The 63,457-nt window shown below is 46.2% G+C and overlaps 1 protein-coding gene across 1 annotated transcript; it reads right to left on the bottom strand.

Annotated features, from left to right (window-relative positions):
- Nucleotides 1-4,502: 4,502 nt before the first annotated feature.
- On the bottom strand, nt 4,503-28,336 carry LOC310844517 (tumor protein 63-like; the record flags this gene model as incomplete). Its single annotated transcript, XM_083738617.1, has 4 exons — nt 27,967-28,336; nt 5,566-5,697; nt 5,013-5,145; nt 4,503-4,508 (listed from the first exon to the last, which is right to left on the bottom strand). Exons 1-4 carry the CDS (start codon nt 28,026-28,028, stop codon nt 4,503-4,505), a joined length of 333 nt encoding a protein of 110 aa, XP_083594743.1. The 5' UTR covers nt 28,029-28,336.
- Between the last annotated feature and the right edge of the window lie 35,121 nt (nt 28,337-63,457).

The raw sequence follows: 63,457 nt of genomic DNA, 5'->3' as shown, positions 1-63,457 counted from the left end.
GACCAGGATTAAAAAAAAACAACAACAACATATAAATAAAATAGCAGTTAGGATTTTTTTTAACTGATAAATGTTGGTGCAAATAAGGACAAAGAAACAAGCATAGGATGAAACATCTGAATAAAATACAAGGTTAAACACGGATAATGGATGGCTAAAAACTGATAATTAAAACAGATAAGAACTAAAAACAAATAAAAACATGCAGTTAAAACAACTGTAAGAGCATAAGAACTAAAAGACTCGCAGTTAAAACAACTATAAGAGGCTGCAGAATAGAAGCCTCTGAAATAGACGACACTCACAGCATTAGAAACTGATGTGCAAATATGGTTAAAACAGACAATTAAAACAATGTACAACAATAAATTTAGAAACAGTGGAAGAAGACTGGAAGAAGTTTAAGGAATATCTGAAAAAATATGTTAATATTTAAATCTTAGAATAAGCTTTGGAAGTGGGTATAGGCTGTAGGGTTAGAAGTAGAAGATAGGGGATTTTTAAAAAGTATTATTTGTAAGTGATAAAATGTGAAGTTATTTTAAGTGTGATTTTTTTAAAAAAAATATGGTTAGAAATTATGATATATGAAATCTGCCAAAGAGGAAGTAAAATGAAAATCAGATAGGTGGGACTTGGGGAAGTCAACTTAACAATGTTTAGAAAATTAAGGATATGACAAGAATTTGTTCGTATCTTTTGTCTTTTCTGTTTGTGTTTTTTATTTGTGTTATAAAATGAATATTTTTTTTGGGGGGGGGATGACAACAACATGGTGGGCTGCCTGGGACATCCAAGAACATCAGGAGAGCCTACTGGATCTGGCCAACGTCCAAGTTGCTCAACCAGATGCCCCAGTTGGAAGCCTGCAAGCAACAGCCAATCAAAAGTATTGCTGCCTAGATGCCTTTCAAAGAGGATTGGACAAATTCCTGGAGGAGGCAAGGGCTATTAGTGGCTGTCTCCTGGCCAGGATGGCATAGCTGTCAACTTACAGATTTGAAAATAAGGGATCAGCAGCCAAAATAAGGGATTTTCCAAGCACAGGTATGTTCAACTTCTGAGCCCCTCCAAGCCAAAGGCAGAAAGCCCAGCCAGCAGCCAAGCAAAGCCTCAAGCGGTGGTTCCCACAGCGCAGCAACCCGGCAAAGGGGATGCAGCAAGGAAAACCACCGTCACCTCTCAGCTGGGAAGCGCTGAGCAAAGGCGAGTCCCCAGGCAAAGCACACAAGGCATGCAAGCTCCACCTCCCAGTCGTTCTTAGACTCCTTATTGGGTGAACAACGCAGCCAAGCAACACGGTTGGAGCCTCCCTCCTCCCTGGCCGGCAGGGAGGGAGGGAGAGGAGCTGCTTCCTTTGAAACCTGGGAAATTTAAGGGACATCATCAATAAGGGACAGCAGAGGGACACAGCGCTGGGATAAGGGACTTTCGCACCAAATAAGGGACGGTTGACAGCTATGCAGGATGGTCCTGCTCCATGGTTGGAGGCAGCGATGCTTCTGAATGTCAGCTGCTGGAAAACCCAGGAGGGGAGAGTTGCTCTTGTGTTCGAATCCTGCTTGCAGGTTTCCCACTGGCAACTGTTTGGCCATTGGCTGGACTAGATGGATCATTGGCCTAAGCCAGCAGTTTCTTCTTATGTTGTCCAGCATGGGAGCAAAGCCATCGTGGCAGGTTGCCTTCGATAGCATAGTATACCTGAAAGAGCGTCTCCACCCGCATTGTTCAGCCCGGACACTGAGGAGCAGCGCCGAGGGCCTTCTGGCAGTTCCCTCCTTGTGAGAAGTGAGGTTACAGGGAACCAGGCAGAGGGCCTTCTCGGTGGTGGCGTCCACCCGGTGGAACGCCCTCCCATCAGATGTCAAGGAGATAAAGAACTACAGTGGTACCTCGGGTTAAGTACTTAATTTGTTCTGGAGGTCCGTTCTTAACCTGAAACTGTTCTGAACCTGAAGCACCACTTTAGCTAATGGGGCCTCCTGCTGCCGCCGCGCCGCCGGAGCACGATTTCTGTTCTCATCCTGAAGCAAAGTTCTTAACCTGAAGCACTATGAGTTAGCGGAGTCTGTAACCTGAAGGGTATGTAACCTGAAGCATATGTAACCTGAGGTACCACTGTATCTGACTTTTAGAAGACATTTGAAGGCAGACCTGTTTAGGGAAGTTTATAATGTCTGATGTTTTATTGTTTTGTCATCATCATTATCATCAATTCTGTTGGGAACCACCCAGAGTGGCTGTGGAAACCTGGCCAGATGGGCACGGTTTAAACAATAAATCATCATCATCATCATCATCATCATCATCATCATCATAGAAATGGAGTTGGAAGGGACCCCAAGGGTCATCTAGGCCAACCCCCTGCAATGCAGGAATATTTTTGCCCAATGTGGGGCTTGAACTCTTGACGCCATGATTAAGAGTCTGGATCTCCTACCGACTGAGCTATCCCATTGCTTTCTTACCGCCAGCTCTGTCCCTGAAGGTTTTGCACCTCCACATTCCTTTATATATTTACCTGCCCCCATTTCCCAACCCTCCCTTGCCCTGGCAGAGAGTTTTAGGCAGAGAGAGAGAGGGAGAGGGAGAGAGAGGCCGCTGCCTCTTCTGAAGTGGCACGGCAGGGTGAGACCGGTGGCAGGTGCTGGGCGTCCGCTTAGCCTGGGGCGACGCATAAGGAAAGCAGGAGGGGGAGAAAGGGCCGAGGCGAGGGCTGCATTTCTGATTAAACGCAGCAAAACACCTCGCCTGGGGCGACAGGTTCCTCTCGCTGCCTTCCTGGGGAATTGCAAAGCAAACAGCCGACTCCTCCGCCAGGCTGGGCTGCCACCTGTCAAGCGATGTTTGACAATTTATTAAATAAATAAAAAAGAGGGGAGTGGGAGCGGGGGCAGAGAGACAAACTTTCCCCTGTTTCCAGAACAAACTGTTTGCACAGAGTCCCGGGAGGAGGAACGAGACCGTGGTGGCCGCCAAAAGCCTTTTGTGAATGAATGAGCGACTGAATGAATTGGATGGATGGGTGCAGGGGGCGTGAGCCAGAGGGCCGGGAGAGCAGCATATTTCTGCAGGGAAGACGGGGGGGGGGGGCAGAGAGCACTTAGCGGCGGGCCTTGAGTCAACAGCAGATTAGAGCCACACGCCAGAGTTGCTCTGAATCGCAAGAGCGGCATGCCTCGGAGGCAGCGGCCTGGAAGGAGCAGGCCCCACGCTCCCAGGAGGACGGCGGCAGCAGCAGGCAGCCGCCCGGGGCACAGAGCTCGGGAAGAGCACGTCTCCCAGCAGCTGAGCAAATGCTCACGAATAATAATAATAATAATAATAATAATAATATATTTATATCCCGCCCTCCCCAGCTGAAGCCGGGCTCAGAGCAGCTAACAACACTAAAATAAATCAGTTCATTATAAAATCAGTTCAAATCAAATTAATGGCAACCATTGGGCTAGAGTTCTATGAGGATCACCGAAGGAGGGGGTCAGACTGTACCTTGGCCAAAAGCCTGGTGGAACAGCTCTGTCTTGCAAGCCCTGAGGAAAGATCTCAAGTCCCGCAGGGCCCTAGGCTCTTTTGACAGAGCTTTCCACCAGATTGGGGCCATGACCGAAAAAGCCCTGGCTCTGGTTGAGGCCAGCGTAACCTCCCTGTGGCCTGGGACCTCCAAGATGTTTTTGTTTGAAGACCGTAAGGTCCTCCGTGGGACATACCAGGAGAGGTGGTCCCGTAGGTAGGAAGGTCCTAGGCCATATAGGGCTTTAAAGGTTAAAACCAGCACCTTGAACCTAATCCTGTACTCTGGTATAGCAGTGGGTGAATGTGATCCCGCAGCGAGGAGTCTCGCCACGGCATTCTGCACCCGCTGGAGTTTCTGGGTCAGTCTCAAGGGCAGCCCCACGTAGAGCGAGTTACAAAAATCCAGTCTGGAGGTGACCGTCGCGTGGATCACAGTGGCTAGGTCAGGGCGAGAGAGATAAGGGGCCAACTGCTTAGCTTGGCGGAGATGAAAAAATGCCGCCTTTGTTATAGCTGCAATCTGCGCCTCCATGGAGAGGGAGGTATCGAAGATTACACCCAAACTCTTAACGGACGGTGCTGGCACTAATTGCACCCCCGCAAGAGATGGGAGTTGCCCCCCCATCCCATATTGTCCTGACCCAGCCAAAGGACCTCTGTCTTCAAAGGATTTAACTTCAACCAAAAAGGAGAGGAAAGGAGTCGGAAGGGACCCGAGGGTCATCTAGTCCAACCCACGGCAATGCGGGGGAGGGGGAGGGGAAAGGTCTTCTCTCCTGCAAGCCTGAGCAGGACTTTGGGTTTGGGGCAACAAGACAGCTGTCCTGAGGTTGGGATAAAAAAAAAAGTGGTGGGGTCCTCCTGATTAGAACCCAAGTTCGAAAGGACGCGTGCAAGCTTCTGCAATGCACAGAACTCCCCCACAGGGTTGTTCTCGCTTTATTAAGTTTAAGAATCACTTTTTCAGCAAGGGAACTCGTTGTGACTTACAACTAAGAAACATACATGTTAAAACCAGCATGAAAGAAAACGAAGGAAGATCTAAAGAGCGATCCTATTTTTGAGAAGCACAATAAGAACATTCCTCCCATTCAAAGAGGCCGCAGATAATTAAAAGCCAAAAAATAATGCATGATCAAGTACAGCTTGCCAAAACCTTTGGCAGTGAGCAAGCATTGCACATCCACACATACGATATTTTTCATGCAGCCACCACTTTGAACCTGGTTTACCTTCTATGATAAACTGGTACTTTAAAAAAACCCAACCTTTCTTTCCACATATGCCCTGGACTACAGTTTATTTATATCCCACCTTTCATCCCAGGAGTTCAAGGCAGAGTGTGTGGTTCTCCCCCCACCCTCAATACACGGACACTCATCTTATTTTCACAACATCCCTGCGAGGCGGGTTAAGATAAGTATCCATGATTGGCCCAAGCGTCCCGGGTCGTAGCCCAACATCCTAACCGCAGCATCCTGACATTGGCTACTCACCCACATTGGGTCTCTGATCTCTGAATCCTGCATCCGAATGCAATCCATGCTGATCTCAATTTTGTTCGCGGGGCCATTTTCCGTTTCCTCCTCCAGGAAATTCAAGTCAATGGGCTGGACTGAGCAGATGGGCCTGCGGAATATGAGAGGGGTCTGAAAAGTGTTTCACTCGACATCAAAGATGGAAGCCCACACAAGGAGAGTCTGGTTGCTGGCTCAGGCCAAAGGCCCGTCTCACCCAGCGTCCTCAAACCAGAAACCGAGATGGCATCAGTAAATCCAGGACTGTCCCTGGAAAACATGGACACGTGGAAGGTCTGCTACTTGGAGATGCAAAGCAGATGTGCTCCACAACTGAGTTACGATCTGAGCAGCTTCCAGTCAGAGTAGACACTATTAGGCTAGATGGAGAAATCGACTGGCTGCCTCTGACATTTGGCATATTGAGCAACTGTTGGGTGGGACTCCAAGGCCCTTCCAATTTGACAAGTAGAACATAACACACCCCCACACCAGACAATCCCCCGTCTGATTCATCCATCTTGCTACTCACTGATGATCGAGGATATCCCAGATTTGCTGGAAAACTTCCGGACGGCCATATTCTCTCGCCTGCGAGCCTTGAGGCATGGTAGAGCGGTAATAACTCTCCGTCCAGGAGAAATGGCCTGGGGTGTCCACAAACCTACACAAAAGGTCCAAATCGTATTTGTAAACATATATATAAATATATATATAACCACCTTTTCCGCAAAGTGGATGGCGAAAGAAAAGGCAATCAGTAAAGTATTTTAAACAAAAATGATTGAATTGTCATTTAAAAGTTTTAAAATCTAAGACACAGTGGTAGGATTAAACACATGCAGGCACAAATCTAGCAGTGCAATCTTAAACATATTTGCTCAGAAGTAAGTCCATGACAAACCTAGACAGCATCTTAAAAAGCAGAGACATCACCTTGCCAACAAAGGTCCGTATAGTTAAAGCTATGGTTTTCCCAGTAGTGATGTATGGAAGTGAGAGCTGGACCATCAAGAAGGCTGATCGCCGAAGAATGGATGCTTTTGAATTCTGGTGCTGGAGGAGACTCTTGAGAGTCTCATGGACTGCAAGAAGATCAAACCTCTCCATTCTGAAGGAAATCAGCCCTGAGTGCTCACTGGAAGGACAGATCCTGAAGCTGAGGCTCCAAGACTTTGGCCACCTCGTGAGAAGAGAAGACTCCCTGGAAAAGACCCTGATGTTGGGAAAGATGGAGGGCACAAGGAGAAGGGGACAACAGAGGACGAGATGGTGGGACAGTGTTCTCGAAGCTACCAGAATGAGTTTGACCAAACTGCGGGAGGCAGTGGAAGACAGGAGTGCCTGGCGTGCTCTGGTCCAGGGGGTCACGAAGAGGCGGACACAACTAAACAACTAAACAACAACAACAACAATAAAGCTACAATCACACCATGCACTTAAAGCGCTATCATACCACTTTAAGCATCACTGCCTTCTTCCTTTTCACTTTTTGGGGGTATAATTCTTTATTAAACTTTTCTGTTTTACATTTTAGAATATTCATTTAAACAACCTTAAAATATCAATGACTTCTCTTATTCTTCTCTTTCCATCTTGCATAACATAAATCCCTGCATATTTTACATAAACTAAACAATTCAGTATTCCGTCATTGCATCCATCAAAACTCATTTACAATGTTGAATTGATCTTAATGCTGCCAATGTTTTCAAGTGTACACAATTGCCGCCCCCCATATATTCAATAAACATTTTCCCAATCCTCTTTCTGTTCTCTTAGTCTATGAGTTTGTTCTGCAATCTGCTCTTATTCCATCATTTTTACTTGCCATTGTTCTTTGGTTGGGACCTCGCTTGTTTTCCATTTGGGGGCAAACAAAACATGGGCCGTGGTAGTAGCATAGATAAATAACCTTTTTTGACACCTGGGAATTTCAAACTGAATTATCCCCAAGGAAAAGGACTCTGGTTTTTTGGGGGGTAAAAGAACTTTTAAACATTTTGTTCAATTTATTATAAATTATTTCCCAATACTCTTTTACCCTTTTACAAGTCCACCACATATCAAATATGGAGCAATGCCTTCTTACAGATTATCCTGGGAACTGTAGTTTGCTAAGGGTGCTGAGAGTTGTGAAGAACACCCCCTGTTCTTCTCTGAGGGTTGCAGTTTCCACAGTTGTTTAAAAACCAGTCCCTCTTTGCAGAGAATGAGAGGAGCTATGGTACTACCAACCTTACTTTATGCTTGTGAAACATGGACCACTTATAAACACCATCTCCAACTCCTCAAAAGATTCCATCAACGGGGTCTCTGAAAATTTCCACACATGACTTGGGAAGACAGGCGAACTAATGCCAGTGTACTGGAAGAAGCAAAGATCACCATTGTTGAAGCAAAGATTCTTCAACATCAACTTTGTTGCACTGGTCTTATTGTGCTGATGCCTGATTATCATCTTCCAAAGCAACTACTCTATTTCCAACATAAAAATGGAAAGCGTAATGCTGGTGGGTCAACAAAAACAGTTTAAAGACTGAAGGCAAATATTTAAAAATGTAGTCTAAACATCAATAATTGGGAAACACTGGCCTGCGAGTGTTCCAGCTGGAGAACAGCCTTTACAAAGGTGTCCTGGGCTTTGAAAACAAAAAAATTCCTTCCAGTAGCACCTTAAAGACCAACTAAGTTAGTTCTTGGTATGAGCTTTTGTGTGCATGCACACTTCTTCAGATGCCTCTGAAGAAGCCTCTGAAGAAGTGTGCATGCACACGAAAGCTCATACGAAGAACTAACTTAGTTGGTCTTTAAGGTGCTACTGGAAGGAATTTTTTTGTTTTGACTATGGCAGACCAACACGGCTACCTATCTGTAACTGGGCTTTGAAGACATTCGAACTCAGGACACAAGGGAGAAATGTGCTGAGAGGAAGGCATGCTTGGCAAACCCTCACTGGGATCAACTCCCACCCAGTAACCTCTGTCCCCACTGTGGAAAGATCCAGAACTGGCCTCCACAGTCACTTACGGACTCACTTTTAAAACCGTGTTCATGGAAGACAATATTACTCAGCTACGAGGGATCACCAAAGAAGATAAATGAAATCAATCCATCAATTTCATTCTCCCCCTGGCCGCTGACTAGCACTGAAGCCCACACAACTTAAGCAAGCAAGCAAATGTCATTCTGGGAATTGCATTGAGATCCAATGACCTCTAGCAGGATTGGGGTGCTGGAGCCTGCAGGGAGGCCCTGACCTGTTGATGAACCGAAGAGAGGTTGCAAAGGGGGTGGCTTAAATCGCATAGGGCCCTCCTTATTTCTGCACGGTGCCGGGAATTGCATGCCCTCCCCTTACTCTGGGCCCGTTAGCCTATTTGCGAAATTTGAGAGGCTCCTGCAAAACAGGATGCAGCTAAAGGCTGTCGGGGAACTGAGAGAAAAGAGACGCACTTCGTTGTTGGGGTGGGAAGTGGTGATTAAACAGGTTTATTAGTAGGAGAGAGAAGCCTGTTGCCCGTGCAGAATGAGCATTGTTTTAACTATGGAAAGGCGGCATACAGATTACCAGATTGCTCTATAAGACTCACTTTTTCCCTCCTAAAAAGCAAGGGGAAATGTGTGTGCGTCTTATGGAGCGAATGCAGGCTGCGCAGCTATCCCAGAAACCAGAACAGCAAGAGGGATTGCTGCTTTCACTGCACAGTGATCCCTCTTGCTGTTCTGGCTTCTGAAATTCAGATTTTTCTTGTTTTCCTCCTCCAAAAACTAGGTGCGTCTTGTGGTCTGGTGCGTCTTATAGAGCGAAAACTATGGTAAATGATGATGATGGTGATGCTCATTTATCAGCTGCCATTGCAGCCGTAGACGGCATTGCAGAGATGCTGTGCTGTGATGCTAGCCAGAGATGCTAGCCATGTTCAAATATATAAAAGGATGTCACATAGAGAAGGGAGAAAGGTTGTTTTCTGCTGCTCCAGAGAAGCGGACACGGAGCAATGGATCCAAACTACAAGAAAGAAGATTCCACCTAAACATTAGGAAGAACTTCCTGACAGTAAGAGCTGTTTGACAGTGGAATTTGCTGCCAAGGAGTGTGGTGGAGTCTCCTTCTTTGGAGGTCTTTAAGCAGAGGCTTGACAACCATATGTCAGGAGTGCTCTGATGGTGTTTCCTGCTTGGCAGGGGGTTGGACTCGATGGCCCTTGTGGTCTCTTCCAACTCTATGATTCTATGATTCTATGAGTATCATGGGAAGAAGGCCCTTGATGGAGTTTGGAGGCATAGTTGGTTTTCTTTTTTGTGTGTATATTTTTTATTAAATTTTCTGTTTTACTTGTTAAAATATTCATTTAGTAAAGGCCCCTGACCATTACGTCCAGTCGTGACCGACTCTGGGGTTGCGGTGCTCATCTCGCTTTATTGGCCAAGGGAGCCGGCGTACAGCTTCCAGGTCATGTGGCCAGAATGACTTCCAGCTCTCACTTCCATACATCGCTACTGGGAAAACCATGGCTTTTACGATACGGACCTTTGTTGGCAAGGTGATGTCTCTGCTTTTTAAGATGGGTCTAGGTTTGTCATTTTGACTAAACTGAGGGAGGCAGTGGAAGACAGAAGTGCCCGGTGTGCTCTGGTCCATGGGGTCACAAAGAGTAGGACATGACTAAACGACTAAACAACAACAACAAGGTTTGTCATTGCTTTTCTCCCAAGAAGCAGGCGTCTTTTAATTTTGTGGCTGCTGTCACCATCTGCAGTGATCATGGAGCCCAAGCTTTATTAGTTTATGGGAAAAAACCCAAACTCTCTTTTCTTGGGGCTGCCTCTTCCTTCTCCTTCCTTCTCCAACTCTTCCCAGACAGATTCCCAGACCGACTGAGGCCACAACCATTACGATAAGTTTAAAGAGCCCTAGCAGCCCTCACAAAGTCTTGGCTCTCCCCATGCCTCCCCACCCCAAAGATTCCAGGGAACTGTAGTTGGAGAACCTGATTGCCCCCATCATTCTGCCCAGACCCTGAGGTCCAGCTCTGAGGACCTCCTTGCGGTTCCCTCCCTGAGAGAAGTGAAGCTACAAGGAACCAGACAGAGGGACTTCTCGGTGGTGGTGCCTGCCCTGTGGAATGCCCTCCCAGCAGATGTCAAGGAAATAAAGAACTATATGACATTTAGAAGACATCTGAAGGCAGCCCTGTTTAGGGAAGCTTTTAATATCTGATGTTTTATTCTGTTTTTAATTTGTTGGGAGCTGCCCAGAGTGCCTGGGGAAACGGTTTGGCAGATGATACTACTAGACTTTGCAGAGATGGCTAGACTGACTGGGAGAATCAGGAATCAGGAGGACCAAAACCTGAGCAGGTAATGGGATAAATACAGATTGTATTTGAAAGAAGACTGTAAACACTTGAAGTCTTTGGCAGGCTTTGAATAACTCTTGCGATGTTACGAGGACTTTGGACATTTTGGATGACCATAATTGGGATGAAATACAATATGCAGTTGATTAAGATATTCAAAGGACCCACGGAGGGGAGGAGGGATTTTGAATATTTTGTTGGAAGCAGCCCAGAGTGGCTGGGGAAACCCAGCCAGATGGGCGGCATATAAAAAATAAATAAATTGTTATTGTTGTTATTGTTATTGTTACTGTTACTGTTACCATGTTGGAGAATGCTGACCTAAGCTATTGGGGAATGCAGATGTGTTCATGGAAAGTCTTGCAAAGAAGGTACCATGAAGCTTGTTCAGGGTTTCTTCTTGCAGGGAGGAAGTTTTCAGGACCTCTTAGCTTTGGAGATTCCAGCTAAATATTGGGAAGAGCTTTTTCCAAGGGCAACAGCCACTCAGCAGTGGAATGCATGACCTCAAAAGGTGGTGGAATCTCCTTACCTGGAGGTTTTTATGCAGAGGTTGGATGGCCATCTGTTAGAAATGCTTTAGCTGAAATTCTTGCATTGCTGGAGGGTTAATTTTTATTTTTTATTATTACTATCCCACTTTTTCTCCAGACTGGGACTCAAGGAGGCTTTACAAATAAAGCAGAAGTAGCTAAACCATAGCAGGGAAAAATCACTAGAAAGCAATTAAACACAAATTATTTATTATTTATATTAATGAATTTGTACACCCCCCTTCATCTGTAGATCTTGGGGCAGTTCATGATATAAAAATGCAAAATAACAACCCCAAAATAGATAACAAGAAGAAAAGACATGAACCAATAAACCCCTCTCCCCTAATACTTATTAAATTAGAATTAAAACTATATATGAACTGCTGTATCTATCACTATGTGAGAACTACTAAAACATACAGCTAAATACATTAAAAAACATTATATAGAGAAGGTGTGCTGAAGGCCTACTCAATGCAACAAGAGGGTAGGAGGCGATTGCAAACGTGTTCCAAATATTAAGCACTGCAGGTACTATTATTATTATTATTAAACAGCAAACAAACCTTGTCTAAACAGCTGCTTAAAAATATGTAAAATGCCTTGCTTCCTTTTCTACCCCCCCAAAAAACCCCCAGATGCAACCATTTATAAACTGACCTCAATTTTTCCACATGTATAATGGAAATAAACTTACTAAACGGACTTTCCTATTTGCTTGCTGGGGCAATAGATTTACTGCCTTCACGTTTTGTCATCTCTTCCATTGGAGTTTATTTACATATACCGAATTCATTTAAACTGTTTGCAGACTTAGAATTTCCCGTTAGCTTCCTCGCCCAAACTCTGCTCTGGGAGGGGGGCAGCGTGTACAAAATTGGCTCCTTCCAAACATAATCGGTCACCTGACCAATTTGAATGGCAATGTCCATCAACTTGGGGGTGGGCCTGGCCCCCTCAAATATTTTATTTTGGGGTGGGGGCAAAGATCCCTCGGCCCCTAGGAGTTGGCTCCTAGGAGTTGGAAGGGATTCCAATCTGAACATATTGCCAGTTATGCAGATCTATAGGTTTATGAAATCAGAACACAACATACTAGTCTTTGTGACTGTATCATTTTATTGCAAAAGAGTTCTGTGTTGGCAGCCGTGCTGCACCAGCATGTACAAAATAACCTCTCTGCAGGGCCACAAATCCAACTCATTGTTGTAACGCTGGAAAATGTTGATCACTTCTCCTACCTGGGCAGTTATCTTTCCACAAGGGCCAATACCGATGCCGAAATCCAGCATCGCCTGAACTCTGCGAGTGCAGCTTTCTCCCAATTGAAGTGCAGAGTGTTCGAGGGCTGGGACATTCACAGGGAAACCAAAATTCTTGTTTACAAAGCTATTGTACTACCATTTTTACTGAATGCTTGTGAAACATGGACCACTTATAAATGTCATCTCCAACTCCTCAAAAGATTCCATCAACGGTGTCTCTTAAAAATTTTTCACATCACTTGGGAAGACAGGCAAACTAATATCAGTGTACTGGAAGAAGCAAAGATCACCAGTGTTGAAGCAATGATTCTCCAACATCAACTTTGTTGGACTGGTCATTGTTGGTGCCTGATTATTGTCTTCCAAAGCAACTACGCTATTCCCAACGTAAAAATGGAAAGCTTAATGCTGGTGGTCAACAAAAAGGGTTTAAAGACTGTCTCAAGGCAAATCTTAAAAAATGTAGTATAAGCACCAACAATTGGGAAACAGTGGCCTGCGAGCGCTCCAGTTGGAGAAGAGCCTTTACCAAAGGCGACATGGCCTTTGAAGACACTCAAACTCAGGACACAAGGGAGAAACCTGCTAAGAGGGAGGCACGCTTGGCAAACCCACACCACGATCAACTCTCGCCCAGAAAGCAATGTACCCACTATGGAAGGATGTGTGGTTCCAGAATTGGCCTCCACAGTCACTTACGGAGTCACTTTCAAAACTGTGTTTCTGGAAGACCATCTTACTCAGCTACGAGGGATCACCAAAGAAGAGAAGAATTGCAAAAGAGTTCTGGCAGTACGGGGTTATAGGTAGGATAGCAATAGGGCAGGACTTGAACCCAGGGCTTCAAGTTACAAAGGAGATTCTGAATCAACATCGGGAAGAACTTCTCGACAGTAAGAACCGGGCTGCCTTGGAAGGTAGTGGACTCGACTTTCTTGTAGGTTTTTAAGCAGAGGCTGGATGGCCATCTGCCCTGGATTCTTCAGCTGAGATTCCTGCATTGCAGGGGGTCGGACTGGATGACCCTCAGGCTCCCTTCCAACTCAACGATTCCATCATTCTATGGCTGTTCCTAGCACCCCAGTTAGAGGCTGCAGTCTTGGGGAGAGCGATCAAAGTCCCTGCTTGCTAGCTGCGGTTTGAGCAGCTCAGCCACAGGATTTCTGAAGCCTTCAGGGCCACCCCCCTGGGTAAAATGGTTGTCATGATTATTTATTGCATTTATCTACCTTCCTCATTCAACCCCAACAAGAACCCTACGAGGTAGGTTAGCATAGCTGTCAACTTACAGATTTGAAAATAAGGGATCAGCAGCCAAAATAAGGGATGGAGCCATGCTGCTTTTGCTGCCACTGACTGTGTTTTGCAGGGGGTTGGACTAGATGATCCTAAGGGTCTACAACTCCCACCAAAGAAGAGGGGCAGACAAAACTGATGAACGACGTCGAGATGGCAAAGCTTACAGGCAGAATTAGAAACCAGGAAGAGGACCTCTTTAATAAAGAATCGGGAAAGTTTATAATTAATTTGAAAAGCTATTGTAAAGAGTTACATACATTCATAGGATTGACAGAAAACTTGTAGTAAAAAATTGAACTATGGATGGACAAATGATTTATAAAAATAGAGTTATGAAAGGGGTGCAGAGGGGGAAATCACTACATTAAGATGCTGCACTGGTTGGAGGGGATGCTAAGCAGCACGTCGGGGCTGCCGTCGTCCTGGTGCGAGGAGTTCCATCGGCCCTTCCCCGCCCGAGAGAGAGGGAGGGAGGGAGGGAGAGAGACTCTCGCCCATGCCACCCGCGAGCCCAGCATGAGGTGGTTGTGGCGCCGTGGCAGCCCGCCTGCCCGCCCGCCGCCACCCGTCTCCTCACAATGCGCCCCTGAGGGGGAAAAGGGAGAGACGGAGACGCAGCAACTCGTGCGCGCGCTCCCTCTCACGGCGAAGGACCCCAAGCCGCTGCTTCCCTCCCGAGCCGGGCGACCATGAAACCCAGCAAATTTAAGGGACATCATCAATAAGGGACAGCAGCGGGACACAGCACTGGGATAAGGGAGTTTCCCGCCAAATAAGGGACAGTTGACAGCTATGTAGGTTAGGCTGAGAGATGACTGGCCCAAGGCCACCCAGTGAGAGCTTTGAGGCCGAGCAGGGATTCAAACCCGGTTCTCTCTCCCAGGTCTGAGTCCTAATATTCTGTCTTATCGTGTTTTTTAATATTCAGTTGGGAGCTGCCCAGAGTGGCTAGGGGAAAACAGCCAGATGGGTGGGGTATAAATAAATTATGGGTGGGGTATAAATAAATTATTATTATTAATTATTATTATTATTATTCTAACCACTGCACAGCACTGCTCCCAGTCTGAAGCTGGCCTCTTGTTCCATTGATGCTCCAGGCAGAACCAGGGTCAGGAAAGCTGCTTAGGGAGATGGTGGGTGTCCATTCGGCCACGACTGCCAGCTAAGCCCTGGACTCTGTTCCTGTATTTTTAGCCCTTGACAGGGGGTGGGGAAGGGGGGGTGAACTCACGTCAGAGCTTGAGGGTCTTGGCAGCGCCCAGTGTGCTGGAATTCCCCTCTGCCGCATTTTAACACGCGGGTGATTTGTAGACAGCAGGCAGGCTATGAAATGGAGCGCACAGCTGTGTGAAGGGAGAAGGAGGGAGGGAGGGAGAAGGAGGGAGGGAGGGAGGGGATTTTTCTGGATGGGCCAACCAGTTTCAAGCAAGGCATCCCGTCATCTGGAATTCCCCTAATTCTGCAGGGTCCCATTTATTCCCCACATACCCCTGACTCCGCCATCCTATCGCCATCTGGGACAACCGAGTCAGGGACTTAAAAGCAGGCTGGGAGCCCACCCTCCCATATCTGCCCTGGGAGGAAACAGATTTTAATTTGATTTAGTCGTTGCATTGTGCTCTCCCAACGACAAAGGGACTTGCAATAATTGCAATAATGGCATGGGACAACGACGATGTTTTCAATTTTAATATTTTCTGTTGCTAGAATCCCCAGGAAGAGAGAGCGCTCTTGTATTTGAACTCTTGGAAATCCCATGGAAGCAAAAGTTTGAAGATTCAGGACAGGTGACATGAGGGGACTGCTCAGCATGTCGGACTATGACCTGGGAGATCAGAGTTCGAATCTCCCCACTCAGCCACTGAGTGACCTTGGGGGAGGCAGTCACTCCCTCTCAGCCTAAGCTACCTCAAAGGGTTGTTGTTCTGAGGATTAAATGCAGAGGGAGAAAAGAACCTTGAGCTCTTTGGAGAGAAAGGTAGCATATAAGTGCAAAGAATAAATGTTATTGTTACTTACCCACACCCCTCAGGCCCCAAGGCAGGTTACGACCTTTAAATCACATAATTAAAATCACTTTTAAACAGCTTTCCATCACAGAGATACGGTGGGGCCGAAAAATATGCATTTCAGTTGTCAAAAGAGCTGCGTCTTCGACATCCTCCGAAAGCAGGACAATACAGTGGCCAAGACAACTCTGTCCAAAAGAGGCCCTGGTTTGAAAGTGGCAAGATCACACGCATGGGAAAATTTGCAGTGTAATCCTGTATAATTCTACTTGGAATAAAGCCCCATTGAGCTCAGTGGCGCTTACTCCCAGGGAAAGGGTGCTGATTCGCAGGCACAGTCTTGGCTTCTAAAGACCCTGGGAAAGGGCTGAAACTTGAGGGATGGAAACATCCCCCAAACCCACAAACCCTGAGTGTGATGTTACAGGGACTGTCCCTGGTAAACGGAGAATAGTTTGTGCTGGATACTGTTCTGATATCTGTTTCTGAATGCATTTGTGTGTGTGTCTAGCAGGTAGAGAAGAGTTGCTGCGGTTTGCATGGGGAATCTGCACCTTGAAGTGTGAACATTTTTATATTATAAAAAAATCTATATTTCTTTTAAATGGTGAATGGATTTTGTGTGCGCCAGGCTTTCACTTTGAGGGGATCTCTCTTTCTGACTGTGTTTAAGGCGACTCAGTTTGTCAGCAGAGTCTTGGCAGCAGAACATGAATTCTGAACTTCAAATATCAAACTTGCAAAATGGTCCCCGAAAATATCCTTGTGCAATACTTTACATTCTTCTGTCTGGTAGTTTGTAATTTTCTTTTTTTCCCCCTGGTCTGCTTTGCAACATACCCCAAGAAGTGAAGCGCATTTGCCAGGGAGAAATTCTTAAGCACCTATTTGCACTTTACAACTGCATCTCAAATACCTGGACTCTGATCTGTATTGGAGACAATATGCTGAGATTCCAATAAACTGATATCCTGCATTCATAATTTGGAGTTAAAGCAAGTGATGGCAGCTGCCCCACACTGCCTGGTACTGGTGGGAAGTGTAGTTCAGCAGCACCTGGAGGTGCCAAGATGCCAAAGACTGAGACGGGCCTTTGGTTTGATTTAGCAGGACATCTTATGCAAGGGGACATGTAACATAACTGAGTAGAGAAGAAGAGTTTGGATTTGATATCCCACTTTATCACTACCCGGAGGAGTCTCAAAGCGGCTCACAATCTCCTTTCCCTTCCTCCCCCACAGCAAACACTCTGTGAGGTGAGTGGGGCTGAGAGACTTCAAAGAAGTGTGACTGGCCCAAGGTCACCCAGTAGCTGCATGTGGAGGAGCTGGTAAGCGAACCCAGTTCCCCAGATTATGAGTCCACTGTTCTTAACCACTACACCACACTGGCACTCAGAGTATTTATTTCTCACCACACTGGCTCTCGGAGTATTTATTTCTCATCATGCTTCTAAGCCAGCCTTCAACTCAACAAATCCTGGAGCAAATATATTTGTTGTTGTTTAGTCGTTTAGTCGTGTCCGACTCTTTGTGACCCCCTGGACCAGAGCACGCCAGGCACTTCTATCTTCCACTGCCTCCCGCAGTTTGGTCAAACTCATGCTGGTAAGCTTCGAGAACACTATCCAACCATCTCGTCTTGAAGATCCTGAAGCTGAGGCTCCAAGACTTTGGCCACCTCCTGAGAAGAGAAGACTCCCTGGAAAAGACCCTGATGTTGGGAAAGATGGAGGGCACAAGGAGAAGGGGACGACAGAGGATGAGATGGTTGGATAGTGTTCTCGAAGCTACCAGCATGAGTTTGACCAAACTGCGGGAGGCAGTGGAAGACAGGAGTGCCTGGAGTGCTCTGGTCCAGGGGGTCACGGAGAATCGAACATGACTAAACGACTAAACAACAACAATGTCCTGTCCTTTATCCAGATGTAGAGATGGGTCTCTGACCCGCTTTGCAGGCATGGCGCAACGCCAAGATCAAATGCATAATAACTACCTCTTACAGGAGTCACAGACCGGACCTTTCCAATTGGCCGGGGTCAGGCCCAGGAGTCGGGACCTCGACGAAAAGCGCCGGCATCAGGCTGATCTCAAAACATTTGACAGACCCATGTCTCTATTTCTCCCCCCCCCCCGTCCCCCCTTGCAACAAATCTCAAGGTCCTGGAGGTGGTCAGCCTGGTGAGAGTACAGTGGACGCTCGGGTTGCAAACATGATCCGCAGCATCTGCAACCTGCAATCGCTGGTTGCGATTTGGTGCTTCTGCACATGTGCAAAGTGCGATTTAGTGCTTCTGCGCATGTGAGAGCATCAAAACCCAGAAGTAACCCGGTTCGGTACTTCCGGGTTTCGGTGCGTCCATAACCCAAAAACGCACAACCTGAAGACTCTGTAACCCGAGGTATGACTGTACTAAGGGTTGCAGTGCTTTGGAGAGAGCAGGTGCCGAAGTGTTGCTCTCACAGGTCAGGCAAGGCAGACATTTCCCAGATTCAGGCGCGGTGAGAGAAGCAAGAGTGACGGCCGGCCGAGGTGACATCATTCCTGGGGGGGGGGATTAAAGAGGGGACCCCCCCATCTCAGAGAGAGAGAGAGAAAGGCTGTTGCAGAAACTGACGCCTCCTGGACGAAATGACAGGGAGCTCAAATTTAGAAGGCTAGCCTCAGAGGAGTGGGATTGTGACCACGCACTCCAGGCGTGAAATCGAGGAGGCTGTTGAAAACATAATAAAAACAACCCCCAGCAGGATTCGCACTGGTGCTACGCTGTGCTTTTATCGGTGTACAAAGCCCTCGGACGCCCAAGACCAAAGGGAGGTAACTAAAGGAAGGTCACCTTGCTCCTATGGGCTCACCAGACCACTTTGACTCCAAAACCAGCTCCTTCGCAAGTGCCACATAGTTTTTGTTCTGCTCTTGCAAGAAATCAATATTTTAGTTTCACAGGTCCTGCTCTTCGGGCAGATATCTTCATTGTACTGCTTTTGATGTCTGCTAAAAGATTTCTTTCCCTTTAGGCAAGCCTACACAGGCATTTCACTATAGAATAATAGAATTATAGAAATGGAAGGGACCTGTTGCTAGCCAATTAACTGCTTTCCATGACATTAAAATTTATATACCGCCCTGTACCCACAGGTCTCAGGGAGGTTCACAAGACTGAAGATGAATATTATTATTCATCTCCAAAAAAGATTCTGATATCTCCTGATATTAATTAATATATAGACAAAATAAACCAATGATAAAGAGCATAAAGAAATACCACAGAGCAGGTTGAAAACAGCCTATGTTTGGACATTATCACAGATCAGGTTCAAACTATTACAAAAAGCATACATTTCCCCATAAATCTGTTAGGCTGATTTATATGCATTCTTTTGTAATAAATTAGCCCAGTCCTAATTAGTTTGGGCCAATTTCCCCCCATCCATTCAGATATAGTAGGAAATACACTCCAATTTTTAGCCATTATAATCTTAGCAGAAGTTGTAAGCTTGAACACTGTTTCTTGAGCTGAATTTTGCTGGATCTGAATTTTGCAGATCTGAATATTCTGATTTCTCTGTGTGTGGAAGTCCTCCCATCATTTCCAAGTGAATCCAAGGTGACCTGGACGAATTCACCCACCTTTAAGATAAACTGAAATGTCTAGATGTTTGACAGGTAGGACTCGAACCAATGGATTCAAGTTACAAGAAAGGAGATTCCGTCTAAACGTTAGGGGAAACTTTCTGATGGTAAGAGTCATTCGACAGTAGAGCAAACTCCCTCGGGTGGTGGCAGATTCTCCTTCCTTGGAGGTTTGTAAACAGAGGTTGGGTGGTTATCTGCCATCTGCCTATGCAGCCTAGGACCCACATACCTACGGGGCCGCCTCTCCTGGTATGCCCCGCGGAGAGGTCCCCAAATGACAACATTTTGGAGGTCCCGAGCCTCAAGGAGGTTAGATTGGTCTCAACTAGGGCCAGGGCCTTTTCAGTACTGGCCCCAACGTGGTGGAACGCTCTGTCCCAAGAGACCAGGGCCCTGCGGGACTTGATATCTTTCCGCAGGGCCTGCAAGACGGAGCTGTTCCGCCTGGCCTTTGGTTTGGACTCAGTCTGATCCTTATGTTTCCCTCCCCTTACGGTTTTGATCTATGGGCTACTTTTAAAATGAGGCTGCATTTTAAATTGCATTTTAACCTGTATTTTAAATTGGGGTTTTTTAAAATGTAATTTTACTGGTGTTAGCCGCCTTGAGCCCGGCTCTGGCCAGGGAGGGAGGGGTATAAATAAAATGATGATGATGATGATGATGGATGCTTTAGCTGAGATTCCTGCAATACAGGGGGTTGGGCTAGATGACTTTTGGGTGTCCCTTCCAACTCTACAATTCTACAATTCTATAACAAATGCTCAGGGCTGGCAATGGCACCCTCTGGCTTCTCCTCCTGAGCCCTCAGACCTGCTGCTGTACTGTCACAAGGACTCTTAGCATCCTGTCTCCAATGCTAAAGTAAGATTCATTTTTGGACCACCTTGTCCTTTGCCTCAGCCATCCAAGTATCCCGTGTTTCTCTCCATCCAAATATCCCTGTTTCTCTCCATCGGTAATTTGCCACCTTGCTCCAAACTCCTCCATGTGAAGCAGACCTCATCTCTTTACATATAGTCGTACCTTGGAAGTCGAACAGAATCCCTTCCAGAAGTCCATTCGACTTCCAAAAAGTTCGACTTCCGAAGCGCAGCTTCTGATTGGCTGCAAGAAGCTCCCGGAGCCAATCGGAAGACCCATCGGATGTGCGGCTTCCAAAAGAACATTCAGAAACCGGAACACTCACATCTGAGTTTACAATGTTTGGGAGCCAAAACGTTCGGGAACTAAGTTGTTCCACTTCCAAGGCACTTGGAGCCATAATTGTGGTGATCCATGGGGAAATCCCTCCTGGCAAATAGAAGGGGAAGAAATGGAGGCAGTGAGAGATTTTACTTTCTTGGGCTCCATGATCACTGCAGATGGTGACAGCAGCCACGAAATTAAAAGACGCCTGCTTCTTGGGAGAAAAACAATGACAAACCTAGACAGCATCTTAAAAAGCAGAGACATCACCCTGCCAACATAGGTTTGTATAGTTAAAGCTATGGTTTTCCCAGTAGTGATGTATGGAAGTGAGAGCTGGAGAATAAAGAAGGCTGATCACCAAAGAATTGATGCTTTTGAATTATGGTGCTGGAGGAGACTCTTGAGAGTCCCATGGACTGCAAGAAGATCAAACCTCTCCATTCTGAAGGAAATCAGCCCTGAGTGCTCACTGGAAGGACAGATCCTGAAGCTGAGGCTCCAAGACTTTGGCCACCTCGTGAGAAGAGAAGACTCCATGGAAAAGACCCTGATGTTGGGAAAGATGGAGGGCACAAGGAGAAGGGGGCGACAGAGGGCAAGATGGTTGGACAGTGTTCTCGAAGCTTCCAGCATGAGTTTGACCAAACTGCGGGAGGCAGTGGAAGACAGGAGTACCTGGTGTGCTCTGATCCAGGGGGTCACGAAGAGTCAGACACGACTAAACGACTAAACAACAACAACATGGGGAAATCTGCTGTTGTTGCTTTTTGACAAACAAACAAACAAACAAACAGAACCCGACCAAATCCTGCAGAGGCGCACAAAATGGGCACAGCAATTTCACTTTTAAGGAAGGAACCAGTAGGCTGATATGGCAGAAATCCATTTTACAGCGTTTCCCGCAAACACGAAGCACATCTGAAGAACCCGGCTATTGAGCCCTTAATTCCCATTCCCAGCTTTCTCCAAAGCAGGGACCACATGAAAGATCAGGAATATTCAGCTTGCCTCCCCCTTTAGGGCTTAGGTGGGGGTGGTTTTTTTGGAGGGGGGGAGAGAAAAGAAGACAGAGCAGTAATGGGGGAATCAGCTCCTGTGTAATCCTTTAAAAGACTCGATCCGGGCTTCTCTCAGACAGGCAGCTTAGGAGCCTATTCTCCTTCCAAATCTCCTTTAGAACATCTAAAGCCCCCTGGATGGCTCAAAGAGGAGGCAGGTGAGATCCCCGCGAGGAAGGAGGGAGGACGAACAGGGTGAGGCAGCAGAAAGAGTGGGCAATGCTCTTCCCAGTGCTGACCGCTGCAGGCTGCCTGCTGGAGCCTGGGGGATCTGTGTGTTTGATTCATTGCATCCATGCCACACCTTTCCTCCAGGGGGCTTAAGGTGGCGTACATGGCTTCTCTCCCTCCCCATTTTATCATCACAACAATCCTGTGAGGTAGGCGATGCTGAGAGTCAGAGGCCGGCCCAAATTTGCCGGATGAGGGGGGATTCAAACTCTGGCTTCGGCCCAGTATATCTGAAGGTGCGTCTCCACCCCCATCGTTCTGCCCGGACACTGAGGTCCAGCTCCGAGGGCCTTCTGGTGATTCCCTACCTGCGAGAAGCAAAGTCACAGGGAACAAAGCAGAGGGGCTTCTCGGTGGTGGCGCCCGCCTGTGGAACGCCCTCCCACCAGATGTCAAAGAGAAAAACAACTACCAGACGTTTGAAAGATATCTGAAGGCAGCCCTGTTTAGGGAAGCTTTTAATGTTTAACAGACTACTGTATTTTAATATTCTGTTGGAAGCCGCCCAGAGTGGCTGGGGGGACCCAGCCAGATGGGTGGGGTATAAATAAATTATTATTATGAGTTTGACCAAACTGCGGGAGGCCGTGGAAGACAGGAGTGCCTGGCATGCTCTGGTCCAGGGGGTCACAAAGAGGTGGACACGACTAAACGACTAAACAACAACAATCCTCAAAGTGGTGTGTTTTTATTCTTTTGTTTTTAAAGAAACCCAAACAATAAGCAGAATTACAAAAAAGAGAGTTTTTTTAAAAAAAATCTTTCTTTTTTTAAAAAATCAGTAGTCTGGGTAGGCAAAATATTTTTAGGAAGCACTGAAAAGAGTGCAGCAAAAGTGACTACCTGATGTCAATAGGCAGGGAGTTCCAAAGTTTAGGTGCTGTTGCCCTAAAATATTGATTTCTTACAAATATGGAATGGGCATTACGAGGTATCTGTAACATTGCCAGTTCTGCTGATCAATGGGGTCGAATAGGCATCGACAGGGATGGCGATTTCACAGGGATGCTGGTCACAAGTTGTTAAGAGCTATAACATACTAATAGGAAAGCCTTGAACTCAGAGCCTGCTCCCGCTTTCTGTTGCCCTGCAGCCAGGCTCGCTCACTCAAGCCACCTGCTGCCAGCGGTTCTACAGGCCTCTTCACACGACCCACTTAGCAACCAATGTGGTGGGAAGAATTATACAGGCGTTCGTGGCTGATGGTGGTTTTGTGTCGAGGACTTTTAGCACCGGGTGAAGGCGCTGGGGGCAGGGAGGGTTGGAGCAGAAAGCGCCGTGTTTTAGAGGGAACAGGTGCAACAATTTCAAAGCCGCCCTTAATCCGAGCCCCTACACCTCGGAGTTCCAGCATCGTCTGGCTGTCATTTCCGAAATGGGAGTGGCTGGTCTGCAAACAACCCTCCCCCTGTCTAATCTCGGGGGGGGGGGCAGGGGGTGTAATTGCATAGCTGGGAGCATCGAGCCTTTGATCGCAATTACAGAGCCATCGTGGACTTGGCTGTGGTTGCTTTCCGTCTCAGCGGTGGGAAAGAGACATTTCTGGCAAGGCACATAATTCCGCCTCCCGGTAACGTCACAGAATCATAGAATTGTAGCATTGGAAGGGATCCCAGGGGTCATCTAGCCCAACCCCCTGCGATGCAGGAATCGCAGCTGCCCCCCTCTCCATTTCCCATCACTGTCCAAACCCAGAGAGCCCCCTTCAGTCGGGCAGCTGCACAGCTGAGATTTCCTTACGACCAGAAGCTGGTAAGGCACTGTCTGTTGCGTGGATGATTTCAGAAGGGAAACAGACCTGCCTTCTACTCCCATCTTATCTCCTCCATGCTACCCTTTTCCTGGGCTGGATTCCACATTCCCCAAGCCTTGCCAGCTGAAGTACAAGAGGTGGTTGCAATTTCACACCGCAAGTTCCCTGCTAGATGGTGCTGGCCCTCTCCTTTTCGCACAGGCCTGCCAAACGGGGCAGCGAAGAGGAACACAGCAAAGAGAGCCGAGCAGATTAAAGAAGACCTCCATGCAAGAACAAATCCCATTAAGCTAAAGAAAAAGGGGGCTCACCTACACTTTTTTATATACATCCATTAATTCTCCATTGTCCGTATTTATCTTATCTTATTTATTTTGCATTTCGTTTCCACTTCTCTCTCCAAGGAGCTCAAGGTGGCATACGTGGTTTTCTCCCCGTCCTCATTTAACCCCCCAAACAACAACCCTGTGAGGTAGGTTCGGCTGAGAGGCAGTGAGTGGCCCAAGGTCACCCAGAGAGCTTCATGGCGGAGTGGAAGATTTGAACCCCAGTCCACCAGTCTGATACTCTAACCACTACACCACACTGGCTCTCCTCCAAATCAGTGCCTTCCCGCAATTCCCCCTCTCAGTCCATCATTTTCAGAGCAAAGGAACTCCAAAAGGGAGAAACTGTATGGGAAAAAAACCTCAGATTGAGGGAGGGGAAAGTGTGGAAACAGAGAGATTTGGAGGATAATCTCATATCGACAACAGAGATTTGGTGCAGGTACAGTGGTACCTTGGGTTACATACACTTCAGGTTACGTACGCTTCAGGTTACAGACTCGCTAACCCAGAAATAGTACCTCAGGTTAAGAACTTTTTTCAGGATGAGAACAGAAATCGTGCTCCGGCGGCGCGGCAGCAGCAGGAGGCCCCATTAGCTAAAGTGGTGCTTCAGGTTAAGAACAGTTTCAGGATAAGAAAGGACCTCCGGAACGAATTATGTACTTAACCTGAGGTACCACTGTACCTTGAATCTTCCTATCTACCTTAAACAGCATGACCACCCTACCCAGTCAAATGCTATATGTCTGTACAGCCCTGTGATTTTTGCGCCAGCGATGAAAGAGACCCAGGCACAATGATGTGTCCCAGACTGCAGTCGTAACCACACTGAGAATCACAGAATTGTAGAGTTGGTAGGGACCCCCAAAGGTCATTTAGGCTAACCCCCTGCAATGCAGGAATCACAGTTCAAGAATTCCGGACATATGACCATCTAACCTCTACTTGAAAACCTCCACTGAAAGGGAGTCCACCACCTAACCTGGCAGCGAGCCCCTCTGATTTCAGTAGGACTTATTTCTGGTTCAACATGGTTAGGATTTCAGCCTCAGTCCATTTCTTAGGCAATGCAAGAGGTCTTGAAAGGAAACCTGACTTTGCCATGGATGGGTGAAATTCCAAAAACCAGCTTTAACATCACATTTCATCTAACTGGGAAGCTCTGCTCACTAATGCCACATAGGTAAAGGTAAAGGGACCCCTGACCATTAGGTCCAGTCGTGGCCGACTCTAGGGTTGCGGCGCTCCTGTCACTTTATTGGCCGAGGGAGCCGGCGTACAGCTTCCAGGTCATGTGGCCAGCATGACTAAGCTGCTTCTGGTGAACCAGAGCAGCGCATGGAAATGCCATTTACCTTCCCACCGGAGCGGTACCTATTTATCTACTTGCACTTTGACATGCTTTCGAACCGCTAGGTTGGCAGGAGCAGAGACCGAGCAACGGGAGCTCACCCTGTCGCGGGGATTCGAACCACCGACCTTCTGATCGGCAAGTCCTAGGCTCTGTGGTTTAACCCACAGCGCCACCCATGTCCACATAAAGGTAAAGGTAAAGGTACCCCTGCCCGTACGGGCCAGTCTTGACAGACTCTGGGGTTGTGCGCCCATCTCACTCAAGAGGCCAGGGGCCAGCGCTGTCCGGAGACACTTCCGGGTCACGTGGCCAGCGTGACATCGCTGCTCTGGCGAGCCAGAGCCGCACACGGAAACGCCGTTTACCTTCCCGCTGGTAAGCGCTCCCTATTTATCTACTTGCACCCGGAGGTGCTTTCGAACTGCTAGGTTGGCAGGCGCTGGGACCGAGCAGCGGGAGCGCACCCCGCCGCAGGGATTTGAACCGCCGACCTTTCAATCGGCAAGTCCTAGGCGCTGAGGCTTTAACCCACAGCGCCACCTGCGTCCCCCCCATGTCCACATACCAAATAGCAAAAAAGAATATACACTGCGCATACTCAGAGGCACACTTTCTTTAGTAGTATTAACCCTATAGCAGAGCTCGTCTTGGCTCTGCATGGAAATTTTGTTCCCAAACCATTTCCCCCTCCCAATGTCAGACTAAAGCTTTGCAACAAGGGTAGCACAGAACAGCCCACCTCTGAGCATATGCAGAGTCCTTTTCTTCCTCATGCTTCCCAGCCTCTGCACACATTAGACTGGGGGGAATGCCTTCCGGGTCAAGACAAACATTGGAACCTGCCTTATAGTAAATCAGCTACGTATTGTCTAAATGGACTGGTAGCAGCTCTCTGAGATTTCAGGCAGGGTTGTCTTCCAGCCATGTCTTGAGATGCCATCGGAGGCTGAACCTGAGATCTTCTGCATGTAGCGCAAACACTCGATCACTGAACCACAGTCTCCGAAGATCAGATTTCCAAGCATATCAGAACCCAATAACTTCTTTTAGAAACTGAGAGCTTGACACAACCAGACATCCGTCAGAAATGCCAAGGACCAATATATAGATCCAGAAGCAGGTGGTTTCCTAGGAACTTAGACCTAGTACAAATCCAGAGCTGGATAATAGGGACTGCAATCCTAGCCACGTGCACTCAAAGGTAAAACCCACAGAATTCAACAGGGCTTCCTTCCAGGTAAGTGGGATTTCAGTCATTATAAGTATGGGCGCCTCTGAGCACATGCAAAGTGTCTTCCGTCATCCCCAGCTCACCACAACCTGGAATAACCATCACAAGATCGGGAAAAGCCAAAACCAAAGCCTATGTCTATCCAACTGTCCTCGTGTTGATGTGATTAAGCTAAAACACTGAAAGCTGAGCAAGTGATTGTTCAAGCAGCCATTAACTTCTGCAAACCCCTGGCACGAGATGTGGGGGACAGAGGTGACTAGATGGTTTGAAAATAGGATAGCGGGCAAGGTGGAGCGTGCAGACAATGGCCATTAGAGCAAAATGGTACCTAAGCAACATATCTCTGAATGCCAGATATGTGAAAAAAAGAAGAGAAGAAGGATTACCAGCATTTAGCATACTCTACTTGTGGATCACCCCTCCTTGGAAACAAAATTCTGCACAGATGATGGGAGGTGGCAGACCTACATTTGGGGGGCCCTGAAGCTCGAACTGTTATGGGGGCTCCTTCACAACCAGCAAAGAGGTCCAGGTAACCACTGTTATCTTCTTTTTTAGAAAGCCCTCCCCCCAATAGTGATTCTCTGCCCATCATTGCTTTTTCCAGTGCGTTGCCATATACTTGAGTTTTCCCTTAAAGGTAAAGGGACCCCTGACCATTAGGTCCAGTCGTGGCCGACTCTGGGGTTATGGCGCTCATCTCGCTTTATTGGCCGAGGGAGCCGGCGTACAGCTTCCGGGTTGTGTGGCCAGCATGACCAAGCCGCTTCTGGCGAACCAGAGCAGTGCACGGAAATGCCGTTTACCTTCCCGCTGGAGCGGTACCTATTTATCTACTTGCACTTTGACGTGATTTCAAACTGCTAGGTTCTGGGACTCTCCCTGGAAAACAGGGACTCTTGGAGGGTCTGCAATGTGGATAAAAGACACATTTGGGGTCCCTCTGGGATTAGGGCCCCCAAAGATTAAGCTCCATTAGTTTCATAGTAGTTTAACCCTGGGGGCTGTTCTGATGCAGCCCAGCAACCCTGAGGTTCTTAGGAACTATCCACAGCATTCAAGCATCTCGGATGTTGGGACCTGCCCTGATCATTCTGATGCACACACATTCCTTTAAATCCAAAGATTGCCTTTTTCTCCCCTGAATGAGATGCTCAGGGCGCTCTCTCTCAGTGTACGCCCATGCTGGAATGCACATGGAATTCTGGAACTATTTATTTAGCTAGGAACACACTCAGCTACACTTGCTCGCTGTATCTTCTCTGGGTCTCCTGCAGATGTCAACATACAGATTGACACAGATATAGATATTATTATTTCTTTTACTCTGCTGCCAGGACCCAAGGTCCTTTCTCGTCTTCAGTCACTCTGCGTGACACTTGTCAAGCGATCTGTCCTCCGGGCAAGCTTTTCTGCCTATCCTCCCCTCTTTATTTACTGCCAAAACAGAGGGTTGCCTCCGATGGAACAATAACTAACCGGGCGGCCAAAAATAATAATCAGCCTTGCAGAGCATGAAGCAAGTGGTATATTTCTTCGGAGACACACAGCACAGACAGGCGTGCAGGGAGCCCGGCCCAGCCAGCTGCCACCATCTGATAGCAGAAGAGATAAAAAAAAAAAATTGCACAGCAAATGCAGGCTGACAAGAAGAAGAAAGAAGGAGACTCACCGCTGGAGGTAGGCGTCAGGGCAGCATGGCAAGGTGGGATACGGGGCAGCTTCAAAAGTCATTTCCTCCCAGGATGTCCTCTCTGGGTGTCAACCAAGCCAAATAAATAAATATCTCTGGGCGTATAATAAGGTCAGCCAGCAAAGCGCGATAGGGTCAAGAGGCATTTGGAGATAGGGTTTTCCGAAGGTTTCTTTTACACTTGCAGAGGGGTGGGGCCGTCCGGGGGGCTGGCCAATGGGATCTGCCCCCCCCCCGGCATCAGCCTTGCAAAGTGTCACTCTCCCCAAACCAAGCATCTCTCTCCTCTCTCTCTCTCTCTATCTGCAAAAGTGTCTCACCCTCCCTCCCTCCCTTCTGCCTGCAGGACACAGAATTGCCACTGGCAGCCCTGAAGACCAGGATTTTGGGAAGTGGTCCAGGCCATTGCTGAACTTCTGATCTCGACGCTGGTTGGCTGTTTCCGACAGATGATATCAGGGCGTAATCCTGGAAATACGGAGCAACTGCATCTCAAATCAGTCCCCCGCAGAGGTAAGGCCGCTTTGTAGCTTTCATAGAATCATAGAATCCTAGAGTTGGAAGAGACCACAAGGGCCATCGAGTCCAACCCCCTGCCAAGCAGGAAACACCATCAGAGCACTCCTGACATATGGTTGTCAAGCCTCTGCTTAAAGACCTCCAAAGAAGGAGACTCCACCACACTCCTTGGCAGCAAATTCCACTGTCGAACAGGTTCAGGTTCAGCTGCCTCTGCAGGAAACTCTGAACTAAAGGATCTTTCTTTCTAATATCGCTGGCCCGTTATTTTGCAGTTACAGGCAGTGGTTTTAAAAGCAAACTTAGGGAAATCCCACTGGGTAGTTTCTCTCTCTCTCTCTCTCTCTCTCTCTCTCTCTCTCTCTCTCTCTCTTATAAAAAGCCCAGGGACTCAAGCACCACCAGTCTGCCATAGAACCATAGACTCAAAGAATCGTACAGTTGGAAGGAAACCCAAAGGTGATCTAGTCCAAACCGCTGCAATGCAGGAATCTCAGCTAAAGCAGCCATGGCAGATGGCCACCCAACCTCTGTTTACAAACCTCCAAGGAAGGAGAGTCCACCACCTCCCGAGGGAGTTTGTTCCACTGTCATAAAGCTCTCACTGTCAGAAAGTCCTTCCTGATGTTGAGTCAGAATCTCTTGTCTTGTAACTTGAAGCCATGAGTTCGAGTCCTACCCTCCAGAGCAGGAGGAAACGGGCCCGGTCCATCTTAATCACCTATTAGACCCAAGCACCTGTTAGAAAGATCTCAAGGAGGCTTCTATAGCCTGTTTTTTCTGCTCACCCTTCGCAGCAAAATGGAACCTCCAGCCACCTAAGCACTATACCTCTGAATATGAGGTAAGGGGAAGGAAGGAGAGAAGGAGAGTTTGGCACCACCTTGCAGTCTCTGCTTGTGAATCAGCCCTTGCTGGAAACATGATTCCACTTTGGATACACAGATATTTTTAAAGCAATTCCCAAGGAGAGAACTGTGAATGTAGAGGGGAATCAGTCCCTCAGAGGACCTGATCTCCCTGGTTATCAGAGGGGCGGCTGAGACGCCACCAACCTCTGCAGTAGAAAACTGAGCCTTGACAGAGAGAGAAGGAGAGAGAGATATATAAATAGATCTGATCAACATCAAGAAGAAAACAAGTTTTACAATGCCCCTTTCTCCGGGCAGACGTAACTGATTAAGTTCCTCCTTGTCTCGCTCAGTAGGGCAGGCTGCAAACCTAGACTACTTTGTGGTTTTGGGGAATGAACGGGGTATTAATCAGGAGCTAAATTAAAATGGATTCCAGGGGGTGGGGGTAGCTAGATGGTGACTACGTGCCTATGCTCCACAGAAGACAATGCCATGCAGGCCTGCAAGTGCTTTGCTCGCACACTGATGTGCCACCCGAGAAATTTTATACACCGCTTGGTTATAGGCAAATGAAAAACATACCCCAAAGCAGTTTGCAAAGGAATAGCATTATAAAATTATCAGCTGGTATGGTTAAAAGAAGCACGCGGGTGGCACTGTGGGTTAAACCACAGAGCCTAGGACTTGCTGATCAGAAGGTTGGCGGTTTGAATCCCCGTGACGGGGTGAGTTCCCGTTGCTCGGTCCCTGCTCCTGCCAACCTAGCAGTTCGAAAGCACATCAAAGTGCCAGTAGACAAATAGGTACTGCTCTGGCAGGAAGGTAAACAGCGTTTCCGTGTGCTGCTCTGGTTCGCCAGAAGCGGCTTACTCATGCTGGCCACATGACCCGGAAGCTGTACGCTGGCTCCCTCGGCCAGTAAAGCGAGATGAGCGCCGCAACCCCAGAGTCGGTCGCGACTGGACCTAATGGTCAGGGGTTCCTTTACCTTTTTACTTATGGTTGAAGGATGAAAAATAAAATCAGCAATCAACTGAAAACAGATTAAAGCCTATGTCAACACGCTGCATGATGTTTCCAGCAACTCATCATCCCTCTACTCTGTCTTTCTGTGGAAGCGCCGAGAGAGGAGGTGTCTGCCCAGTTCCTTGCTTGGAAGGCTGTGGCGTGGAATAAAATACCCTCTGCCGCTTGCGCCTGAGTGGCAGGAGGAAGCTATTTAAAAACTTGACATTCTCCACCGCCCACCCCTGTCTCTGATGAGTCCTCAGCATCTGTGAATTGTGGACTCAAGGAAGGCGAGGGGAGGGGGAGAGAATTGCTCTCTTTTGGTCCGGGTTGTCCAAGAAACAAGGAAGACTTGGCTGCAAACATGGAGAGCCGTGGCTGAAGAAAACCTTTGCACTAATTGGGAAGTATCTCAGCAACGTGCAGGGGGCCTTTCCATCAAAAAGCCCTCCAGGTCGACATTCGGACAAAAACATCCCCATTCCTCCCCAAAAATAATTGCTGATTTATTAGCACTGGTTAAAAAGGCCCCTTCCGAGCCAATGGATGTTAGCATTCTGTTCCATATCCTGGTCCAAAGTGTGGTTTTGAATTATTATTACAGTGGTACCTCGGTTTACGAACTTAATCCGTTCCGGAAGTCCGTTCTTAAACCAAGAAGCGAAGCGCTTTCCCGAATGAGGCCTCCCACCGCAAGTGTCCTTCCACCGTTCGGATTCTGTTCTTAGACCGAGATAAAGTTTGCAAACCGGGACACTACTTCCGGTTTTGTGGAGTTCATAAACCGAATCATTCGCAAACAGGGCTGTTCTTAAACCGAGGTACCACTGTATAGAGTGACTGGGGGAACCCACAGGGTGGTTCAGAATATAAAAATATAAAATATAAAAACACAAGAACACATACCATTGCAACAAACAAAAACCGAATCCAGAACAATCTCTTTTAAGGGTCCAGCTAGATATACAGTGGTACCTCGGGTTAAGAACTTAATTCGATCCGGAGGTCTGTTCTTAACCTGAAACTGTACTTAACCTGAAGCACCACTTCAGTGGGGCCTCCCACTGACACTGTGCTGCTGCTGCACGATTTCTGTTCTCATCCTGAAGCAAAGTTCTTAACCTGAGGTAATATTTCTGGGTTAGCGGAATCTGTAACCTGAAGCGTATGTAACCTGAAGCGTATGTAACCCGAGGTACCACTGTATATGAATATTTATTTTAAGAAGTAGTAATTAGGAGGGGGCAAAGGGAATCAGGAGAGTGCATTGTTAAACTATGGAACTCACTTCTGCAGGAAGCAATCTTGGCCACCAGCTTAAAAAGGTAAAGGTACCCCTGCCCATACGGGCCAGTCTTGACAGACTCTGGGGTTGTGTGCCCATCTCACTCAAGAGGCCAGGGGCCAGCGCTGTCCGGAGACACTTCCGGGTCACGTGGCCAGCGTGAGATCGCTGCTCTAGCGAGCCAGAGCCGCACACGGAAACGCCGTTTACCTTCCCGCTAGAAAGCGGTCCCTATTTATCTCCTTGCACCCGGAGGTGCTTTCAAACTGCTAGGTTGGCAGGCGCTGGGACCGAGCAGCGGGAGCGCACCCCGCTGCAGGGATTTGAACCGCCGACCTTTCGATCGGCAAGTCCTAGGCGCTGAGGCTTTAACCCACAGCGCCACCTGCGTCCGGCCACCAGCTTAGATGGCTTTAAAAGAGGATTGGACAAATTCATGGAACCTGCTGGTGAAGAAAGGCAGGTAAGAAGTTCATATCATCATCATTAACCACAAGAAGGGAGGGCAGGAGCCTTGAAGATAACCATCCACAGGGAACAGGTACAAACATTGGTCAACTTGGTCTCAGCCTCAATGATGAGACGGACTGCATAGCTATCTTTTTAATCCTTTCTTATTGCTATTTTTCAGCAGCCCAGGACCCACAGCCTCTTGCATGCTATTTGAACAGAGATTTTTCACAACGAAACATCCCCTTCAACTTCAGCTTTGGAGACCCTATGGCAGGAAGCATAACACAAAAACAACAAACAAATTACTATTTGTTACTCAAATCCACAAGTTGGCACTTACCTCTGGGGCTAACCTTTCATTTCCTCAGATGCTGGTGCACATTATAAAGTTCCACCCATGCTCCGGCAAAAGTGTCCTCATGTTTTTGTTCTTTTTGCTCATTTCAATTTTGCTGTTATTTTCCCTAGAAGAGTGATTATCCCTGAAAACCTGGGTGAATAAAAAAGACTACATCCGACACCAGAAGACCAACCATGTCGGAGACTGAAATATACTCGGAGTCGAGAGTGGATTCCATGCTCTTTATTCAGCTCATAGTGGTGAGGAGGAATGGAAGTTCCCCCAGAATGTCTGCTTTATATACATTATTTACACAATGGGCCCCACGTGATTGGCTATTTCTCCTGTAGGCCAATCAGGCTGCAGATTCACTTCCACCTGGAGCTGGATTGGGTGGCTCCTGTGAACCAATCAGACTGCTGCATTCTGGACCCTATTGTTCTAGGACCAATCAGACTGCTGCATTCTGAATCCTATTGTTCTAGGGCCAATCAGACTGCTGCATTCTGGATCCTATTGTTCTAGGACCAATCAGACTGCTGCATTCTGGACCCTATTGTTCTAGGACCAATCAGACTGCTGCATTCTGGATCCTATTGTTCTAGAACCAATCAGACTGCTGCATTCTGGACCCTATTGTTCTAGGACCAATCAGACTGCTGCATTCTGAATCCTATTGTTCTAGGACCAATCAGACTGCTGCATTCTGGATCCTATTGTTCTAGGACCAATCAGACTGCTGCATTCTGGATCCTATTGTTCTAGGACCAATCAGACTGCTGCATTCTGGACCCTATTGTTCTAGGACCAATCAGACTGCTGCATTCTGGATCCTATTGTTCTAGGACCAATCAGACTGCTGCATTCTGGATCCTATTGTTCTAGGACCAATCAGACTGCTGCATTCTGGATCCTATTGTTCTAGAACCAATCAGACTGCTGCATTCTGGACCCTATTGTTCTAGGACCAATCAGACTGCTGCATTCTGGATCCTATTGTTCTAGGACCAATCAGACTGCTGCATTCTGGATCCTATTGTTCTAGGACCAATCAGACTGCTGCATTCGGGATCCTATTGTTCTAGGACCAATCAGACTGCTGCATTCTGGATCCTATTGTTCTAGGACCAATCAGACTGCTGCATTCTGGATCCTATTGTTCTAGGACCAATCAGACTGCTGCATTCGGGATCCTATTGTTCTAGAACCAATCAGACTGCTGCATTCTGGACCCTATTGTTCTAGGACCAATCAGACTGCTGCATTCTGAATCCTATTGTTCCAGGACCAAACAGACTGCTGCATTTTGGATCCCATTCAACTCAGTACATAACGGAGAGAGATGCACCTCTAAAGGAGGAGGGTCACAGAGAAGACGATCCTTTGGGCTCCCTCCCCGCAAATCCTCGCAGGGACCTCACCGTGTGCATTTTTCAGAGCCACGAACAGTATCACAAAATTCAGATAAAGCACGAACTCTGAAGGATAATTCTTTTCCAGCCGGTCTATTAGGCTGGGTGGTGTAAAAAAAAAAAAAGTTTTTAAAAGTAGGTTTTGCTTCAGTAGGTAGATCAGATGTTAACCAGAGTAAGGCAAGATTCCCTGGGAGTGACAACAGGCCCAGCCAATCAGGACACTTTATCCTACCCGCCAGTCACAGGAGCTGATGTCACACAACCTTCTTCAATCTTTGACCATGCTGAGGTTAGCTTAGGTCCTTGTGTGCAGAAAGACAATTTGTTTTATTGTTTATTTATTTCATTTCATTTTGTGCAATTTATATTCAGCTTGATTTTAACAAACAAACAAACAAAATAGCAGACTACATGAAAGATGAAACAATAAAATTATCACTAAGAAGAATTAGCAACAATGATTGAATACATTTGAAAGGTTAAAACAGCAATAGACTAAAAACAGATTGAAACTCTCAAGTCTCAGCTAGAGCCAGGGCCTTTTCAGCACTGGCCCCGACTTCGTGGAACGCTCTGTCACAAGAGACCAGGGCCCTGTGGGATGTAACATCTTTCCGCAGGGCCTGCAAGATGGAGCTGTTCTGCCTGCCTTTGGCTTGGACTCAGTCTGACCCCTTATACAGGATTTGGTATATAAATTTTCCCTTGGCTTTTTTTGCTGGCCCAGGTGAATATCTGATGTTTACTCCCTTTATGGTATTGATTTATAGGCTACTACTAGAATGAGGGAAGTGAGAGCTGGACCATAAAGAAGGCTGATCACGGAAGAATGGATGCTTTTGAATCCTGGTGCTGGAGGAGACTCTTGAGAGTCCCATGGACTGCAAGAAGATCAGACCTCTCCATTCTGAAGGAAATCAGCCCTGAGTGCTCCCTGGAAGGACAGATCCTGATGCTGAGGCTCCAAGACTTTGGCCACCTCATGAGAAGAGAAGACTCCCTGGAAAAGACCCTGATGCTGGGAAAGATGGAGGGCCCAAGGAGAAGGGGATGAGAGAGGGCGAGATGGTGGGACAGTGTTCTTGAAGCTACCAGCATGAGTTTGACCAAACTGCGGGAGGCAGTGGAAGACAGGAGTGCCTGGTGTGCTCTGGTCCAGGGGGTCACGAAGAGGCGGACATGACTAAATGACTCAACAACAACAACACTAGAATGAGACTGCATTTTAAGTTGTATTTTAAACCGTATTTTAAGCCATATTTTAAGCAACTGTTTTTTCTTTCTTTCTGTTACGTTTTATTATAATTTATATTTGGTGTTAGCCGCCCTGAGCCCGGCCCTGGCCAGGGAGGGCAGGGTATAAATAAAATTATTATTATTATTATTATTATTATTATTATTATTATTAAACTCAACTTTCTTAAGTCCCTGGACAGGCTTGTCTAAACAAAGATGTTTTGAGCATGCACGGGACAGAGCACAGTGAAGCTGCCTGGTTGATGGGAGTCCCACAGTTCTTTAAAATGTGCTATGGGTATGGGCACATGTATGGGTGCCCATTCCACCGATCAAAGCAGAATTGCAATCCTTATATGACGCGAGAGCTATTCAGTGAGGCCTGAGCCTCTCCGCCTGGCTGTGGGGTTTGGGGATCCCCCTGACAGCTGAGGGCAGAGATGTGCTGGCCACAAACATCTGAGCAGGAGGATTTAGAGCTCTGGGACTCTGGGGACCCACAATATTCAGGTGGCTCCAGCAGCTATGTCTGGAGAATGTGTGTAGGTGGTCTCAAAATGCAGTGACTCATTTGCCGTTGCCGTTTTTAAGTCCGGGGGAAGCAGACAAAAGCAGGGCGGCAAGTTGGGAGGGTGTTATGGCAGCCCAACTGTTCCCACGCAGTGCTGTCCCCATCTTTGCGGTGAATATTTCCTGGAAGGGGAATCCGGGTGATTGAAAATATCCCCCCCCCCCCAATGCTCAGTGCATTCGATTCTCTAGTTGTGCTAGAGAAAGAGGAGAGAGAGGTGACAGAACTGGACCAGAGAAGAGTGTGCATAAAAAGAGGCAGCGGTGGTGTAGTGGTTAGAGCATCGCACCAGGAGCTGGGAGAGGCCACAGTTTGACTCTCCCCACTCGGCCACAGCTGAGCTCACTGGGTGACCTTGGGTGGCATGCGCAGCCCTCACAGCCTAACCTACCTGGCAGAGTTGTTGTGTAGGGGATTTTAAATGGGGAGCTCCTTTGGGACGTGGGTGGCACCGTGGGTTAAACCACAGAGCCTAGGACTTGCCAATCAGAAGGTCAGCCGTTCGAATCCCCGCGACAGGGTGAGCTCCCGTTGCTCGGTCCCTGCTCCTGCCAACCTAGCAGTTCAAAAGCACGTCAAAGTGCAAGTAGATAAATAGGTACCGCTCTGGCGGGAAGGTAAACGGTGTTTCTGTGTGCTGCTCTGGTTCACCAGAAGTGGCTTAGTCATGCTGGCCACATGACCCGGAAGTTGTACGCTGGCTCCCTCGGTCAATAAAGTGAGATGAGCGCCGCAACCCCAGAGTCGGTCACGACTGGACCTAATGGTCAGGGGTTCCTTTACCTTACCTTTGGGGGGAAAGGTGGAATAGAAACATGATATAAACCAATGTCAATTCACAGTAAATGGTTAGAAAAATTGAACTGTAGACCTGGCAGGGATCCTGAGGATCTTCTAGGACCAACCCGCTGCAATGCAAGCATCTCGACTACATCACACATGACAGAGGGAAGTCCAATCTCTGATTAATGGCTGGTTCCCATCCTAGCTGCCAGGAGTAAAGGGATGATAATTTCTTTACCATTCTCCAAGGCTGCCTGTTTTAATATCACCGAACAGAACAGCTCATAGATCAAGCGTCAAATTATATATCTCACTGTGTTCCTTTGAAAACAAAACTAGAAAAACTGAACTGTTCCTGCTCTGGGCTTCTGTGTCCTGTTGGTGACACCACACGCCATGCATCAAAGATCTGCAGCAGAATCAGGCCCACAGGGATGCCGAGAACAGATTCAAGTCCCAGTGGAGAAAGCAGGGTCTTCCCCCAGCAAGCACGGAGCAGCTAAAATTATTTACTCAGGATTTAAAATAGATGTGTGATCTCACTTTTATGTTAATGAGAAATATGGTAATGTTAGGTCCTTTTAGAGAAGGTTAAGATCCTAATGGCTAATTTTGATAATATAAGCAGCCCCACGATGGCTACTGAACTAAGCATACATTTTGGTGAACTAAAACCAGTGTACTGGAAGAAGCAAAGATCCCCAGTGTCGAAGCAATGATTCTTCAACATCAACTTCGTTGGACTGGTCATGTTGTGCAGATGCCTGATGATCGTCTTCCAAAGCAACTACTCTGTTCCGAATGTAAAAATGGAAAGCGTAAAGCTGGTGGTCAACAAAAGAGGTTTAAAGACTCTCTCAAGGCAAACTCCCCCCAAAAATTAGTATATACACCAACAACTGGGAAACACTGGCCTGCGAGCGCTTCAGTTGGAGAACAGCCTTGACCAAAGGTGTCCTGGGCTTTGAAGACACTCAAACTCAGGACGCAAGGGAGAAACATGCTAAGAGGAAGGCACACTTGGCAAATCCACAACGTGATTGACTCCCCCCACCCCGGAAACCAATGTCCCCACTGTGGAAGGATGTGTGGATCCAGATTTGGTCTCCCCAGTCACTTATGGACTCACTGTTAAAAACAGTTTTCATGGAAGACAATCTTACTTGGCTATGAGGGATCACGAAAGAAGAAGAGGACATTTTGAATGTTGAACTTGTCTGTGTAACACAAAGGAATGGGCACCGCACAACCACTGGGGAAACCCAGCCAGATGGGCAGGGTATAAATAATAAATTATTATTATTATTATTATTATTATTATTATTATTATTAGTTGTTGTTGTTTTCGCACGGTGTTCACAATTGCAGCTATGAATCAAAAGAGGAGATGGCAGTGTCTCAGAAGACTGCCTTATTCAACCTGTGCCCACCTTGACCACTTCAACTGGCAGAATTGCCACTGCTACAGGTGCCACACAGGGTACTCATTCTACATTTCATAGAATCATAAAACTGTAGAGTTGGAAGGGACCCTGAGGGTCATCTAGTCCAACCCCCTGCAATGCAGGAATCTTTTGCCCAACCTGGATTTCGAAAACACAGCCCTGAGCTTAAGAGTCTCATGCTCTACTGGCTGAGCTAATGTGTAAGAAACCAATCTTCCAGTGCGGCAGCACCTGCACTTTGGAACTCCCTGCCTCTTGATATCAGTCAAGCACTTTCCATGTATTCTTTGCAGCACCCGCTAAAATAATTCCTTTCTGCCCCGTTCAGGTACTTTGAAAATGGACGTGAATTTCAACCTGTATTACTATGTTTACTTCTTGTATGCTTTAAACTATTCTTGTATGTTTTTTCTCAGTTTTCCCATTTTATATTGTTGTAAAGCACTTTGAGGTGCTGGTTATTTTTACAACCAAACAGTGCATAACTTTTATGAAATAGCTTTTGCATGGAGTCAGAAACACTGGGTGGAATTTGCTGACTTTTACAATGGAGAAGTAATTGTAGAACTAAGAAAGATGAAAACATACGTAATAGAATCATAGAATCATAGAATCATAGAGTTGGAAGAGACCACAAGGGCCAGCGAGTCCAACCCCCTGCCAAGCAGGAAACACCATCAGAGCACTCCTGACATATGGTTGTCAAGCCTCTGCTTAAAGACCTCCAAAGAAGGAGACTCCACCACACTCCTTGGCAGCAAATTCCACTGTCGAACAGCTCTTACTGTCAGGAAGTTCTTCCTAATGTTTAGGTGGAATCTTCTTTCTTGTAGTTTGGATCCATTGCTCCATGTCCGCTTCTCTGGAGCAGCAGAAAACAACCTTTCTCCCTCCTCTATGTGACATCCTTTTATATATTTGAACATGGCTATCATATCACCCCTTAACCTCCTCTTCTCCAGGCTAAACATGCCCAGCTCCCTTAGCCGTTCCTCATAAGGCATCGTTTCCAGGCCTTTGACCATTTTGGTTGCCCTCCTCTGGACACGTTCCAGTTTGTCAGTGTCCTTCTTGAACTGTGGTGCCCAGAACTGGACACAGTACTCCAGGTGAGGTCTGACCAGAGCAGAATACAGTGGCACGATTACTTCCCTTGATCTAGATGCTATACTCCTATTGATGCAGCCCAGAATTGCATTGGCTTTTTATAATTATAATATAATTGGGGCCCGGGGCCCCTTCCAGGCTGGACCCCCCAGCTTCCCCCTACCCCGCCCTCATCAGTCCTGAGGCCCAATGGCCCATTTAGTCCAGAATCCTAATGACTGGCAGAATCCGAGACCAGGGAGAAGAGTCGGTGGAAGAAGATTGGAAAAAGTTTAAAGACTATTTACAGAAATATTGCAAAATTAATGAATGTTAGAAAAATGTGGGAATGAAGTTATATGGCTTTAGTAGAAATGCTATAAGGAATTAAGTATAAATAGATTATTAGAGTATTAAAAGAAAAAATAAGGTTAGAATATGTTAAGATAATTATAGGATAGAAAACAGAGGAAGATGGAAAGGAATTGCTGAAACAATTAACAGAAGTGGAATACAAAAAGGGAGGTGTGAGGAGGTCGTTGAAATAAGTGAATGAAGGATAGGATGATGAAACTGTATGATGTGTTTTAAACTGTTTTTATTTTGTTGAGTTAGTTTAATGTGTTAGTGTTGTGTGGTGTTTTTGTATTGTATTGTATTGTCTATTTTGTTTTGTAATGTTTAAATTGTTGGAAAAGTAATAAATATTATTTAAAAAAACCCAAACAGAATCCTGACCTCAGTGGCTTGCCAGATGCTCCCAGTGGGAAACCCCCATAGAATCAGGAGTCCAGGTCGCATCAAGCATGGCTATGTCTCCTGCTTGAGATTTTTTTCCCCTTTTTTCTTTACCTGGGGGGGCATGTTTGCACCCCTGATGAATGATGGGCTACAGCCAGAAGCTTTATAAGATTTTAACTGAAGCGAATGCGATTACTGACACCTTCTTAAAACGTTGGGGTAGATGGACAAAATAGAGGTTCGGATTAATCACGGGTGGTACAAAGGAGAGGAAGTTCAGCCGTTGAAGAGGCAGGTGTGAACCATCTTATACAAGACCAGCAGAACCAGTACTGGGTGTTGAGATCGCAAGGAGATAGAGCAAAAGCAAGAGTACAAAACAGCTACGGCAGCAAATCAATTAGTTCCAAAAACACTTGTGAAATAAGATGCAAACGAGGACGGGATCGAGCGTCACGGCCACTCCTTAGGTCTTTAAGTCTCTTCAGCCAAAAATACTCTGCAAAGCAATTGACGGCAGGCCTTAGATAGTAACACACACTTGGCCTTAAACTGAACGGGATTGTTTTAGGCTGTTTCGGCAAAATATCAAAAGCTGCTTGGTGTTCTTATTGCCTTTAGGGCTGCAGTTCTGTTCAGTGGTTGGCTAAGAGCCCGGGGATTGGTAGTGGGACAACAATGAGCGGTCGCAGGCAGAAGAGGAGGCGACAGAGGTTGAAGAGGTAACAGGGTTTAGTGAGCGGGGAGAGTCTGTGGCAGAGAGAAGTGCGGAAGCAAGAGCTGGAGCTGATGCAGGAGAGGTGGGTGGCCAAGAGGCAGAGATCAGTCAAGCTGGTGAGGGAGCCAGGGGGTCTTCTGTCCTTCTGCCACCAGCAACCCCTCCCCGCTGGCCTTCCAGAACCAGAAGAGATATGAAGAGGGTGGAGCAAAGACAGACAAGGAGACAGCGTCTCAGATTGCTTGAGGAAGACCTTGGGGAGGAGGAAATTGATGCAGCTGTAGGAAGGTGGGGACCTTTGGTCTCCACAACTGCCTCAAAGGGGCAAGACCTACTGTGAAGGTTGTTGTGACTCCTGGCCAGACCTTGTTTCTGCTGATAAAGAGTTCCTGTACTCTATGTGATTTGTTGCTGGTTAGCTCCCTGATATCCACTCCCCAGCTGAAATTGCCACCCCCCACTGCCTTTGCTGGGACGCGGGTGGCACTGTGGGTTAAACCACAGAGCCTAGGATTTGCCGATCAGAAGGTCGGCAGTTCAAATCCCCCCGGTGGGGTGAGCTCCTGCTGCTTGGTCCCTGCTCATGCCAACCTAGCAGTTTGAAAACATGTCAAAGTGCAAGTAGATAAATAGGTACCACTCCGGTGGGAAGGTAAACGGCATTTCCGTGCACTGCTCTGGTTTGCCAGAAGTGGCTTAGTCATGCTGGCCGCATGACCCGGAAGTTGTACGCCGGCTCCCTTGGTCAATAAAGTGAGATGAGTGCCGCAACCCCTGAGTCGGTCACGACAGGACCTAATGGCCAGGGGTCCCTTTAACTTTACCTTTACTGCCTTTGCCACCCTACCCACTAGATTTCCACCTTCCCCCTGCCCCATGGCTCAACCTCTGAAATCTTCTCGCAGGACCAAGCAGCTGTCCTCCTCTTCCTTGTTAGCCTAAACATCCCTGTCTGGATGACAGGGTTGGGTTGGGGCAGCGACCCCATTCCACAGTCTCTCCCCACCCCTTGGGGGCAAATAATGGCAATGTGCGGATTACGCCTCTCCAAGATCTCAGCAGACCTTGACACCTCCGCTGCTAACTTGCATGGAATTGAGGAGAGGTCTGAGCTTTGGCAAGCAGGAGAGGCTATGGCTCGCTCCACCTTGTTGCTGATGGAAAGCATTTAGTCTTCCCAGTTCTGAAGAGGCTTCAATACTAAACCACAGATTTGTACTTGGGTGGGACCCCAAGGGTCATCAAAGCCAGCTCCTCAGTGCAGGAATCACAGCAGACAGATGACCATCCAACATCCGTTTGAAAATCTCCAATGAAGGAGAGTCCATCACCACCTGAAGTGGTCTGTTCTGCTGCCGAACAGCTCTTAATCTCAGAAAATTCTCCCTAGTTGGAATCTCCTTTCCTGAAATTTGAATCCATTGGTAAGAGTCCTCTCATCAGAAGAAGTTTGAGGGGTGTGTGACAAAGTGGGGCCTGACCAGGAACCCCAAAGGGGTCTGATAAATCCCCCTCCTGGAAGTGTGTCAATATATTTTGCAGAAATTTGAACTACACACATGCAAATGTTTTGCTGCTGAAAAACAGCAACAACAACAAAAATTCTCATGATTGAAGGTGTCACCCCATCAGACTCCAGCTTTTGCAAAGGAAAACAATATGCAAAACTCTCTCGCTTCAAAATGGGCATTGCAAAACTGGAGTTGCTAGGAGAGGTCAGAGGGTCGCATGGAGTCCTCCGTTCCTTTGCAAGTTCATAAAATGAACATTGTAAAACCTCAATGCTGGTTTGCGCAGACCAGATGTCTTCCAAATGGCATTCACGATCATGGTCAGTAAGCATACCTAAGCCTTTCCAAATTTGCCCAATTTCTTTTTAAAGCCACCCGAGCAGCTATTTATCACCACATCTTGTGGCAGGGAGTTCAATGGGTTTCATTACACGCGAGGAAGTGGTTTATGTTTTTTGATCTGCACACTTGAAATGGGAAAGGGGACAAAAAGAAAGAAAAGTCGTGACCTATTTCGTAGTGATGTAAGGAAGTGAGAGCTGGACCATAAAGAAGGCTGATCGCCGAAGAATTGATGCTTTTGAATTCTGGTGCTGGAGGAGACTCTTGAGAGTCCCATGGACTGCAAGAAGAACTCCAACTGCTCCGTTCTGAAGGAAATCAGCCCTGAGTGCTCAGTGGTAGGACAGATTGTGAAGCTGAGGCTCCAATACTTTGGCCACCTCATGAGAAGAGAAGACTCCCTGGAAAAGACCCTGATGTTGGAAAAGAGAAGGGCACAAGGAGAAGGGGACAACAGAAGAACCCAGGGATCAAGAGTTTGGCCAAGCAGTGCAAACCAGTGAGGGGTTTCTCTGCCTCGCATTGGCACACAGACAACTGCGACCAGTTTGAAAGACGCCACCGAAACTTCTCTGTTCCTGCCCAGCATGCGTTGTCTTTGAGGAGGGCTCTCAGGAATTTCCCACTGACCTGCTGCTTTTGAAACTGCTGGGGGGAAATCCCAAGCGCCCAGCAGTGAAGCGGGTTGGGTTTAAAAATAAAAATAAATGACATACCCAAGAAGAGAATCGTAGAGCTGGAAGGGACCACAAGGGTCATCCAGACAAACCCCCTGCATCACAGGAATATTTTACCCAACGTGGAACTCAAACCCGCAACCTTGAGACGACGAGTCTCATGCTTTGTTGGCTGAGCTATCCCACTAGTCAGTAGCCAAGCAAGAGAACAAGTTCTTAGAAGGATGGGAGTTTTTCATAAGCTATTGGAATCAAAGAGTCAAATGGGGGAACATCTACCCTTATAAACTATTTTCAATTATCTGGCTATCTCTCCTCTGCAAAATAAACACACACATTTTTTTCTGTCCCCCCCCCTTCCCCTCTTTTCCCATTTTCTCTTCTTCCCCCCCCCCTTTTTTCTCCTTTCCACCCCCTTTTTCTTTCTATGTGACTCCTGCATTGAAGGCGTTTGGACTAAATGACCCTTCCAATTCATTTTTTAAAAAATGATTAAAAAATTCTGCAAGTTTTTTTAACTGGGCTGAGAGGTAGTGCTGGTTATAGAAAGAGAGACAGGATTTTTTTTTTTTTTTTTGAGATCAGGACACTCTGCAATAATAAACAGCAACAAATTGCTTCTGTTAACCAGCATCACCTCAGTGGTCCTAGAGATCTTCCATCCCAAGCTGCATCTCTTTAAGAACTGGTGCCTGGGTTTGCTCATTTTTCTTTTCCCTCCCCAAGCCTATTTCCTTTCCTGCTGCACCTTTGGGAGTGTAATTCTGAGGGTAGGGAGGCACTGCCTCGACGCGGGTGGTGCAGTGGGTTAAACCACAAAGCCTAGGACTTGCCAATCAGAAGGTCGGCGGTTCGAATCCCTGCAACGGGGTGAGCTCCCGTTGCTCGGTCCTTGCTCCTGCCAACCTAGCAGTTCAAAAGCACAAAGTGCAAGTAGATAAAGAGGTACCACTCCAGCGGGAAGGTAAACTGTGTTTCTGTGCGCTGCTCTGGTTCACCAGAAGCGGCTCAGTCCTGCTGGCCACATGACCCGGAAGCTGTACGCCGGCTCCCTCGGCCGATAAAGTGAGATGAGTGCCACAACCCCAGAGTTGTCCGTGACTGGACTTAATGGTCAGGGGTCCCTTTACCTTTACGATGCTCTACAAACAATTTGTGTTGAAGAGCAGAGTAAAAACTGACCAAGCCTTCCTCAAACTTGGTAATTTCCAGATGTTGTGAACTACAACTCCCATCAGCCACGGACAACACGTATTGACTTTGGCTGAAAAGCACAAAGCAAGAATGGCAGATGAAGATGTTGGACTTTTTGGAGTTGGCCGACCTGACTGGTAGAATCCGCGAGCAGAAAGAGGAGGAGTATCAAGAAGACTGGAAGAAATTTAAAGATTATTTAGCCAAACATTGTAACATAAGATAATTAGAATTAACTTGGAAGTATCAAATAGGCTTAGGATTAGAATAATAATTTATTGTAAAGTATTAAGGATTAGAATACTAAGAAAAGAGAAGAAGATAGTAAATTGAAGAAGTAAATTATATTAGAAGCATGATTTTGGAGAACTATTACATAGTGATACAATGAAATTCAGTTAGAGGGGATGTGAGGAAGTCAGTTAACAATGAAAATTAAATTAGGTTTTAGAAGTAAGAAGTGTCTTTCTTTTTTCTTTCTTTTTATTTAGTATTGTAATGTGTTTTCTTTTGTATGTTTTGTATGTTATTTCTGTTATAAATGTGGAAAACTAATTAATTTTTTTTTAAAAAAAGCACCAAGCAAGCAACAGTTTAGGGAAGGCTTACAGCTCAGTTGGCAGAGCATGAGATAATAATGATGATGATGATGATGATGAATAATAATAATAATAATAATAATAATAATAATAATTTATTACTTATACCCCACCAATCTGGCTTGGTTTCCCCAGCCACTCTGAGCAGCTTCCAACAGGAGATTAAAAATACATTATCTGAGGGTCAAGGGTTTGAGCCCCATGTTGGGCAAAAGATTCCTGCATTTCAGGGGGTTGGACTAGATGACCCTTGTAGTCTTTTCTGACACTACAGTTCAATGATTCAAGGCCCGTTTCTGTAAGGAGCACTAGTAGTCAGAAGAAGAGAAGAGTTTGGATTTGATATCCCGCTTTATCACTACCCGAAGTGGCTAACATTCTCCTTTCCCTTCCTCCCCCACAACAAACACTCTGTGAGGTGAGTGGGGCTGAGAGACTTCAGAGAAGTGTGACTGGCCCAAGGTCACCCAGCAGCTGCATGTGGAGGAGCGGGGAAGCGAACCCGGTTCCCCAGATCACGAATCCACAGCTCTGAACCACTACACCACACTGGCTCTAGTCGGTTGCTTAGGAATCTCCTGGCTAGAGGGCAAGTCAAGGAAATGATTCTTTCCATTAGGGCCGAGAGAAAATGAAAAGGAAGCAGCTATGGGCATCAACTTGGAGAGCTTTAAAACGGTTCGTTTATTTATTTCATTTATTTCATGCAATCTATATCCTGATTGATTGTCAAAAGAGAAAGCTCACCAACTTGGAGAGCTTTAGAGGGTTTCCTTTATTCACTTCCGTTAACCTCAAAGTGGTATATAGCAAGGTAAAACAAGAAGATCGGGGAAACTAAGAAGACGCGAGAGGAAGTGGAAGATAAAATGACCCGTGCAAAGAGAAGAAGGGAAGTCCTTCAACAACGTTGTTGTTGTTGTTGTTTTGAATGTAATAGAATGTGTAATATGTAATTTTCTTTATCCTATTTCCTATTACTTTTGGAGTGGTTGTTGTTGCTTTCCTTGTGCTGAAATGTATCCAAAATAAATTTTAAATAGTAAAAAAAAAAAAAAGAATATCAAAGGGGAGGGAATCACAGCAATGCTTTAAAACGTACAAAAAGTTAAATTCACTTGGACTTTTTAAGCATCTGGTTTGGCTCATCTAAAAAAAGGATGTTTTTAACAAGCACTGAAAAGGATACTGTTTGATGTCAACAGACAGGGAGTTCCAAAGTATAAGTGCCTTGAATTATATTCTGTCAGTCATTCTGCATTGTGTCAGCCAGAAAAACAGTCTTCTGTATTTTCCATATTAAACTTTGCATGATCTAAAAGCAGTTCTGGTGATTTATTTTTGATAGTTTTTAAACAGCAACGCAGCAGTCTTGAGGTCTGGTGCGAAATCCTTCTCATTCTGACAACATGGAGTTGCTTTCAGACGGTGATGACGCTTCTCACACATTTCCTCTCTGCAGGTTTTCTGGGTTTTTCCTGCACGAGGAGACCATGATGCAGCCACGTCTCGTATTAATACTGAGAGTAGCTGGAATGACTCAGCCCTGAGACTCAAAGGGATGGTGTCTTGAACATGGGTTCCTGGGTTCATGGGAACATGGGTTCATGGGTGGCCATGAACATTTATCCAGAGCCAGGAAAGCCCATGGTTGGGGAAGGTGGGGGAGAGAAGACAAGAAGAGTCCTACTGGATCCGTCCCATGACCTATCTAGTCCTGTCCTCACAGTCTGGGCCAGATTGAGGTTTGATGAGGCCCTAAGCTCCTGAAGGTAATGGGGCCCTTTATATGACCGGCTGTCCTTTGCCAACAACAGGTTGTCACTGTTTTTTTGTGTTGAATAGATGCTATATGGTAATTTATGGACCTCATATGCCTGTTGTCTTTGTCCATGGAGTTTTCTTGGCAGGGATACTGGAGTGGCTTGCCGGTTCCTGCTCCAGGTGGATCACGTTTGGTCAAAACTCTCCACTATGACCTGTCCATTTTAGGTGGCCCTGCATGGCATAGCTCATAGCTTCTCTGAGTTATTCAAACCCCTGCGCCACAGCAAGGCAGTGATCCATGAAGGACTTTCAAGAAGATCCAACCTATCCATTCTGAAGGAAATCAGTCCTGAGTGCTCACTGGAAGGACAGATCCTGAAGCTGAGGCTCCAATACTTGGGCCACCTCCTGAGAAGAGAAGACACCCTGATGTTGGAAAAGGTGGAGGGCACAAGGAGAAGGGGACGACAGAGGGCAAGATGGTTGGACAGATGGTTGGGCGAGATGTTACTGTACAGTCATACCTCTTGTTACTTTTGCTTCAGGTTAAATCTTTTCAGGTTGCGTCCCACAGCGACCCAGAAGTACCGGAAAGAGTTTCTTCCGGTTTTCGCCACTCGTGCATGTGCAGACGCTCAAAATGACATCACATGCATGCGCAGAAGCAGCGAATCGCAAGCTACGCATGCGCAGATGCACAGACATAGGTTGCATTCTGCTCATGTTGCGAACAGGGTTCCAGAACGGATCCCATTTGCAACCAGAGGTACCACTGTATATATTTTCCCCAATTTGAACTACAAAATGGTGATTTTCTTTAGTCAAAATGAGAGTACCCCAAATGTTTTTTTTTAGGGGGGGAAGCATTGTATAGAGTAGAAAAGGTTTCCAGTCTTCTTTAAAATATTCTAAGTTTATTCTCTTTTATCAGTGCCATAATTTTATAATCTTCTATCACGTCACCTCTTGTCCTTTCTCTGAAGCTGAAGGTCCCAAACTCTGCCATCTTTCCTCGTGGAATTACACAAAACAAATGAAAAGCCGTGAAAATCCCTGAAATGGGAAGTAATCGATTATAGAGTTAAACAAAATAACAAAAATCAGAAAGTTTAAGGAAAAAAATTAACCTAGAATTAAACAAAGACTTAACGAGATGCCAGCTACAAAACTCGTTTCACTGAACTAATCGGTCTCCTCAGAAGGAAATAAAGAAATCACAAACCTTCAATGATTTTAAACAAACTCAAGAGCAGGGCTGAAGTGCTTCCCTGAGTTTACAAAAAAGGTATGTAAACCTCAAGGACAAGTTTTAGACATAGCCCTATTCAAGAGAGCCAAGATGATCAGTCTTGAACATCAGCAGTCAGGAGCGCTTCAGCCCTGCTTTTGAGTTTGTTTAAAATCTAAAACGGCTTATCTCGTATTCCTTTGTAAGTTTTTTTTAAAACCTTTTTGTAAAGGCAATACTAGAGTTTTTACAGCTGAGTCCTCAATTTCTTATTACTACTGCTTGGCTCTCTTAAATAATTTCTTGGTTCCACGACTGTCTTTTCCCCCCACTGATATCTTTCCCCGTGGAGCAGTCAGTCCATCCCTCAGATTGCCCTTGCCCGCTTCCGAGATGGATTTGTTGTTAAGAGGTTGGGGGGAAACTGAGTCACCTCTCTCTGAGTCAACAGTTCACCAGGTGCCTGACAGCTTTTGCTGGTGCAGCAGAAAACAGCATTTCAATACGTCTGGATTCTGCCAGCAGGGAAGAAGTGTTCATTAGCATCCAGTGACGGCGCTGGGAGCGGCTGAGGCAATACTGACTTTACTGTGTTAAGAAACTGCCTGAAATTTGGGTATATTATCAGAAGGTAACTGAAACCATCAGCAGAACTGTACAGAAGAACCTCACATTTACAGAGCAAAATGTCGTCTTGAATTATATACCCAGCACATGGAACCTTACAAAAGGACAATACGAGTGGACTCTCCACGCCTTTTCCGCAGCAAAAAGACTGAAATAATAATAATAATAATAATAATAATAATAATAATAATAATAATAATTTATTTATACCCTGCTCATCTGGCTGGGTTTCCCCAGCCATTCTGGGCTGTTTCCACCAAAATATTAAAATACAATAATTCATGATACTGATGAACTGGAAAAATAAAAACATACAAACAACTTGCATATAAACGCAGACTTGCCATGGACAAATTCAATGATATTTGGAATCCATTCTTACAAATACTGCAATAGGTTAAGATCTGGTGAAGTTGTACAATAACAACTTTGTAAAATATACAGTTTGGGGTCTGTCCCCCCCCCTTTGTTTTCCCTTTGGCACGGGTTCCGGTTCTCTTTCTCATTTTCTCTTTTTGGTTTGTGTCTCACCGTGTTTGCTGCATGTATGGTTTTATACTTTTTGAACTTTCAATAAAGATGTTGAAAGACAGAAAGAAAGAAAGAAAGAAAGAAAGAAAGAAAGAAAGAAAGAGCCTGAAATGGAGATTTACTTAGGGCAGGAGTGATGGATCAGTAGGGTGGTCGTTGCAGGAGGCTCTGATCTGCATAAAATTCACATTTCCTAATGCATACATATACATGCAAATTTAGAAGGGTTCATTTTGATTTAAACCAGGGGTTCCCAAACTCTTTTGAGCCACAGGCCCCTTGGTTCCACGAAGTCATCCACAGTGCTGTCCACTCTATAAAAAGTGTTATTCAGAATAACCCGCTTAGGAAGATAAAACACGACAAAATTCAAAACAGTAAGAATTGGTTGCACATTCATTCAAAATCCAATGAGAGGCATCTCCTCTAATTCCACAAATGGATGAATTCGATCCAGGGAAACCAGCCTTTCAAAGTCCTATATTCATTTACACCTCCTGTGCCCCCTTGCCACCCTAGTTAATTGCACTGACTCCAGGGGGCGCTACTGTATTTCCCATCAAACTCTTGCTAATAATAATAATAATAATAATAATAATAATAATAATAATAATAATTTATTTATACCCTGCCCATCTGGCTGGGTTTCCCCATGCACTCTGGGAGGCAACCAACCAAACATTAAAAACACAATACAGCATTAGACATTAAAAACTTCCCTAAACAGGGGTGCCTTCAAATGCCTCCAGCTGTACATAGACAAGGTCCTCTTTTTCCTCAGAAACTAGTATTTAAAAAGTGGCAGGATGAGGGCTTGGGGGAATCTCACCCAGGTGCTACAGGGTGCAGGGAGACCTCTGAACTAGGCTCCACCCACCCCACAAGGCTCCACCCTCATCTGACAGGCACCGCCCCTTAGCAATTAGGCTCCTCCCTTTGAGTCTACCAGAGTTTGAGCCTCAGGAAACATGACAGCTCTCAGCCCCCGCTGTTTTGATAGAGTAATTTTTTAAAGCATGTAATAATTCATCCCTGCAGGAATCCTTTTATTTAATTTATTTAATTTTAAACCGCTTGATTGCATGGAAAAGAAAAGAACCTCAAAGCAGTTTTCAGAACTGATAAAGTTATCAACAAGAGAAAAATCACAACTATTTAAAATGTTCAAAAACTTCAAATAACAAAAGGCTAAAAACAGATTAAAACTCATTATATGTATGGTATCTCGCATCTTTTTAAATGTTTGAGACGTTTGGGGAATTTTGCACCAAATAAATTTGCATTCATGTATAGAAATGTGCTGCTGTTCCTCCCCCCCCCCCCCCATTATTTTGGGAAACTTTTCAACTTTGGAAATATTGATGCCAAAGTTGTTTCCCATGGTCCCTCTCTTTTTCTGAAAGGAAGCCCGCTTCGAGATTTCACATCAGACAGCGGCAGGGGGAAAGTGGCTTGCAGGAAAGACGCTTCTTTGCAATATATGTCCCCCAATTTCGCTTTCAGTATGAGTCAGGCAGGTGGAGCCTTCCTGGAATGGGTGTGGATGTTCAGCACTTGGAATGCAGCCTAAATCACCCCGGCTCTCTCTTTATCATTTCCCTACAGTCAAAGACATAAATCATGTTCATAGGAGTGTCTTGCACCCCTGGCCAAAGTTCTCCATCTCCAGCCAGCCTGGAGGGTGGGGGAAATCCTTTTTTTAAATAAATAAATAAATAAATAAATAAATAAAAAATAATAATAATAATAAATGCTTTATTGAACTTAGAAAAACGTAACATAGAATCAGAGTTATCCATAGAAAAACAAAAAAATTATCTGATACACCTTATCACAGACTTCTTAAGGTTCCAACAACTTCCCGCCCACTCCTTATGTCTTAAAATGTTCATTTACCTAGCACAGTTTTTGGTTGTTAATTATCAGAAAGATTGTACTTTCTTACACTTATCCACTATATTGCAGAAGTTATTCGAAGGCTGCCACAGGCATCATGCTGTTACAACAGTCTTTCAGGTGCCTTTTAAACAAACCCCATTTATTAATAAATGTTTGTTCCGTATGGTCTCTCCTTCTTTCTGTTAATTTAGCCCGTTCTGTGTATTCCATTAATTTTTGTTTCCACTCCAACTCTGATGGTATTTTTCCACTGGAGGGTGGGGGAAATTGCTTGCTTGCTTGTTTTAATGCATATTGGATTATTTATATGATGTTAGCCGCTCTGAGCCCGGCCGGGGAGGGCAGGGTCTAAATAAAAATGTATTATTTATTATTATTTACTATGTTATCTGCAGTGTAAGGGACATGGGTGGTGCTGTGGGTTAAACCACAGAGCCAAGGACTTGCCGGTCAGAAGGTCGGCGGTTCGAATCCCCGCGACGGGGTGAGCTCCCGTTGCTCGGTCCCTGCTCCTGCCAACCTAGCAGTTTGAAAACATGTCAAAGTGCAAGTAGATAAAAAGGTACCACTCCGGCGGGAAGGTAAACGGCGTTTCTGTGTGCTGCTCTGGTTCGCCAGAAGCGGCTTAGTCATGCTGGCCACATGACCCGGAAGCTGTACGCCGGCTCCCTCAGCCAGTAAAGCGAGATGAGCGCTGCAACCCCAGAGTCAGCCACAACTGGACCTAATGGTCAGGGGTCCCTTTACCTTTATGTTATCCGCAGTGTAATCTTGCACCCAGCTACTCAGGAGTAAGCCCCTCTGCCTTAAATGGGAGCTAGGGTGTGCCTGTAGCACTGTTCTCGCCACAGCGGGGTAAGACTGCCTCCCCTCCTTTTGCCCCGGAGCCAGAGCGCATTTGACAGCGGCAGATTTAATGCATCCGTGATCTGAGCCACTTCTTTGGAATGTACCTGGAGTCATTGCCGAGGTCACGGAAAACGGTGCGCACACACTCACGCCGGCCCTTCACCTCTCTGAGTCAAGCCGCAAAACGATGAAAGCCTAATCTCCGCCTTTCTTTGCTTAAGACGTTTTCTGAAGTGAGCCTGAGGTCGGTTTGTCATCTCCAGAGCCTTAAATCCCAATATTCTCTTAAGACCAGGTGCTCAAACAAGAATGGGCGGGAAGACCCAGGAAGGAGTTATTCATTATATATGTATATGTACCCTTTATTGGTTTGCAATATAGCGCCCCCCCCCCCCGAATATGAAGCTTAATGTATAACTCAGCAGAACGACACACACACACAAAAGTGGGTACATTTTTCAATACTGGTAAGTATAATGTATGTTGTTTCATATTGTTTGCTGCAGGTCTGTCATAACTCATGAAAAGCCCGAGTCAAACTTCTGTGCTGTGTTGGTGGACATTTATACAAATATATTCATGAAGGTTTTAATGTTTAATCGATTATTAAATTATTATATAAAATATTATTGTATTTTAATATTCTGTTGAAAGCCGCCCAGAGTGGCTGGGGAAACCCAGCCAGATGGGCAGGGTATAAATAAATAAATTATTCTTATTCTTATTACTACTACTAATGGCAAAAATCTATGTGATTTAATGGCTACAGGTTAGCAGGAGTGCCTGGCTATCATAAATTTCCCTTTAGTATTATATTCATTCTGTTTTACTAGTTATAGTTAAAAAAAAAAAAAGAGCCAGACCTGTGAAATAGAGCAGAACTTGCTTCTGAATAACAGCAGAGAATTGGAGCGGAAGGTTGGAAGCCTATGGCTAATTTACTTGCGAGTAAACCCCACTGAATGGGATTTGCTTCTTGGAGTCAGTAAACGTGTACAGGATTGTGCCCTAAACCTTTGCCTCGTTGCACCAGCAGGACTTGCCCCCCTCTTTTCATCACTGAAGGGGGCTGGACTAGATGACCAACCCTTCGGGGGACCCCTCTGCTTCTACAATCTTGTGATTCAGTTGAATCTGGCCCAAATTAACTAAATAATAAGGGGAAATGGGGTGGTGCAAGGTACCGTTCGGCATATCAGAAAGGATTGTCAGCAAAGCATCCTGACTCAAAGCAGATCCCCCCACGAAGCCTTGTGCTGCTCTATTGTCACCCAGTGCCCTTTTAAAATGTTTTTTCCCCCCGGTAGGTGTGTTATTTTGTTATTTCTGTTTTTATTTTGATTATGTATTCTGTGTTTTTATATTGCGGTTTTACCACGTGAGCCACCCTGAGACCAGCTCGTATAGGGCAGTATAATAATAATAATAATAATAATAATAATAATAATAATAATAATCACGAAGAGTCGGACACGACTAAATGACTAAACAACAACAACAATAATAAAGTTTCTGTACTTTGTTTTCCTATATACTATGTCTCTATGGTTTGCTGTGTAGCTTTTCTTAAGATCCATGGGCTATACGAGAAATGAGCCTTTCCAGAATCTGGTTTAGGAGTCCATCTTGAAAGACCCACATTGGCTCCCAGTACGTTTCTGGGCACAATTCAAAGTGTTGGTGCTGACCTTTAAAGCCCCAAATGGCCCCAGCCCAGTAGACCTGAAGGAGCATCTCCACCTCCATTGTTCTGAGGTCCAGCTCCAAGGGTCTTCTGGTGGTTCCCTCACTGTGAGAAATGAGGTTACAGGGAACCAGGCAGAGGACCTTCTTATTATTTATACCCCGCCCATCTGGCTGGGCTTCCCCAGCCACTCTGGGTGGCTTCCAACAGAATATTAAAATACAATAGTCTATTAAACATTAAAAGCTTCCCTAAACAGGGCTGCCTTCAGATGTCTTCTAAAAGTCTGGTAGTTGTTTTTCTCTTCAACATCTGATTGGAGGCCGTTCCACAGGGTGGGCGCCACCACCGAGAAGGCCCTCTGCCTGGTTCCCTGTAACTTGGCTTCTCGCAGAGAGGGAACCACCAGAAGGCCCTCAGAGCTGGACCTCAGTGTCCGGGCAGAATGATGGGGGTGGAGATGCTCCTTCACGTCTACTGGATGTCCCTTGGCTTCTCCTTCCAACTTTAAGATTCTGTGACTTTGGGCCTATTACTCACTGTGTGCCCAGCCTACCTAACAAGTTGCCAGGAGGGAAAAAGTGGGGTGAGCCAAGATCAGAAACGCAGCTCTGAGCTCCTTGGAGGCAGGGTGGCGTGGAGAAAAAACACCACAAAATGAACTTCTTGACATCTCTCCTCTTAACAATGGTGCTGAATTTCTCTTGCAGGAAGGCAAGGCTAGCTCTACGATTCAATGAGTCTGTGATTCTAGGATCCTCTGAAATTTGCACTTCTCTGAATTTTGCGGTGCTCTTCTCTAGCCATGTGACATGCCCCTAAAATCATTGGGTAACAGGTGCATTAAAAAAAAAAAAACATGCAACAAACTGTCTTGGAGGTCCCAGGCCACAGAGAGGTTAGGCTGGCCTCAACCAGAGCCAGGGCTTTTTCGGCTGTGGCTCCGATCTGGTGGAACGCTCTGTCACAAGAGACCAGGGCCCTGCGGGACTTGACATCTTTCCGCAGGGCCTGCAAGACAGAGCTGTTTCACCAGGCCTTTGGCCAGGGCACAGCCTGACTCCCTCCTTTGGCAATCTCCACAGAACCCAAGCCCAATGGTTGCCATCAATTTGATTTGAATTAATTTTATAATGAATTAATTTTAGAATGTTGTATTATTTTATTGTTGTTAGCCGCCCTGAGCCCGGCTTCGGCTGGGGAGGGCGGGATATAAATAAATTATTATTATTATTATTATTATTATTATTATTATTATTATTATTATTAGACATTGCTTTGTAAAAATGTGCTTTTGGGTGAATTGCATGCAAAAACACGGACATATGGGGAAAATTCGCTCTAAAACGGCAGTGGGTATTCACGACTTTTCGTTTCATTTTTGAAATCGTTATTTGCTGTGGGAACTGGATGAAACACCGGAAAGCTGAAACTACAGAGAGATTTTTTTCCCCAGCGGGGAGCAGAAGGATAATGTGGATGAGCCCTAGGCTGTCGATCTTCTGGCCTCAGGTTCCATGGGTTGTTCTGTGTGAATAAGTACTTTCTTTTGTATGCCTTTAGAAAGAGAAAGAAAGGGAAGCTTTGGTTCCAAGAAGCCTGTGAGTCACAACCTCGTTAGTTTTGAAAGCTGGTTATTTCAGCCATTTTAGCTGCTCTCCGTGGCTTATATTAGCTGTCATTGCTGTCTGTGTTGACTTAAGCATTGTTTGCAAAGCCTGGTGACAGGGAGATGAAGGATTCTCCACCAGGCGCTGATGTAAAGGCACAATGAGGAGAGTTGGGCTGTTCTCCTGGCTCAGCCACGCAGAACCCTTCGCTCTCACCCAAAAGGAAAGGGAACTTTTAACCAAATCTGAACTTGGGCCAGGTTTCCAAAACCTTTCCAGTCAGAAATGTTAACAAGTTCATAATTTGTAAGGGGTGGGGTTGGTTTAAAAATGTGAACCGAAAACTGAATTTAGTTGGTATAGTCCATTTGATGCCTTCAACATCCAACGGTGTTACTTAAAGTTCAATTTGACTGGAAAGCCCTGCTGGTGAGTTTTCATAATGTGCAAATCCAGTTTTCAATTCATTTATTCTTTAGCCTAACTCAGAACTTCCCCAGCCTGAATTTTGAAACCCGCTTCGCTTCAATACACAGCACCATCAACACCACCAACTCACAGCCAAAATAATAGTGTGGCATTAAAAGGTAAAGGGACCCCTGACCATTAGGTCCAGTCGTGACCGACTCTGGGGTTGCAGCACTCATCTCACTTTACTGGCCGAGGGAGCCAGCGTACAGCTTCCGGGTCATGTGGCCAGCATGACTAAGCCACTTCTGGCGAACCAGAGCAGCGCACGGAAACGCCGTTTCCCTTCCCGCCAGAGCGGTACCTATTGATCTACTTGCACTTTTGACATGCTTTTGAACAGCAGCAGGGACCGAGCAACGGGAGCTCACCCTGTTGTGGGGATTCAAACTGCCGACCTTCTGATCGGCAAGTCCTAGGCTCTGTGGTTTAACCCACAGCGCATTAGGAGAACATAATTCTGAATGATGCAAACACAAATTTGAGTGCTTGAAAATTGTTCCCCTTAATTAAGAAGCATTTACTGCCTGCACCTCAGTGACAGCTGCAAACTGCTTTTCTTTTGTACTACATTGGTGCAGCACCCCAATTGTGCATATAGGGCTGTATACAAACAAACAAACAACAACAACCACTGCCACTACTAGTGTGGGTCTTGTGTAAGGAGGACTGGAATGGCTTATATACTTATATTCTCACCCAGTGCTGCCTTTGAATGGGGCAGGAGAGCTGAGAAAAACTGAAAATATTGTTTCCTCTGAAATTTATGTTTTTATTTGGGGTATTTGTACCCCACCATTCAGTCCAAAAGGTTCCTGGAGCAGCTTACATGCCATCAGAACAAGTCCCCATCTGCAGGCTTATGAGCTAAGAAAGTCACAGCATGCAAGGGAAACGGGACGGGGAGGGAAGAGGAAAAACAGAATCCAAATTTGGGCAACAATTTCTAAGGAGCTGCTGCTCTGTTGACAATTTACCATTTATTTACAAGTAGAAACATTATTTAAAATGACACATTTGATTGCTAAGTTCTTTACAAAGTTGAGTATTGGAGGGCTGCGAGTAGTGGCGGCGGGGGCACCCTCAGGCAGTGCCCCCCTAATCCAGGAAACAGCTCACCAGGGAGATCCATTAGGGATCCCGCTGTGGAACACTTTCCCACGGAAGAGAACCAAAGTGGGGGGCCTTGCACATATCCTGTGCACTCTGATGGAGCATCTGCAGGAAAAGGTCCAGCCAGATTGTGCCCCCCAAGATCCATGCGTGGGCACCGGCCCCACTGCTGCCCCTGCACAATCACACATCCCTCTGCCCCCTTTTCAGGAGGGACACTGCAGTGAGGTCTCGCCCCTGCCAAACTCCATGCTCTGTTGACCAGTTCAGAAGCAAGGAAGTGCCTGGAGGAGCTGGACCTTCAGCAAAGCTAAAGAAATTGTCCTTCTTCCCGTCTCTCCCATTGAGGTGATCTAATGGAAGTTGAGGCACGGTGTACCTATTGGCTACCACACACCAACATCCTATTTTAGCCTGCTATCTGATGCTGATGATGCTAATGATCACATCTCTCTTTTTTTGAAGTAGCATTCCTGGTGCAAAGCAATATCTAGCCCAGCCCAGCCCAGACACAGAATCATAGAATTGTAGTTCAACCCCCTGCAGTGAAGGAGTACAGTGGTCAGCACAGTTCCTTCAAATGGGTCTGAATAGTGCAGAGACTCCAAAAGACTAAAGAGAAGCCATCATGCTTAAAGGGGGGTGTCATATGGGTTGATGATGTCATCATGATGACCACATATCTGGCCTTCTGGCCTGGTGACATCATTAATAAGAAAAGTTCTGTGGGATCAGACCATAGGGAACCCACCCAGTCCAGTATCTCATAGTGGCCAACCAAACGTCAAAGTAGAAAACAGGATTCCCCTCTCTCGATCTTCACTTTACTTCTGAAAGTTTATTGGAAATCGTATCATCACCTCTCTAAACCAGTCACACCTTATTGTAGCCTGACTTGGATGTTGTTGTTTTAAAAAATGCAGTTTACAGAACAGATAAAGTTAACAACAAGAAAAAAATACAATTATTTAAAATGTTCAAAAACTTCAAATAACAAAAGGCTAAAAACAGATTAAAACTCATTGTATATATTATATCTTGTGTCTTCTTTTTTTAAAAGTTTGAAACATTTTGGAAATTCTGCACCAAAGAGATTTGCATTCATGTCTAGAAATTTGCTGCTTTTCCTTTTTTTATTTATTTTGGAAACTTTCCAGCTTTGGAACTATAGCTACCAAAGTTGTCTCACATGGTCCCCTGCTTTTTGAAAGGAAGCCCGCTTCAAGATTTCACATTAGACAGGGAAAGGGGAAAAGCGGCTTGCAGGAAAGACACTTGTTTGCAATATATATTCCCCAATTTCGCTTTCAGTGTGAGTGGCATGATCTTCACTAGTATAAGCTCCCTGTTGCTGGTCAGGATACGACCCCAAATGGGTGCCCTCCTGGGGTGATGGGAATTGTGGTCCAAAACAGCTGAAAGTTGCACCAGATTGGGTAAAGCTCATTTACAATCGAAGGCAGCAAGTTCTTGGGCTGCCAGTTTGCACCTCTTGCAAACTGCCAGTAAAGTTTTGCTGCCCGTTCCGCATGCCAGCCCCTTCCTGGCAGGTATTCTTGGCTACGAACATTTGTACGTGCCTCTCATAAATCCCGGACTCTGCAAAATTATAGGTGAAATCTCCCCTGGCTTAGCCAAGAAAGGAGATGCTAACCAGTGATTAATAATCAAAATATATAAAAGAGAAGACAGCGAGTTACCAGCCCCGGTATAATTAAAATGAATAGGGTTTTCTGCCTCTCCAGCACACACACACAAGCAAATCCCCTTGCGCTGACTTCCTCTGCGTCACGCCCAAATACGCCCAGGCCTCGCCTTGCAAAAGTATTTCTCCTGTCATCGTAGCCTAGAGCAAACACCTACATCCTCCCAGGGAAAGCCAAGGCTGCCAGTTAGTGGGATGGAGAGGAGAAAGGGCATCCGTCTTTGGAGGGAATTTTGCCTCCCTGGCACAAGGCAACAGGACAGCGCTCTGAAAGGCACCTTCTCCCGTGTGATGGGGGTGGGAGGGAGAACCTAAGAACCTAAGATGAGGCCTCCTGGATCAGGCCAACAGCCCATCTATCCCAGTGTCCTATACTCACAGCAGTCAAATACCCCAAGAACCTAGAAACCAAAATAGACTGCCACTGGACTGGGAGGTTCTATGAGAACCTAAGAGGAGCCTGCCTGCTGGATCAGGCAAATAGCCCATCTATCCCAGCATCCTGTGGCAGTGAGTTCCATAGTTTGAAACATAAAAAATTGCTTTCTTTTATCTAGGGTCTGGAAACCAAGCCTGATGAGGAAGGGTGGAAGGAGCTGGGTATGTTTAGCCTGGAAAGAGAAGGGATATGAGAGCCGCCTTCAAATATCCGAAGGGCTGTCATATGGAGGATGGAGCAAGCTTCTTTTCTCCTGCTTCGGAGGGTAGGACTCGAACCCATAGCTTCAAGTTACAAGAACGGAGATTCCGATTCAACATTAGGAAAATAACCTGACAGTAGAATCATAGAATCATAGAGTTGGAAGAGACCACAAGGGACATCGAGTCCAACCCCCTGATTGACCGTGGAATCTTCCCCCTCTGGAGGTGGTGGACTCTCCTTCCTTGGAGGTTCTTAAGCAGAGGTTGGAGGGCCATCTGTCTTGGATGCTTTAGCTGAGATTCTTGCAGTGCAGGGGGCTGGACTAGATGACCCCTGGGGTCCCTTCCAACTATACAATTCTATGATTCTGCGATCCTGCAATTTGTCCTGAATCTTCCCACATTCAGCTTCATCTGAAGAAGTGTGCATGCACATGAAAGCTTATACCCAAAACCTTTAAAGCCCTATACGGCTTAGGCCCCTCGTACCTACGGGACCGCCTCTCCTGGTATGTCCCACGGAGGACCTTACGGTCTTCAAATAAAAACATCTTGGAGATCCCGGGCCACAGGGAGGTTAGGCTGGCCTCAACCAGAGCCAGGGCTTTTTCGGCCGTGGCCCCGATCTGGTGGAATGCTTTGTCACAAGAGACTAGGGCCCTGCGGGACTTGACATCTTTCCGCAGGGCCTGCAAGACGGAGCTGTTCCACCAGGCCTTTGGCCGAGGCACAGTCTGACCCACCTCCTTCAGTGATCCTCATAGAACTCTAGCCCAATGGTTGCCATAAATTTGACTCTGAATTGATTTTAGAATGAATTGATTTTAGAATGCATTTCAATTAATTGATTGTGATTTTATGTAAACTGTTATTTTTACTGTTGTTAGCCACTCTGAGCCCGGCTTTTGCTGGGGAGGGCAGGATATAGATACAATGTTGTTGTTGTTGTTGTTGTTGTTGTTGTTGTTGTTGTTGTTATTATCATCATCATCAAACTTAGTTGGTCTCTAAGGTGCTACTTTTATATGCCTGTTGTCTTTGTCCATGGAGGCAGTGAGAGAATTTACTTTCTTGAGAGTCCCATGGACTGCAAGAAGATCAAACCTCTCCATTCTTAAGGAAATTAGCCCTGAGTGCTCACTGGAAGGACAGATCCTGAAACTGAGGTTCCAAGACTTTGGCCACCTCATGAGAAGAGAAGACTCCCTGGAAAAGACCCTGATGTCGGGAAAGATGGAGGGCACAAGGAGAAGGGGACGACAGAGGACGAGATGGTTGGACAGTGTTCTCAAAGCTACCAGCATGAGTTTGACCAAACTGCAGGAGGCAGTGGAAGACAGGAGGGCCTGTCATGCTCTGGTCCAGGGGGTCACGAAGAGCCAGAGACAACTAAATGACTAAACAACAACAACAAATGTGCTACTGGACAATTTTTTAATTTATTTCGACTGCGTCAGACCAACACGGCTACCTGCCTGAATCTGGCTTCATTGGTGTGTTCACAGGTTCCAGCATTAGGAGGGAGGGACGCGGGTGGCGCTGTTGGTTAAACCACAGAGCCTAGGACTTGCCGATCAGAACGTCAGCAGTTCGAATCCCCGCGACGGGGTGATCTCCCATTGCTCAGTCCCTGCTCCTGCCCACCTAGCAGTTCGAAAGCACATCAAAGTCCAAGTAGATAAATAGGTACCGCTCTGGCGGGAAGGTAAACGGCATTTCTGTGTGCTGCTCTGGTTCTCCAGAAGCGGCTTAGTCCTGCTGGCCACATGACCTGGAAGCTGTACGCCGGCTCCCTCGGCCAGTAAAGCGAGATGAGCGCCGCAACCCCAGAGTCGGTCACGACTGGACCTAATGGTTAGGGGTCCCTTTACCTTTAGCATTAGGAGTGATGTTTTCCCCCCTATGCACTTTCTCCATGCCGTGAATAATCTTATAAATTTCCCTTCCCCTTTCTCCTAAACGCTGCAGCATTTCTGCACAGGGGAGTTGCTCCCATCGCCGGTTTAAGATCCTTTGGGGCCCGAATCTGGGTGGCTTTGATGTTCGGTAGGGCACCTTAGAAAACCATTTTGCAACACTGAGCAATGCGGTGTCGGGCAACAGGCGTGGTTTGGGATATTTCTCTGTTGTTTCATCTTTTGCAAATTAGGCGCATTGGGAGCCGGTGGGTGAGTGTGAGAGCGCAACACCTGGGAGGAGGGTGGAATCGCCCTCTGCGTGCGCCCTGGGGATACGAGGGTCTGATGTGGAGAGAGGAGGGAAGAGTGCAGAGTATGCAGTTGCTGCCTTGCTCCAGGCAGGATGAGTTAGACTTAGAGCACAAAGCATTCCAGCCACTCTCTTTTGATCCAGGAGCTTTGTGGGACTGGGTGGTTCTTGGAGCTGAAAGGGGAGATCACACAGGGGATCACTCTGATCCCTGGACCAACACCCAGTCTGCTGCTACTTGGAAAGCAGTTTCTTTCTTTATATATACATATAAAATTTTATTTTTCATTTCCCACTTTTACAAATATTTTAACGAGAAAAACAAAACATGTGCAAATCTAATTTACCTTCCCCTCAACTTCCCTCCCCTCCTTTCTGTGGCCATTTACTTCATATCTTTTTATTACTGCATATCCAATTCGAATATATTTACAAAATTTTCCTTATCTTTATATTAGTCTCACTAATGCTTCAATTTGTGTACAATGTGTCTTCAAATAGTCAATAATTTTTCCCCATTCTATTTTATAAAGTCTCTCTTGATTTCTTATTCTTCCAGTGAATTTCGCCGTTTCTGCATATTCCGTTAATTTTAATTGCCAATCTTCCATTGTTGGAACTGTTTCTTCCTTCCATCTTTGGGTATAAATCGTTTGAGCAACTATGGTGCATGCATAAACATTTTTTTTCCTTCTTGTCCAGCAATTATACCTAAAAGCAAAGCTTCTGCTTTTTTCACAAAAGTTATCTTCATCCTTTTTCCCAACTCATTTTACATCATTTCCCAGAAAGCTTTTACTGTCTTACATAGCCACCACATGTGGATAAAGTACCTTCTTTTTCTTTACATTTGCAACAGGTCTCTGATTCCAATTGGAAAGCAATTTCCGATTCAGTGCACCTATCGGTACATTGCAATGCGCCTTCATAGCACTTACAGACAACAATCTCCCTTCATAAGGGGGCATTGCAAAGTGGCTCAGAGATGCCCAGTTTTAGCGAGATCTCTGAATGGCTGGGATCGCTCAGGTGACCGATGCAGGTGGTGGACTCATCTCCATTGTAGATTTTAAGCATAGGTTGGGCGGCCATCTGCCAGGGATGCTTGCATTAAAATTCCTGCATTGCAGGGGGTTGGGCTAGATGACCCTCGGGGTCCCTCCCAACTCTACAGTTAATAACAATAATAATAAAATTTTATTTATATCCCACCCTCCCCAGCTGAAGCAGCTAACAACACTAAAAGTAACACAGTTTCCATAAAATCACAATTAATTGAAATACATTCCAAAATAAATTCAGTCAAATTAATGGCAACCATTGGGCTAGAGTTCTATGAGGATTACAGAAGAAGAGAGGGGGTCAGACTATGCCTTGGCCAAAGGCCTGGTGGAACAGCTCCGTCTTGCAGGCCCTGCGGAAAGATGTCAAGTCTCTTGTGACAGAACGTTCCACCAGTTCGGGGCCACGACCGAAAAAGCCCTGGCTCTGGTTGAGGCCAGTTCTATGATTCATTGCTTTTTCTCTAATGACTGGCACATGGCGTCCTGGAACTCCGGCCTGAGCAATGGAATTTACGATCATCCTATTATCTGTCGGCCACCTTTCTGTAGTTAAAACCCTGCTTAGGGAGACTTACAAGATGAAAAGAGTTTACATATTTACAAGCATAACAAAAGTAATCGTAAACAACAAATAAAACACAACAAAAGGTACACAACCAAATTGAACAGTTTCCACGGAAATCAGGTGTGAAAAGAGCAGCAACAAAAGCTTCCAAAGAAACCTCTGAAAAAAAATATTCCAGTCCAGGAATCTGTTCAACAGCTTTTGTAGCTGGAGTCAGTCCGGGCTTCACCCTCCCAGGTCAGGTGGAAAAGGCCTGCAAGGCAGGGAGCAGGTCTTCCAGGACTCCCAGCCATGAACATCTCTGGCTGCTGGATCAAGCACATCTAGTCCGGCATCCTGTTCTCCCAGTGGTTACCCATATGCCTTAATGGGAAACCCAGAAGCAGGATCCAAGCATCAGAGCCTTCTCCTCTCCTACAGTTTCCAGCAAGCGATATTCAGAAGCATTGCTTCTGCCCCCAACTTTGGAAGCGGGGCAGAGCCATCTTGGCCAGCAGCCATCCCAAGCCTTCTCCTCTTCCACGAACTGGTCCAGTCCTCTTTTAAAGTCATTCAGGTTTGTATTCTCCACTGCCTCCGGTGGCAATGAGTTCCATAGTTCCACACTGCGCCATGCGAAGAAATACTTTTCTTTGTTCAGAATCTCCTAACATTCTTGGGCCTGTCTGGACCTCTCAGCTGTGATAGACGTGCCTTTTCTTCTCTCCCAAGTCGGAAGGCCAGCCTAGTAGAA

Source organism: Podarcis gaigeae, assembly GCF_964106915.1.
Source record: "Podarcis gaigeae genome assembly, chromosome: 5".
Taxonomy (NCBI): domain Eukaryota; kingdom Metazoa; phylum Chordata; class Lepidosauria; order Squamata; family Lacertidae; genus Podarcis; species Podarcis gaigeae.
This window is presented reverse-complemented; position numbering and strand designations above follow the sequence as displayed.